Raw genomic sequence first — 72,089 nt, forward strand, 5'->3', positions numbered from 1 at the left:
CTGTACAGAAGGTTCTGGATCCAATCCTATGTGAGCAAGGTGCTGTGGGAGGTGATTTGCACACACAAGAGTCTGTAGCATCCTGCACGGCTAAAGAAGGGAATTCCTTGGATTCTACCTGTGCACAAGAATCCATAGGACCTCCCCAAACTTCACAGGAGACTATGAGAACTTCCCTATCTCCTCAAGAGGATCAGCCATCTTCCCCATCTACACAAGATGCTATAGACTCTTATCCACCTGGACAAAGGGCCGTTGGTCCTTCTCCATGCCCACAAATGTCTCCAGAATATCTTCCAAATGCCCATAAGGCTCTAGGTTCTACTTCATCTTCAAAAGGGCCCTTGGAACCTGTTTTTCCTATCAAGCTGGCTACGACACCTGATACTTCTATACAGAAGGTGTTATCCCTTTCTCAGGCTGAAGAAAATTTTCTTGGAACTTCCACTAGTACACAAGGAGGTCTAGAAATTTCCCTACCTGCTCAAGAGGCTCTTATACCTCTCACATATGTCCATGATGCTCTAGGAGAGGCCACATCTACACAGGTATCTCTAGGACATTCCCCTCACTCTGAAGCCACGGGCAAGAATTGCACGGGTACACAAGACACATTAATACCTTCCCCATCTGTGCAGATGGTCATAGGATCTACCATATCTGAACAGGGTGCTTTACAATTATCTCCATCTACCCAAGAGTGTTCCTTTCACATGCCTTCTCTGATGGGAAGTAGTAGACCTTCTCCCTCTACCCATGTTTTCCCCAAGCATCCGGTTTCTACTAAAAACAGGTTGAGTGTTGATCCTTCTGATAAAGGAGACTCCAGAACTTCTGATGAAAGGGGACTTGCATCATCTCCTGCTGCCAAAGAAACATCAATCGCTACAACGACTCCTCAGGTGAGTCCCACCCATTCTGTATCTGTCCAAAATGCCTTGAAACATCCCACAGATGACCAAGGGACTGTGGAAAGTTGCCAGTTGGACAAAGGGTATGGTGGACATTCCATATTTCCCCAAAAGGCTCAAGGGCTTTCTCTGTCTAACCAAAAGGCTCTGGTCTGTTCACGATCTGGCCCAGAGCTCCAGGGAATTTCTTTATCTCTCTCAAATGATCCAGAACATTTTGCCCATGCTCAAGGTGATTGGTCCGTTGGCCAATCAGACTTCAGAACGACACAACCTCTTTTATATTACCAAGGGTCTAAGGGAAAGTCCACATGTAAAAAAAATCATCTAGAAGTTGTGCCTTTAGCCCAAACATATCAAAAATCTTCCATGTCTTCTAAAGCATCTAAAAAACCTTCTGCCTCCAACATTCTTGTTGTGGGACAGTTACCATCTGCCCTAGGATCTGCTAGATCGTTAACATCTAAGCATGAGCATCTAGAAACTTTACCAGCTGTGCAAAGGTCTTTAGGATGTTTAGCATTTTCCCCAGGAACTCTGGGTGTCCAGAGAACAACAGAACATTTGCCACCTGGCCAAGGTGTTCAGAAAACTTTTCCATCTTCAACAAGGTGTTCAGGATATTCACTCCACCTTCCGGGAGATCTGGATCATTCTTCATCAGCACAAGGAGTTTCCAGACATGCACCCCCAACTCAGGGGCCTCTGGAATCTTCTTCATGCTCACCTGAGTTTGCAGGACCTTTGATGTCCTTGCAAAGGCCTCTGGATCTTTCCACAACTACCCAGAGTACTGATGCTACTTCACCAAGTACTCAAGGGACTTTAGCACCTTTGTTATCTCTCCCAAGTAAAACAAGAGCCTGCCAACGTACTCAAAGATTGCTAGGAGCTTTTCCACCTAGACCAGGAGCTCTGGCAATTTCCCCGTCAGCCATTGTGGCTCCTGGACCCTTACCAGTGGCTCCAGAGCCTGTGAGCCTTTCTCTGTCATCTCAGGAGACTCCATCCAATTTGCCCCACATTCATGGAGTTCTAGATTTATCTCAGTCTGGCTCAGTGTCCCCCCTAAATGTCATGCCACTCACTCAATGGCAACATGGAACTCCTTCCTCCTCAGAAGGAAGTGTAGCACCTTTGTATTCTGTTCAAGGGGCTGTGGGACAATCTCTCTCTGCACAACAGACTCCAGAACTCTCCACATCCACACAGGGAACTCTCAGACATTCTTTTTCTGTTCTGGGTGATAGGCCACCTTCCTCACCTTCTAAGGTGTCTAAAGGACCATTGCGATCTGTGGATGTGGATATGGGGACATATTCAGATTCTCAGAGATCTCCAGGACATTTGAAAAATGTCTCAGGTTTTCCAAGCCATATGCTGCCTGGCCCAGATCCTGTGGGAATTTCCTTACCTACTCTTGCTACTGAGTCTTTGTTATCTTCCTCATTTTGCCAAGGGCTTCAAGGGTCTTTGCAATCCACCAAGGATGGTGGAAAAAACTCACTTACTGCAGCAAATGCTCAGAAACATGATCAATTTACTTCACAGACCTTAGAACTTTTGATAACTACCCAAGGACCACTGCCCACTTACACACCTTCTAAACAGACTCTGCATTCTTCACCATCTAAACTAGGGGATTTCCAATTGCAAAGGTCTCTTGAAATGTCATCACTGGCACAAGGGACCCTAGGTTCTTTGGTATCCTCCCAAAAGGAAGGTACAAAATACAAATCAGAAAAAGACATTGTGAGACAGTCTATATCACTACAGGGGACTGTAGAACCATCATGTCATAAGACAGGAGCTTTAGGATCTACTCAATATGCTGATAGGGTGCCTCAAATATTTCCATCAAATCAAGGAGCTGAGATACATTCTCTGTGTCCTACAGGGGCTATGGGGCTGCCCACATCTGAAACTGGGGCTCTAGAAAATTCGCCATCTAAACCAGGACCTGTGAAATTTTTCAGTTCTTTTCAAAAGGCTTCTACAATTTCTCTATCTATGCAAGATACCCGGCAACATCCACCATCTGTAACAGAGGCTGTGATATCTTCTCCATCTACCCAGGGAACTAAGAAAACATTGTTATCTACCCAAGGGACTGTGAAACTTTCAATATCTGCACCTCCTCACACTACAACAGGAACACTAACAATTGTGACATGTAAGCAAGGGCCTTTAGAAAATTCTGAACCTGTCCAGGGGACTGAAGGTTCTTCTACAACTACCTCAGGGAAACTAGAGCATTCAGCATCTTTCCAAAAGAAGCTAGAGCACTCTTCAAACATGGTAGAATCTCTGGATAACTTGCCATCTGTCCAAGAGACTACAACAGATCCTTTGCCTCTTATAGGGTCTATGGGACCTCCCAAATCTGAAACTAAGACAACAGAAAATTTTCCATCTGAAAAAAGATCTTCTGAATCCACCAGGAAAAGTAAAAAAACATTGCTATTTTCCCAAGGGACTGTGGGATGTTCCTCATCTGCACCACATGCTCAGAAACCTCCTCACACTACAACAGGAACACTAACAATTGTGACATGTAAGCAAGGGCCTTTAGAACATTCTGGACCTGTCCAGGGGACTGAAGGTTCTTCTACAACTACCTCAGGGAAACTAGAGCATTCAGCATCTTTCCAAAAGAAGCTAGAGCACTCATCACACATGGTAGAATCTCTGGATAACTTGCCATCTGTCCAAGGGACTACAACAGATCCTTTGTCTCTTATAGGGTCTATGGGACCTCCCAAATCTGAATCTAAGACAACAGAAAAATTTCCATCTGAACAAAGATCTTCTAAATCCACCAGGAAAACTAAAAAAGCATTGTTATATTCCCAAGGGACTGTGGAACCTTCATCATCTGTACTATGTGCTCAGAAACTTCCCCAAACTACATCAGGCACTCTAACAACTGTGAGATGTAAGCAAGCACTTCTTGAACATTCTATACCTGTCCAGGAAACTGTTGGTACTTTGCCATCTTTCCCAGGGTTTCTAGAACATTTACCATCTTACCAACAGAAGCCAGGGGACTGGTCATATACAGTAGAATCTCAGTATACCTCACCATCTCTCCAAGTCACTAAAGGCCCTTTGCAACATACCTCAAGTCATACAGGACATTCACAACCTGACCAACGATCTCAGGTGTCTTCTTTAGAAGTTTCAAGTGATCTAGCACATTTGCTATCTACCAAACTTAGCATATCTGTTGAGGCATCTCTAGACCTTTCACCATATACTCAACAGTCTATGCAGCAGTCAACATCTTCCCAGGAGATTCTGGGATCATCGGAGTCTGCCCAGTGTGCTCATCAACATTTTTCTTCGGTGTCAGGTTCCTTGGGAATGTCTTCATGGGTACCAAGGACACCAGAAACATTGCCACATGTACCAAAGGCTCATGGCCATTGCACACTAACACAAGCAAGTCAAGCTCCTCCACCGTTTTTACAAAAAGCTGTTGCAACATTCCTGTATCCACAATCAAATCTTGAACTGAATGGATCAGCACAAATTGCTCCATTACTCTCACCATCGACTCAGTTGCATGGACAAGTTTCCCTTAATGCAGAAGACAGTTTGGGAGAGCTCATAGCTGGCCAGGGAGTTGAAGAACTTTTGCTGTTAACTTCTCAACGGCAAAAGAAAAACTGTACAGTGACAAAGGGAACTTTGCCTGTTCAAAGTTCATTATCATCCACCCAAAGAAATCTAGAACCTTTGGCAGATTCCACAGGGATTCTAGCATTGGGACAATGTAAACACACAGAGACTACCTCGGGCCCTTTGCCTCTAGTGAGGGAGAATACAGAATCTTCTACATCTGCTTTGCCTACTCTAGGACCTTTGCCACCATCACCTCGAGAACCTGGTAGACATTCATCTTTTACTCAAGAAGGTGCAGAAACTTTCCCTTCTGGTCCCGGGAACCTAGCACATTTACCATCAGCCCAGGGGCCTCTGACACTTTCCATCTCAGCCCAGGCAATGATCCATATCTTGGGATCTGCTGAAGGGGCTCTACTGCATTCATCTCCTTCCCCAGCAGTTTCAGAAACAAATACATACTCTACATCTACCCGAGGGACATCAGACATTCCCAGAAGTGCTGGACAGCATCTGGATCTTACTACATCACTACAGGTGTCACCATCATCTTTGAGATCTGAGCAAGGAACTCTGGGACCTTGCTTATCTGAAGGGACCAAATCTAAGAAAAAAACTGTAGGGTTTTCTGCATCTGCTCAGGGTACTAGGGGGCATTCCTTATCTGCACAAGCCACAGTAGGAAAGCCCATGTCTGCAAAGCAGACTGTGGGAACTTTGCCTCCCACTGCAGGAACGTTGGGGTCTACCCAAATCCCTCCGGTGGTCTCAGAGTCTTTGTCATCTGATCAGAAGCCTCTGGGAATTTCTTTAATTTCACCAGGAACTCTAGGCTCTTCATCTTCCATAGAGGCTTCTGGACATTCCCTTTCTGACCAAGGGTCTCTAAAGCTGTCCACAACTAAACAATGGACTGTACAAACTGTACCATCTTCTCCAAAGTCTGTGCAACATCCAACTTATTGCCAGAAAGGTATGAGATTTTCTCCCCTTTCTGAACCTTCTGGACATAGATCTTCAGCGTCCTCAAGGTACATTGGGCCGTTACTACCTTCCCAGAAATCTCAAAAATCCATTTCATATTCACCAGCAGATGTAACACACTCACCATCTGTACTAGGTTCTCAGGAGCATCCTCTATCTAGTAAAGACTCTCAAGGATATGAGCTAACCTCTCAAAATTTTAAGGACCTTTGCACAGCTGCAGAGGGGACTTTGCCTGTGCAAAGTTCTTTGTCATCCACCCAAAGGAATCTAGAACCTTTGGCAGATTCCACAGGGATTCTAGCATTGGGACAATGTAAACACACAGAGACTACCTCGGGCCCTTTGCCTCTAGTGAGGGAGAATACAGAATCTTCTACATCTGCTTTGCCTACTCTAGGACCTTTGCCACCATCACCTCGAGAACCTGGTAGACATTCATCTTTTACTCAAGAAGGTGCAGAAACTTTCCCTTCTGGTCCCGGGAACCTAGCACATTTACCATCAGCCCAGGGGCCTCTGACACTTTCCATCTCAGCCCAGGCAATGATCCATATCTTGGGATCTGCTGAAGGGGCTCTACTGCATTCACCTCCTTCCCCAGCAGTTTCAGAAACAAATACATACTCTACATCTACCCGAGGGACATCAGACATTCCCAGAAGTGCTGGACAGCATCTGGATCTTACTACATCACTACAGGTGTCACCATCATCTTTGAGATCTGAGCAAGGAACTCTGGGACCTTGCTTATCTGAAGGGACCAAATCTAAGAAAAAAACTGTAGGGTTTTCTGCATCTGCTCAGGGTACTAGGGGGCATTCCTCATCTGCACAAGCCACAGTAGGAAAGCCCATGTCTGCAAAGCAGACTGTGGGAACTTTGCCTCCCACTGCAGGAACGTTGGGGTCTACCCAAATCCCTCCGGTGGTCTCAGAGTCTTTGTCATCTGATCAGAAGCCTCTGGGAATTTCTTTATCTTCACCAGGAACTCTAGGCTCTTCATCTTCCATAGAGGCTTCTGGACATTCCCTTTCTGACCAAGGGTCTCTAAAGCTGTCCACAACTAAACAATGGACTGTACAAACTGTACCATCTTCTCCAAAGTCTGTGCAACATCCAAGTTATTGCCAGAAATGTATGAGATTTTCTCCCCTTTCTGAACCTTCTGGACAAAGATCTTCAGCGTCCTCAAGGTACATTGGGCCGTTACTACCTTGCCAGAAATCTCAAAAATCCATTTCATATTCACCAGCAGATGTAACACACTCACCATCTGTACTAGGTTCTCAGGAGCATCCTCTATCTAGTAAAGACTCTCAAGGATATGTGCTAACCTCTCAAAATTGTAAGGACCTTTGCACAGCTGAAGACGGGACTTTGCCTGTGCAACGTTCTTTGTCATCCACCCAAAGGAATCTAGAACCTTTGGCAGATTCCACAGGGATATTGGGCTTGGGACAATGTAAACACACAGAGACTACCTCAGGCCCTTTGCCTCTAGTGAGGGAGAATACAGAATCTTCTACATCTGCTTTGCCTACTCTAGGACCTTTGCCACCATCACCTCGAGAACCTGGTAGACATTCATCTTTTACTCAAGGAGGTGCAGAAACATTCCCTTCTGGTCCCGGGAAACTAGCACATTTGCAATCAGCCCAGGGGCCTCTGCCACTTTCCATCTCAGCCCAGGCAGTGACCCATATCTCGGGATCCTCTGTAGGGGCTCTACTGCATTCATCTCCTTCCCCAGCATGTTCAGAAACAAATAAATACTCTCCATCTACCGGAGGGATCTCAGACTCTTCCAGATGTGCTGGACTGCATCTGGATCTTACTACATCACTACAGGTGTCACCATCATCTTTGAGATCTGAGCAAGGAACTCTGGGACCTTGTTCATCTGAAGAATGTCGTCTAGAAGTGACGAAATCTAAAGAAACTACTCTAGAGTCTTCCACATCTGCTCAGGGCACTGAGGGGAATTTTTTATCTGCAGAAGCCACAGTAGGAACGTCCCTGTCTGCAAAGGAGACTGTGGGAATTTTGCTTCCCACTCCAGGACATCTGGCGTCTCCCCAAAATACTCAGTTGCTATCAGAATCTGTGTCATCTGATCAGATGCCTCTGGGAATTTGTTTATCTTCACAAGGAACCCTAGGTTCACAGGGAACCCTAGGCTCTTCATCTTCCCAAGAGGCTTTTGGACATTTCTGTTCTGCCCAAGGGTCTCTAAAACTTCCCATTTCTAAACAGGGGAATACACAAAGTGTTTCATTTGCTCAAGATACTTTGCATCATCCAACTGCTTGTCATACGGATGTAGGATTTTCTAAAACTGCCCATCATTTTGCAGAAAGATCCCCAGGTTTCCCAAGGGACACTGGAACTTCCCTACTTAGCCAGAAATCTCAAGAAACCTTTTATCCTTCACCATCAGATATAGGGCATTGCCCACCTGTACTGGGTGTTCAGGAGCAACTTGTACCTACTCCAGTGGTTCTAGAAACTTTGTCATCTTTTCAAAAGCCAAAGGTACTTTTCAGGGCAGAAGAGGGAACTTTGCCCATGCAAAGTTCTTTTATCCCCAACCACAGAAATCTGGAAAATTCAACAGATGCCACAGGGATATTGGCACAATATGAAGAGTCACAGAGTGCTTTAGGCCTTTTTCCACAAGTGAGGCAGGCTGTAGCATCTTCTCAGTCTACTTCGGCGACTCTAGGTACTTTGCCACCATCACCTCCTACACTTGGTAGACATTCCGTTTCTACCCAAGGAGGTGCAGAGACTTTCCCATTTGCCCAAGGGTATCTAGCACCTTTGCAATCTGCCCAGGGGCCTCTGAAACTTTCTATCTCAGCCCAGGCAATGATGAATACATCACAATGTTCTGAATGTTCTCATAATCCTCTGGGTCTTTCCTCCTCAGAACAAGGGACTCCAGCATCTTCTGATCCTGCTCATGGAGGTGTGAGTCCCGGTCTCTCTGCACAGGGTATTGTACATCTGTCCCCATGTCCACAAAGGTCTTCCCAACATTCTACATCTTCCAAAAGGTTTTCAAGTCCTTCTTTACATACACAAGTTATAGGAACTCAGTCCACATCTACACACTACACAGTAGCAGACTCACCATCTTTCCCAGTGTGTCAGGGATATATGCACCCTGCTCAAAATACAGCAAGGACTTTGAGATCTGACCAGGGATCTCTGAGGATTTCAGCAACTACACAAGGATCTGTAGAACCTTTGCCATCTCCACAGGGGACTCTAGGATATTCATCATTTGCATCAGGTGCACAAAAATTTTCAACAGTTACCCCAGGATATGTAATATCCAATGACTCACCTCTGGAACTTGCAATTTCTGCCCAACTTAGTTCCTCATTTTCTTCCCTAAGCCTTTTGGATCCTTCCCTTTCCACAGAAGAGCCTTTAGATCTCTCTAAACCTACAGAGGGACCTTTAACTTCATTCCAGGGACCAAATGAGTCTTTGAATTCTCCACAAAGGGTTCAACAAACAGATCCATCTGCTTCAGATCCTTCAGAATCTATGCATTCTTCCAAAGGACCCATGGTAATTTCTTTATCTGGACGAGGAACACTAGGATCTGTATCATCTGCCCTAGAGCCTTTGACAATGTCCCTATCTGCTCAAGTGAATCCGGGACCTTTGTTATCTGCTGGAGGCCCTTGCCTGTCTTTACAGGGGAATCTGGAAGGTTGTACCTGTACACATGGCAAGCCAGGAATGTCCCATGCTTCACCAGGACCTTTGGAAATTTCAGCCTCTACCATAGTGAGTCTAGGACCTTCTCCATCTGTCCAATTGGATTTGAAAGTGTCACATTCTGTCTTAATGTCTCAGAGACCTTCCCTGTCTGCCCAAGGTGTACTAGAAACATCAATATCTTCCCAAGGGCTTACAGAAAATTCCTTGTTACTTCAAGAGCCTCCAGGACCCTGTTTGGAAAAAAAGGCTTTAGGATATTCACCATCCAATCCAGAAGATCTTGGACTTTCTGATTCTTCCCAGGACACACTAGAAACACAGGCAGGTATGCAAAATAGTGCAGAAATACCACCTGTCACCCAAGAAGTCATAGAATTTTTGTCAGCCACACAAGATTCTCCCAAATTACCAGCTCCTTCACCACTTAGTCCAGAGGCAGAAGAACCTCGGACATATACACAATCCATTTCTAAGAGTTCAGAATCTGTGCCAGGGACTCCAGAAGCTTTGGCATGTGTGTTAGGGTCTCTGTGTCTTTTGAAACCCAATGAAGATGCTATGGGCCCTTTAGTATCTGAACAAGGGATCCTGAGAACAACAGCATTTCCCCAGGAAAGTCTAGAACTTTCTCAACCAGCCAAGGGGCCTCTAAAACCTGTGCCATCTCCCCAAGAAACCGTGGGTAATTCCTTTTCAACGGAGTTTAAGGGACTGTCCCTTTGTGCCAAAGGGGACATTATTCCTACCCCTCCTCATGAAGATGGCCAGAGAAATTCCTCTTATCTCAAGAAGAGCCCTAGACGTTTCAAATCTAACCAAAGGATATTGAAACATGTCCCATTTCCTGAAGGGGATACCAGATACTGCCTTTCAGAACTTGATGCCTTAAAATGTATCTCTTCTGCTGAAAGTAGCCTCACATCTTCCAAGTATGCAGAAAAGAAATCCAGTCCTACCTCTACTCCTCAAAGGAGCATCTCCCCCTTAAAATCATCACAATTGAGTTTCAGATCTAGTATCCTTTGTAAAAAGGGTCTCAGTCATTCTCCTCCTCCAGGAGATTGCCCCACACCTTCTAAATTGCGGAAAACAAGACCAAGCCCTTCCTCTGTAGATCAAGAGGGCCTGAAATCTGTGCGCTCAAAACATGAGGGCTGGAAACACTGCCATTCTTCCAAAATGTGGGTCAGAGCTTGCAAATCTAAGAAAAGAGGTGTAAATCTTAAAACTGTGACTAACATAAACTTTGCCACTTCTGATTCTGCTAAAGGAGCCTGCAGATGCTCACCATCTCATGAGGTGGGCCTCCGAAGTCCCCTATCAACCCAAGGCATTCACAGACCATCCAAGTCTACTGAAAACCCATCAGAAAAAGCCCCTTCTGACCAATGGGACACCCAAACTTCCAATTCAGAGCATGAGGTTGACAAGCCATCCTCCATCCTTACAGAAGAGTGCATGCGAACCACTCTTTCTCATGAAGACAGCCTCAGGCATCCCACCTCTCCTCATGAGATTCCCAGACATGCTATTTCTACCAGAAGGAAACAGAGGAAATCCTCTGTTACCCATGGAGCCCTGCAAACTTCCCCTACAGATCAAGAATGCATTGAGTCATCTCCAGATGGAGACAGTCCCCGAAGAGGTGTGAAACTCTCATCATCACCCCAAGAGGATATCAGGCACCCTGTTTCTACTAAGGAGGGCTCAAAACATATTCCTAATGTCCAAGAGGGAGAGAAACCTTCCAGAAGTGCCAAACAGGAGCCCATAGCTTTGGTGCCTACCCTATGGGGATTTGTACCTCCAAAAGGGAGTACCACATTCCCTTTTGGAACATTCCCTGTTATTCGAAGATATTACAGACGTACAATACTTCAAGCAGAGGATGTGGTACCTGCTCTCTCCTGTCCTTGGAGAGACCCGTCATTACAATATGAATTTGGGTTCCCCCTTTGTGACCTAGGAGGCCACAAATATACACGCCATATGCAAATCAATCTCAATAGGATTGCACGGCAAAAGGGGAGTTGTTGTTCTTTCCTCTCTCCTAAAGGAGGTGTCAGACCTTCTCAATCAGACCAATGTGGACTCACACTTTCCAGTTCTCACCAGAGGGACTCTGGCTATGTGATCCCTGTTTCAGAAAGGCTCAGAATGCTTCAGGCTGAAAGGGGTGGCCTCTCAAATGCCCCATCTAAGAAACTGTGCCTCACAGATACTTTTTATGACAAAAGAGATATCGAAAATGCTCTAGGAGGCTTACGACTTACTCCTTGCTTCCGACTTACCCCTTCTGCCCAGGGACGCACAAGAGCTTCCCAGCCTGCCAAATGGAACCTGTAACGCAGTCTATCTCAAGAAGGTGGCCTGGGCCCTACTCTCTCTTACCCTGGCATTTTCAGTTCTTTTTTGATCCAGAAGCTGCCCTCATATTTTCCCTTTCTATGCCCCTTATGAGCAACATGAACTTAGAACTTTTTCTTTTCATCAACACTCTATCAAAATTACAATTTCCACTCCTAGCTGCCTCAGATGCACATTGAAGCATCATCTATGCCCCTGTGACTAAAAGCAGGACAAGAATCCCCTTTCTGATTAAGAGTAGCTCACAATTGTGGCCAGAAGTATGTGCTATATAATTTTCACCTAATGGAGAGTACTATGTGATTCTTCTGATCATTGAGGACCTAGACCTACCTACTAGATCTGGTCTAGTCCATGACAAATCGACTCCCTTGATCTAAGGTGCACCAAGTGCTTCTTATTCTGATCCTCTGACCTAATTACTCTGTCCAAGGATCAGGACCCGGGTGCCTGAAGTCTCAGAGCTTAAGAGTAGCCAGCAAGTTCATAAACCCAGGACATAGACATTAAGTTGGCCAGCAGAAACAAGAAAGCCTTGCCATTTTCAGAAGTAGTCAGCAGATTTATCAGGAGAACTAGCTGGGAAGTGCTTCCTAGCATACTGGAGATTGATTAAGCTGTTGCATGGCCTGCATGATATGTGTGTTCTAGGTTCCCAGGAAGCCTCGATAATGAAATATTCAGGCCTTCTCTCCTCTCCAAATCGACCCTTGATCTTGTACAGATACAAGAGTCTTTGGCATTTCTACTTTCCCCAACATGGTGTGAACCTTTCTGCCTCTAAAAGATGGCATCCTTTATAGATTGTTTGTGGATACATAAACATTATCACTCTGTCAATGGGTCCTCCAAGTCCTGTTTCTGACACAGAAACCTCAGAATTATTCCTTCAGCACCAAGAAGACTCACACATTCCCCCCATGCTTGAAGTGGAGCTTAAATCACTCTCAGTGGCTCAAGGAGTCATCAGGTACACTTTGTCTAAATTAGGAATTCAAAAACACTCCAGGCATTCTTCTCTGGTAAGGTTCAGACCTACAGCTTAAGAACCACAGATCTTCTAAACTACTGTGTGGACCAAGGGAACTTCTGATCTGCCCATTCTGAACCAGGGATCCTCAGATCATCCCCAATAGCCTAAGTGAACTTCAACTTACCTGTCTAGAATCAATATGCTGGGGCTGGAGAGATGGTTCAGCAGTTAAAAGCACTGACTTCTCTTCCACAGGTCCTGAGTTCAATTCTCAGTAACCACTTGTTGTCTCACAACCATCTGTCATGGGACCCGATGCCACCTTATGGTGTGTCTGAAGACAATGTCAGTATAGCCACATACATCAAAAAGAACCAATGTGACTCACATCTTCCATCAATAACTCAAGGGGGTTTCAGATGTAACCCCCAAAATCAAATATGTTAGAAACTCCCCAGTATTGAAGGCAGCATTAACATATGAGAACAAGAAACCTCAGAAATTCTTTAATTTCCCTCAGAATTACCACTTCAGAACAAAGGTGTCACATAGGTCCTCAATAACTGAAGATGCCCTGATCCATATGACATGATAAACAAAGGACTTCAGACCTCAACAACATTTTAAGAAGGCCACGAAGATGGCTCTTTTACTATCAGCATGCAATAGCATTGATGAAGTTACAATGGGGACTCAGATGTACCCTGCTAGACCCAGGATAATTTATACCTCCAGCATAAATATCAACTCCATCATGTCAGGCCCCCTCAGATGTAAAGTATCCCATAACTTCAAGGGGGCTGACACCCAGTTGGTTTATCTTTTGAAGAGGGCCTAAACCTTGCTTCCTCTAACCATAGTATCCCTTGACATTATGCGTATGCCAAAGGGGTCAGCCGACCTTGAGTAAAATGCTTTATTCTTCCTCCTTCTGCACTGCAAGGGTCTGAGACATGCCTCTCTGATGAAGCAAGGTATAGAACTGACCTTGTGAGTGAGAAGTTTATCTCAAATATTCAGGCTCAGCTCTAGTGTGCTTCAGGCTGAATCCTTGGTACCAAGAATACACAACAGCTTTGGTCTTTGTTCACGGTGGACTCAGGTCTACCACTCAACTAAGAGCTTCTCCCTCAGACCTTATTGGTTAGGGAATATACTTTTGACCACCAAAAACAAACAAACAAAACAAATCTCAGAGAACTCCAGAGTCAAGTCCCATGGCCAATTTATGAAAACCTCTGCCTGGATCCAAGGCTCTCTTTAAGCTGGTCATCAGAAAGGTAACTGTACTCTACAACCACACCTGTGTGCTTCCTTGTAAGTTTAATAGGGAACAAATCCAGGGACTTTGAGCCGACTTGTCAGAAGAAACCTCTGAATGCTGTCAAATCCGCATAGAGTCCTCAGAGATAAGAATTTTTTTAGAGTTCTCTGAAGATGTGGAGGCCTGGAGTGCCTGGAACAAACTCCTCTACAGAAGGTGAACAGGACAACTCCCCTACTGTCCAACAGGTTTGAGAGACTTTCTCTTTTCCAAACCTATAGTATTTTCCTTCCTGTGATGATCAAGGTCATAAAATGTACACCTTTGATGCAATGGGCTCTCATAAAAATCCCTTCTATTCAGGAACCCATGGGATATTTTACCTCTGATCAAGGAGAATTGCTCCCTCTGCTCAAAGTTCACAGAAATCAAGAGGAGGAGGCCAATCCTGGAACCTTATGCCACTTCCTTGAGTATAGTCACATGACATCGTGTGAATTCATCATTCTAACTCAGTTCTGGTTGGTTGAACATAATTTTTAGGAGGCAATCATGCTGAGGATACAATCCAAAGCTTTTCATGAATCATGGTATCTATATTTGGTGCCTTGCTAATTCAGCTAAGGATATGGATACCCCAGGATGTGAAGAACGGTTAGAAGGTGTGGCAATGCTAGGACCTCATGAGCTAAGGTAAGCAAATTAATTTTTGCTCAAAATATTATGGGGATTTTTATACTCTGTTCATCTCTCCTGTTACAAGGATATCAGCACCTCCTTTCCCCGAGGGCTAATCACTCCTTCTACCATTGCTTAAGGAGGCATCACATATTCCCACTGAAGCAAAGGGAGCCTCTGATCATACCAGTTTGTCCAAAGCAGGCTTGGACATTCATTTAGGTCGAGGAATCCCACAAAACTTGCTGATATTATGGACTGAACCTTACATATTTTTCCTAATGTTTCCCAGATTTTTCCTCAGTTCAAGGTAAACTCTAGGTTCAAAAAGGTTTCAATGAAGAATCTTTGACATAGATACTCTTTCAAGGAAGAAACTTTCATTTTATCTTTGAATTAGGGAAATATAGATTCACCCTTAAATTTGACCAGGGATTAATACAAATTCTGCTGCTTATGGAGCCTACAGAAAAGCCACTGACATGAAAAACTCTAGCCGATGTTCTTTTTTTTTCTTTTTTTTTTCCTTCAAGGAAACTTTAAATCAATTTCCCTTAACTATGCTTACCTCAGAAAATCCACTTTTATCCATAGAACCATGAGGTCTATTCCTCTAGGAGGTCCTAAATTTTCCCTTCAGACATGGATGGCCAGACATGCTCAAATAAAAGAAGGGATGCCAAACACTCTGAAATGATGTCCTGGGACATGACAGTAATTATATGAACCCTAATTTAATTTTTAATTTTAAGCCTGTCACTTGAAATGGAGCAATTCCATTTTGGTGCCTATGCCTGGGATGCTGCTGTGCAGCTTATGGAGAACATAGAACTAGAGTTTACCAAACAATTTGTAAGAAAAATACTCTGATTGTTGGCAAGCAAAACTCAAAGTCTCAGAACACATGAGTATTCTGGACTATGAGGACATTTGCACTTGATAAGTTATTTTTGACATCTTCCAATTCCCAAGGTAAACTTTTGCCTGAGGGATTCTGTGACCTTCCTGCTCTTCCTTATCCACCCAACATGTTCTCTTTCTCAAAAATGACATTCACATATATGAAGTATATTTGTGAATGTATACATCAAAGTAGGATTATACCTAGCTGATCAGCCATATTTCCAAAAGTGACTCCTTCTTTAAACAAGGTACCCTAGTCCACTCTGGTTTGAGGTCCCATAGTCCAAGTTACAAATCAGAGCAAAGTACCTGTGCCATCTGCCTTTAGGCAAGTCAATAGAAATGTAATAACTTCATTAATTCTGCCTAGACCTGGATAGATGAACAAAGTCATCAAAAGTCATTCAAAGCCTTTGGAAGAAAAAAATATGTTGCTGCCTTGTCTCTCCTGAATGAACACAAACTATGAAAATACAAAACTCTGAATAAGAATTGGAAACTTATGATCATGGCTGGAAACATTCTCCACTCTATAAGGTACCAGGGACCTTTAACTTTGACAGAAGTGTATATGGCAATTTCACATTCTGCCTCAAGAGGATTCTGCCCTCCTCTTTCAGTAGGGCCTTCGAGATTTCCTCTCTTACATGGGGCACACATTTCCCCATGGTAACTCATTTTTTTTCTCACTACACTGAATAGAATGTCAGACCTCTCCTAGGGCTAACATTGCCTTAGCCCTATTGGTCAAATGTCGCCTAAAACATGTATTATGCCTTATAAGGAATATTCCTAATCCTACCAAGTAGCTTTGAATCATTTTTCCTTAAAGGGATGTCAGACCATAGGAGACTTACACCACTCATTCTACATAAAAGAGAATCTAACATTCCCTTTCTTCCCAGTAGGAATCTGGGCCTATTGTCTACTTCAATTCACCAAGTGGATTTTAGAACTTCAGTTTCTGCAAAGGGTGTCCTGGGATCTGGATTGCTGGATCTTCTGGTAGTACTATGTCAATTTTCTGAAGAACTACAAGACTGGTCCAGGTCCCTGCCAAGTGTATTCTGCAAAGGCCCCAGACATCTAGCCACTTTCCCGGCCAGAGGAAAGGGGGTATGCCCGGTGCAGAAGTGCTTTGCCTGAGCATCGGTAACAGACATCTTGGTTCTGGGACCACGCCAGGTGTATTCTGCACAGGTGAGAGTATGGACTACAGAATCCAAAAGCTTCTTGGAGAGGCGAGAGCCACAGAGCTTCTAAGACAGCCCCCTTTTCGGGCCCCAGACACCTGGCCACTGTCCCAGCCAGAAAAAAGGGGTCCACCCGGTACGGGAGCGCTTTGACTGAGCATCAGTAGCAGATATCTTGGTTCCGGGACCCAGCCGAGATTATTCTGCACAGATCCCAGATATCTGGCCACTTTCCCAGCCAGAGGAGAGGGGTGTGCCCAGTGCAGGAGTGCTTTGCCTGAGCATCAGCTGCAGACATCTTGGTTCCAGGACTCCTCCGAGAGTTTTCTGGACATGTGAGAGTGTAGAATACAGAAGCTAACACCTTCTGGGAAAGGCCAAAGCAACTCAGCTTCAGGACAGGTCCTGTTTTGGGCCTTCGTCTTCGGCCAGGAGGGAGGTCTTAAGAACATATATCTGTGCACCTTTCCCGTGAGAGGAGAGCTTGACTGCAGAGAGTGCTCTGACCACTGAAACTCAGAGGAGAGATCTAGTCTCCCATGTCTGCTGATAGAGGCTAACAGAATCACCTGAAGAACAAGCTCTAACCAGAGACAACTATCACAACTAGCTCCAGAGATTTCTAGATGGTGAAAGGCAAATGTAAGAATTGTACTAACAGAAATCAAGACCACTCACCATCATCAGAACACAGCACTCCCACCCCACCTAGTCCTGGGTACCCCAACACCACCGAAAAGCTAGAACCGGATTTAAAAGCATATCTCATGAAGATGGTAGAGGACATCAAGAAGGACTTTAGTAATTCACTTAAAGAAATACAGGAGAACACTGCTAAAGAGTTACAAGTCCTTAAATAAAAACAGGAAAACACAACCAAACAGGTAGAAGTCCTTAAAGAAAAACAGGAAAACACATCCGAACAGGTGATGGAAATGAACAAAACCATACTAGATCTAAAAAGGGAAATAGACACAATAAAGAAACCCAAAGTGAGGCAACGCTGGAGATAGAAACCCTAGGAAAGATATCTGGAACCATAGACGCAAGCATCAGCAACAGAATAAAAGAGATGGAAGAGAGAATGTCAGGTGTAGAAGATTCCATAGAGAACATCAGCAAAACAATCAAAGAAAATGCAAAATGCAAAAGGATCCTAACTCAAAACATCCAGGATATCCAGGACACAATGAGAAGACCAAACCTACGGATAATAGGAGTGGATGAGAATGAAGATTTTCAAATTAAAGGGGCAGCAAATATCTTCAACATAATTATAGAAGAAAACGTCCCAAACCTAAAGAAAGAGATGCCCATGAACATAAAAGAAGCCTACAGAACTCCAAATAGACTTGACCAGAAAAGAAACGTTCAGCATCTCGACTTTACCTTTTCATATGGCTTGCTAGAAATTAAAAATGAAATCCCAACTGAAAGGCCTGATGATCTGAGTAATATTCTGCCAAAGAATTTCACCTTTGCATTGTTTTTATTGTTTGGTTGTTGGATTTTTATTTATTTGTTTGGTGTGTGTTTTGTTTTGTTTCATTTTTGTTTTTATTTTCGTTCTGAGAAAGTCTTCGGTTTCTGACTTGACATCATCCATGGTGGTTATTTTTCATGTTCCAACCTTTCCCTTGGTTATCTTTAAGCTGTGCTTCTTATCATAATTATTGCCAGACTCTTTGAGGAAGCACACTGGATAGCACACCAATTTTCACTTTATGAAAACCCACAGTTAGAGGAGGACTATATTTATGCAAACAAAGCTGGAATTTGACAGGGTTAAATGACATGTGTTGAAACCAATGGCAATCATGAATTATAGATTCTTTGGAAAGTAAGAGGACAACATAGATCTTGGGCATGCTTACAAAGTTGTGATAAAACAAACCTGATATCTCCCAGTCATATTTTAAAGGTTTTTAAAATTTACCAGCACTTCTGATTATAAGGAATTTCATAGATTAAATGCAGTAAAACAGGATGAAATAGATGAGGTAATTTTACTTTTGAAATATGTGTAGACAGAATATTGGACACAGGTACGTATAAAATTTTCTTACAAATTAGAGGACACTTTAATTGTTCATGGCACATAGATCTTCAGTTCTTCAAAAACATCCTTTTCAGTACCTTCCATGGTCCCACCACACCCTGTACATCATCTTCATAGGATATGACACTATCCATAGAAAGCTAGATCCTTCAAAAACAGTCATCAAAAAAAAACAAAACAAAACAAAACAAAACAAAAACAAAAATCAAACAAAAAAACATTCCTTAAGGTGTGGCCACAGGCCAATGTGATGGATGAAGTTCTTTATCTGAGATTCTATCTTCCCATGTTGATTTAAGTTCAAAAAAAAAATCTAAGAAGGACCACTATATATCCATATCATCAATATTGATTGCCTCACTGTATGAAACATACATGCTATGGAGTGATTTTAGATGTCAACTACTGGATGAATGGCTTAGAAATGAGAGAGAGAGAGAGAGAGAGAGAGAGAGAGAGAGAGAGAGAGAGAGAGAGAGGGATATTAATATATTTCTCATCTATGTGTATTAGTGCAGGGCTTTGTTTTAAAAAAATGGATGGAACGGTAAAATACAATATATTAGGTTAGACAAGTAAAATTCAAAATGACAATTGTGAACATATAAATTTAATAAGGGACATTAAAAAATAGGAGGTATTTTGGAAGAGTAAGTGCAGCAGCAGGGGGGAGATTTGATAGCAATGGAGGATAGTGGGGAGGATGAAGATGGTAAAAGGACACTATAAAGCTATAAACCTGTGCAAAGGGTCACAGAAAAGGCCTGCGACTTGTACACTTAAAAAACAATGGTATAAAGTAACAGAGTCCAAATAATATTTTGATTAATTTGCGGATTTTAGCTTCAAGACACTATAAAATGTATTTGTATTTTGCTACTCACGTGTGGTTCTTGCTATTTTAAACTTGATATGGGTGACAGGATATGGTAATGTGCTTCAATGTTTGTGTATCATTTATCATCAAATGCACATGTCACTCAGTGAGCTGCAAGGCTATCACAGGGAAGGAGGTATCTAAAGTTCTTAAGTGTACATGACGTAGGGAGAATAATGCCCCCACACTACTATAGATGTTGAAATAATCACATGTGTTTCCCCAAAATAACTTTCTGAAAATTAATCCCCAGGTGTGAATATATTTGGAAGAAATTGAATGGGTCAGGAGGGATATGACCTACATATAAAAATAATTTAATAATGCTGTTATAGAAAAGGTTTAATTATGAAAGGGAGTTTGGTTCCCTCTTTTCTCTTTCTAGCACATTGGATCCCGCTGTGATGAAATCATCTCACAAGAATTCACTCAATTGCTGATGGTGTGTTCATCATTGAATATACAGACTCCTGAAATAAGTCATACAAAATATGCTTCATTATATACTAGACAATTAGTGTCATTCTGTTTGGCAATACAACATGCATGATTATGCCTCAGAATCATGAGCAACTTGGCCATATGGGAAATATAATTAGTGTATTTCTGCTGACTGAAGATCAGATGGGTTGAGTGTTATCATGTGTGCTGTTGATGAGAGGAAGCAGCATAGATGGTGAGTATAGATCAGAGAGGAACATCCAAGGAGGACACTATGTAAGGAACCCTAGGAAGAGCACCATCACTGCTTTTAGCTAGTAGACATATTTTTAGAATCCCCACTTTCTAGGGTGGAAAAGAAAACTGTATTACTCTAATTTACTAAGTATGGTCATTTGATACATCAGTGATCATCACCAAGGTGAACAGGTGTTGACAGAAGTTTGGGGACTCAGAAGAAGCCTGTTCTGGGAAAACCCATTGCCTTCAAAGTACGGAGATTTCTGACCAGCAACACAGGATGAACAGTCTACATTGGCTGCAGTAGCCCCATTGTGTCCAAATTAGTGCTTTTCACACCATGGAATTTGACTCCTTTGAGTGTTCAAACAACCCTTTCACAACTGTCACATATCATATATCTTGTTTATAAGATATATACTTTACAATTCATGACTACAGCAAAATTATATTTATGAAGTTGCAATGAAATAAAATTATTGTTGTAGAGCTGTATATTAAAGATTCACAACATTTTGAAGATTGAGGACCACTAGTCCTGACTTCTCTAAAGCATGCCTGTCACTATGGGCTGGAGGAATAATCCTCTTTATTCAATTAGGCAAACGCAGAAAAATCAAAGCATTACCCAATAGTTATGAAAGTTAAACATCTATTGTACCACAGTCTATAAGGAGGGCATGCTGGCATCTTAGACAAATGAGATCAAATGAAAATCTCTGTGACCAAATGAGAAGCAGAGGAGAATAACCAGTACCCTAGTGGTGACATAAGTGGGTATTAGCCCAGACACTTAGAATACCCAAGATACAAGATACAATCTTCCAAACATATGAAACTTAAGGGTATTGAAGACCAAAATGCTGACACTGTGCCCCTTCTTAGAATTGGGAACAAAACACCCATGGAAGGAGTTACAGAGACAACCTTTGGAGCTGAGACAAAAGGATGGACCATGTAGAGACTGCCATTCCTAGGGATCCATCCCATAATCAGCCTCCAAACACTGACACCATTGCATACACTGGCAAGATTTTGCTGGAAGGACCCAGATTTAGCTGTCTCTTGTGAGGCTATGCCATGGCCTAGCAAACACAGAAGTGGATGCTCACAGTCAGCTATTGGATGAATCACAGGGACCGAAATGGAGGAGGTAGAGAAGGTTCCCAAGGAGCTAAAGGGGTCTGCAATCCCATAAGTGGAACAACAATATGAACTAAAGAATCCCCGCAGAGCTCATTTTTCTAGCAACTTATCAGTGCTCGTATTTCTGGCTGCATTTGTATCAGAAGACGGACTAGTTGAACATCATTGGAAAGAGAGGCCCATCAGTTTTGCAAACTTTATATGTCTTAATTCAGGGGTATGCCAGGGTCAAGATATGGTGGTGGTGATGGGGGTGTGGTTGAGGTCGGTATGGGGACTTTTGGGATAGTATTGGAAATGTAAATGAAAAAATACCTAATTAAAAAAAAAGAGGAAACCATTGTCAGAACCACCAGCAAGAATTTTAAATAACTGCTCTAAAGTCTGGATTTAGGATTCCTCGAGAATCTTCCAAAACAAAAGGAAATGCAGAATCTTGCTGAAATAATTGGAGAAACAAGAGAAAAGCAAAGGAGAATTCATCACATAAAAACAGACAGAAGAAGTAGGAGTTAAAGACATATTTGTGCAAGATGAATAGTGAAGTAGAGATTAGAGCAAGCAGAAAGGACTGAGGAGATAGCTCACTGCTTAGGCCTACTGATTGCTTTTGCACAGGACAAGGGTTCAATTTCTAACACCCACATGGTTGTTCACAACCACCTGCAATTCTAGTTCTAGACGATCTGATGACCTCTTTGGACAACACACACACACACACACACACACACACACACACACAAACACACACATCACACACATACACTCACCCACAGAGAAAAAAAAAACTTTTAGAAAACAATTATACAAACAAAAAGGAGTCAAGTATAGTTTTATTCCTTTTTTACAACAGCACTCAGAAGCAGGCTAAACTCTGTAAGTTGAATGCCTGCCTAACTGATAGGTGTGTTTTCAGAATTTTATTATTCTTTTCTTTTTTTCGGGGGGGGAGATTTTAGGACTATTTCAGTATTTGTTTAAAGATTCTAGATTATTTTTTCTGATTTACTTTTTCTAATGTTTTAGGCTTTTTTTCAGGCTTTTTAGTATTTTACAGTTTTCAGGTTTGTTTTTTTTGGGGGGGGAGGCGAGCAGGCAGGAGGGTAAAGCCCTTTGGGTTATTTAGAGTTTTAGGGTTTTAATGGTTTTAAATTATGGAGGTTATTTTGTCCTTAAAGTTTTTTTTTTTTTTTTTTTTTTTTGGGTAGGGTTGAGGTTATTTATTTATTTATTTATTTATTTGTTTGTTTGTTTGATTGTTTGTTTGTTTGTTTTGGATCTTGATTTCTTTTAGAAATTTAAGGTATTTTAGGGTTTTAGGGCTTTTTAGGTTTTATAAATAATTTTAGGATAATTGTAGTTTTTTGTGTGTTTTTGTTCTTCTTGTTTTGTTTTGTTTTGTTTTTGTTTCTTTTTACACTTTTAGTGTTTTATAGGGTTTTAGGATTTTGTAATAGGTTTTTGTGTTCTTGTGTGTGTGTGTGTTTTTTTTTTTTTTTGAGTTTAGGATTATTTTTATGTCTTAGGATTTTAGTTAATGTTTTTGAGTTTTGTAGGTATTTTTTTGGCGGGGTGGGGTTAGGATTGTTTTTAATGTATCAGGATTTTAGTTAGGATTTCAGGGCATTGTAGTTTTTTTGTTGTAGTTTGTTTGTTTGTTTATTTTTGTTTTGCTTTTTTTAAGCGGGTTTTCAAGTTTTTTTTTTTGAGTTTCAGAGATTTGATGTGTGAGATTTGATGTGTTTTTATAACTTTTTAAAGGAACTTTTTTTAAGTGTTTTAGAGATCTTTTGGTTCTTTTTAAAGTTATTGAGATTGTTTTAGAATTTTAGGGTTTTTCTTTATTTTTTAGTTTTTTTTTTAATTGAATTAAGGAATTTTTAAAGATTGTTTTAAGTCTTTTTGTTTGTTTGTTTTATTTTGTTTTTAATAATGTTCGTAAAATGAGTTTCTTTTCCAGTGTCTTTGGCAATTTTTTAAGGCAGTAGAATTTGTAGTTGTTGGGGTGGTGGTTTTGTACCTTTTCATTTTCATTTCCTTTTTTTTAATTGTTTTTTTATTGTCTCATTAGGGATCTAGACTTGTAGTTTTTGGATTTTTTTTAGGGTTTTATAATTATTTTAGTGTCTATTTAGAGTTCTTGTGTTTTCTTATTTATAGAATTTTAGGGTTTTAAAAATGTTTATTAAGAATTTAAAAAATAGCTTTTTTGGGTCATTTAGAGTTTGTTTAATAATTTTAGGGTTTTTTAGGGTTTTAGGTTTTGCTTTTATTATTTTAGGATTTTTTTGTTTTAGTTTTGTTTTGGTGTTTTTTTTACAGTTTTTCAATGATTTTAAGGTTGTTCTCAGTGTATTTGGCGAGATTATTTTTTTAAGACTTAGTGTGGTGTTGTTGTTCTTCGCTTGTTTGTTTGTTTGTTTATGGTAATGATTTTATGTTTTTCTGGGTCTTTGTAGAGATCTAGAATTTTTTTGTTGATTTTTTTTGTTTGTTTGTTTTTCTTTAGGGTTTTAGGTTCTTTTAGTTTTCTTTTTTCAAAAATTTTATGTTTTTTTGTTTGCTTTTTTGTTTGTTTGTTTGTTTTCTTTTGTTTTGTTTGTAGGGTTTTTGTTGTTTATTTAAAGCTTCAAGTTTATTTTCTTTTCTCTTCTTTTTTCATTTTTCTTTTTTAGAGTTGTTAGGGTCTTTAAGGTTTTGTCTCTAAGGACATAGAAACTGAACCTATTGCTTTAGATTATTAATAAAATGTATTCCATTCTGAAAACAAGAAACACTATAAAGTCAAGTTTGTTCATTTGTGTGTATGTCCCCAGGAGCTATAGATTGTGTTTGCCTAATGCAGAGCTCTAGAATATGACCTGGTCATACAGATTTAATTGTCACATCATGAAAGTTCAAGAACTATACTATAAAGCTATATCTATGTATCCTAGTTTATTCATCTTTCAAACAAATATAGTAGAAATGTCACAGAGGGCAGAATTTATTGATCATGATTTCGAAAAAGGACCTCAAAAGTCATTAAATCAAGTATCTTATACTACCCAAACTCTGCCCATCTAATCAGTTCAATCCTGTAAGAATAATTGCACATGTGTTTTGGTTAATTCTTATTAAATTCTCCAGTAAAAAAGGCCTTTATTAGCCCCCCTTCCAGCTTAGTGAAAAACTCCATTCCCTCTCCTTCTGAAAGCAAAAGCATTTTTCTTTCACAGACTATGTTAATTTTCCAAAATTTGCCTCTGGATGGTTTCCATTTCCATAGTTGTGTTTGCCATGACTCAATATTTCATTTCTATTCAGAAAACTCCTCTCATATACTACATGTTAATACACAAATTCTCATTTGTGAGTCATGCCAATAAAGTGGGATGAGCTTGGGGGATACAGAAGAGGGAAAGACACAAGATCAACAGAAGTATCATTAAGCTGGATACTACTCTAGAATACTGCATGCTATTCATGTATCCTGGGGATCCAGAAATTCATCTAGACTGGACCCTAGTTATCCATTGGAAGGATGTGGTCTGAAGCTTAGCCTATTAACTGGCAGCTCCCATAGCTTTGAACTGATCCAATGATTGTTATTTTCCACACACCAACCAGTAGTATCCAAGCTTCATTCCCTGACACAGGCAAAAGACCTGAAAAAGGAAAGAAAGCACTGTACTGTGTGCTAGGGTAGTGCTCCTAGAAGGTATTGGCAAACTGCACTGAATCTATTACCACAACTGCAAAGGTATGTGGCACAGGCAATCCAAGGATCACCATGCTTCCCATTTTATCTCTCCAGTCTATATATCCACTCCCAACTCTACCATCTATGCTCCTAATCCTAGGGATCATTTAGAGGTCTCATAAATATCACCATGTATAACCGCAGACGATGAGAGAAGTTTGAAGCACATTGATAGATTTTAAGTCTGACAGTTGTTGATGTCATCAAAACAATTTTCTGAGGTGTGTTGTGCTTTTGTCAAACGATGGGGCTAGAATGGCCCTGCCAAGATCTGAAGCATTAAAAATAGTTGTTTTTTTTTTGTTTGTTTGTTTTTTGTTTGTTTGTTTTTCTATTATTATATTGGAACATGCCATCATCAATTGCACTGCCTCAGTCTAAAATAAGAGGTGATTCTTACAGTTATTTGCTGCCATCTCTAAAGTCTGGGCAAGGCAACTCCTGTGATTCTCCAAGCCTTGCTTATTACCAGTTCTAGGCTATATGCTGTCAGGATAATGTTCTAAACAGGGAATTCTATGGATATCAAGATTTCAATAGTTTTCACTTCAAAAATATAGTAAAAAATTTCCAATTGTACATTTATTTTAGTATTTGTGGTCAACATTTTCCTACTGAAGTGACAGAAATATTTACTATTTTTATATCTTTATACTAACATTATATTTCTGTTTAATTTGTAGAGGACATGTTTATTTGAGACAGTCCTACATTACTCATGCTGAACTCATACTCACTATGTAGCTATGGACAGTCAAAGGCCTTGATCCTTCTGCATTCAACTGCTAAGTGTTGGGATTACAGATTACAGTACCATAGCTATTAAAAGATTTTCTATGACTGATAAAAGAGGTGAGGATTTGACTTAAGGATTTCGGTATTTTTCTAATTGTAGTCATAGTTTATATTGAATAGTCATTATGTGAAAGGTAACAGAGATTCTGGTCTTTCAGATTTCTACTCATTAGTAGATCAGTTAATACATTTAAATATCTGCTAAAAATGTCATTCCATACAGGAGAACAGTAGTTTAAGATCTTGCCTAGGGTGGTTTCTGATTTTTAAAAGATTCAGTAAATAGGAGTAGATTTATGAGTTTAACATGAATGAGCATGTCTTATCTAATTTGCCAATGTTATACATAATACTACAAAACATAAATTTTAAGTTTTTAGAATTATTTTCCTCAAAACATATATATTTTTGACCAAATGAGCTAGAATTACTCATAACAAATATTTAATATTATAAAAAGCCTAAATTTTTGTTGAAATAAAATGAAACTTATTCTGTTGAATTTATTGTAGTCTGTTATTTTGATAAGTATTTCTGAGGTTTTTAGAGATCTAAAGACAAAATATTCAGTGTACTTTTTAATGATAATTTCCAAGTAAGGTAGTATACTGAGACTAGGCTGGTAAGCGCAATGCCCACACTACAAAGAGGTTCTAGCTTTTGGTCTGTAAATGACTATAGTGTTTTTTGCCATGCTATGAAAGGTTTAAAAATGGCCTTCATTTGCAGTATTTATTTAATTTTTATCTGTAGTCCCTATCTCTTTCCTGAACTGACTCATAATGGCAGCACCCTCCACGTTGTTCACAGGCAGGAAATGATCTCGTGTTCATTTCAAATTGAATACCCCCCCAAACAATTAACCAACCAAATTAAAAAAGAAATGGTTAATATGGGAATTGCCTCAGATCTTACTTGGAAACCATTTGATGACTACAGTGATTGTTATATTAATGGGGAGATGATCTAAAATAGTTTGGTGATATTCTTCCACAGGAGTGTTTTGCCAGGGTTGTTAGGAAAGTTGTTTCCATACACTTTTTTTTTTTTTTTTTACTAAATAGGGACTAAGTTTAGGATTGTAAAAACTAATTTGCTAGTTTGAGTTGGTTTTCTAAAATAAACGACAGAGTCCAGATGACAACAGTAAGTAATCTTTGTCTATCTTTCAACTATACCTGAGGCTGACATATTGTAAAAACTGGTAATCCTCTCTTCATCTCTCAGCAAATGTCTGCCTCTTGGAAATTTATGATCTCGTCTCCATTAAAATTCTTAGTGGTATTCATTGGTATAGTATGTAACCATACCTCTCTGATTTACAATTCAATAGGACTAAAACAGAACCAAGGATAGTTAGATAATGAGACTTAATATAGTTTCATGTGTCAAACACAAGGCCGGTTTCTCCATTCTTAATTAATACATAGGTATATGAGGTTATTTATAAAGTTATTTATTATACCAACCACTGTTTTTTCTTGTTCTTTATTGAATTTCTGTACACCCACATCCAACTTCTGAAACATATTTTTATACTGCTCATATAATTTGTTGTTGATCATGTCCCTGTAAAGTAATGAAAGCAGTCAAATTTATACAAATAGGAAAAGAACTCTCAAAAAAATTAAATTGTTCTTTTCATACTATAAAAAGAAAAATAGCAGTAAAAAATCATCAAATGGGAAGTTATTACAGATTTTTTTCCTAAGAGATTATCAGAGAAGTTTTATTTCATGTTTTAGATTTTCAAAATTAAAGTTTACAGACAGATAAATAGATAGATAGATAGATAGATAGATAGATAGATAGATAGATAGATAGATAATCTTTTTTAGAAAATTAATTGTATTTCAAAGTAGGGTTTTATTCTGTTCTACCAAATAGAAGGTCTAATTTTTTTTCCTATATTGACTCAGTTAAGACTTAATGTAAAACATAATTTAATTAAAATATACAAATTGCCTGCCTGTATATGTAACTGATTCTTTTCCATACTGTTAAACATAATAAACCATAAAGTACATTTTTAAATCTTTGTGGAAAACTTCTGAATTTCCACAACAAATGTAAAACAAAATTTAAAATCTTATTAACATTTACTTAAAGTAGAAAATACCTTTCTGTTACTCGCACCAAGCAAGTTAAAGATCTGTGTGACAAGAACTTCAAGTCTCTGAAGAAAGAAATTGAAAATCTCAGAAGATGGAAAGACCTCCCATGCTCATAGATTGGCACGATTAATTCAGTAAAAAATGGTCATCTTGCTAAAAGCAATCTATACATTCAGTGAAATCTCAATCAAAATTCAAACTCCATTATTCATAAAGATAGAAAGAACAATTTACAAAATCATCTGGAATAAAAAAAAATCCAGGATACGAAAAAACTATTCTCAACAATAAAAGAACTTCAGGGGGAATCATCCTCGACCTCAAGCTGTAGAATAGAGCAATAGAGATAAAAATATATGCTAATGACAAAAAGACAATGACTTCATTAAATACACAGGCAAATGGAAGGATATAAAATATATCATCCTGTGTGAGGTAACCCATTCCCAAAATTACAAACATGGCACACACTCACTATTGAAGGGATATTATTCTAAAAATTCAGAATATCCAAAATGTAATTCACAGACCACATGAAGGTCAAGCAGAAAGAAGATGAGAGTGTGGGTGTTTCAATCCCTCTTAGAATGGGGAACACAATACTCCTTGGAAAAAATATGGAGACAAAGTGCAGAGCAGAGACTGAAGAAATAACTATCCATTGTCTGCCCAACCTGTGGATCCATCCCATATACAGACACCAAACCCAGTCACTGTTGTGGATACCAACACGTGTTTGCTGACAGGAGCCAAATATGTCTATCTCCTGAGAAGCTCAGCCATTTCTTGGCAAGAAAAGAGGCTGATGCTCACAGACAACTATCAGACTGATCATGGCATCCCCAGTAGACGAGTTACAGGAAGAACTGAAGGAGCTGAATGGGTTTGCAACCTTATAGGAAGAACAACAATATGAACCAACCAGACAGTCCAGAGCACCCAGGGACTAAGCACCAACCCATGGTTCCAGCTGCATATATAGCAGAGTATGACCTTGTCAGACATCAGTGGGAGGAGAGGTTCTTGATCCTGTGAAGGGTTGATTCCCCAGTGTAAGCATGTACCAGGGTGGGGAGGGTAAAATGGGTGGATGGAGGAAGGCCCTCGTAGAAACACAGAGAGGGTAAATGGAATAGGGATTATCTGGGGTGAAACAAAGAAAGGACTAATATTTGAAATGTAAAGAAAGATAATATCTAGTAAAAATAAATAAATAAATAAATAAAATAAAAATAGTTACAAAACACCACATATAAAAAGTATAATTCACTATGATGTCATACAGTATATTAACTAATATTTCCTAATATAGAAACTATGCTAATACTATATAGTTTTAAAAAATTATATATCCAAAAATGTACCTTCAAATTTTCCCAGAAGATTTTGTACTGGAAATCTATAAAGAAATTAAAGTTTTAAAAAGTAAGAATGCAGATGTTAGAGTTTGATGGCTCATCTTTTGACCTACAGGCATGACAATGAGAGTTTGACCCACCACTATACCCTCCAAGAAAACCATTAAAATTAAAGATTAATCATATAGAATTATTGTTTGGAATATACATCATATGCAAAATATTAATATAGATTACTTGCTATAAAATCAATTATACTTTCATTGAAATACTTACACTAAGAAGTAAATAATAATAAGTTTGAACATATTACAGTGTATATCCAATCACTTCTTCAGAATTTGCATTCTAATTATCATTAGTTACTGGAGATTCTGTTCTTGGTTGGTAATACAACACGATATATAAATTTTTTTTTTGCAAATGTTAATGAAATACTTTTCGCCTGACTGGATCCTTCTGCACACGTTTATTGGGAGAGCATTGATCGCACAGGTGAAAGAAGAACAACGAACAAGGAAAATGATGCTGCTTATATACCCCTCTATGTGATGTGTCAGCTCCTGATTAGCTGCTCACTCATCACCCCACTACTACGCCCCAGGATGGGCAGTGACTTGGCACAAATTTACTCTTGCATCTGCGCACATTACTTGTTTACCAGTTAGGTACAGAGGAGCTCATGATGGCAATTGCTCACGGCTCCCCACACCTAGGGACTAATTGTGTTACTGCACAACAATCTCTTGACTGGACAAAGACAGCTGTAGCAACACATGGGGTCAATCTGGTGCTACAACCCCCCAATAATAATTACCAGGTCATAGAAACTGGAATAGTCCAGGTATGATTGCAGAGGTGTCTATGAGAAGTAGGCATATCTCCTATATATTTCCCTAACCCTGAAATTTCGGCTAAGGTGAGCCTATTTTTATACTACCCCCAGGGTCTAGGGCTTGCAACTGAAGTCACAGCAATTGATCCATCTAGTGCTTCTCCTTCATAGTATGTGGGCCCAGCTGTTTGTGATATTGGTTGCTGAGAAAGAGTCAGAAAATCTCCCCAGCAACCATATCCCGGCTAATCCAGAGTTGCTACACCTGCACCAGACTCTTTCCTTATACCCCTCACATACCCATATCCTTAGAATAGACATTTTTTTAGATCTGGAAATCCCCGACTCCCCACCTTCTCCTTTCCCCGTGATGGCCTATAAAATCTGGAACCTCTTTCCCCTCGTGGTCGACTCCTCTACCCCTATATGGGATCTGAGTTGTCCCCAGAGCTCTGACTTTCCCCCGTATAAAGCCTCATGTGGTTTACATCAATCTTGGTCTGTCGTGAGTTCTTGGGTGTCTGATAAAATCCAGAGGCCTGAGCAAGGGGCTCTTCTCGGAGTCTTTTATTTTGGGGCTTGCCTTGGATCAGCATGACCACCCACATCTCCAAAAACCCACTTGGCGGTGAAATTTTTTGTCTAAAAATATTTCTGTGAGCCGGCGAGTTTTAGTCCTGAAACTTGCAGTAACTACGTTTTGTGAGAAACAGTGACTTTGCCTTGGGGTTAGGCACTGAGTGTGAACAGCAGACATGCTGGAATCAATGGCTGCTGCTTGCTCTGAGGGACACTGTGAGTGAGGGCGATGACTCCAAGATTCCGTCTGGAGCAGGTATTGCACTTTCCTGACCTTCTGCATTTCTGAGTTGATTTTGTTTGTACGTTAGAAGATGGGCATTTGTCAGTGTGTATTTGTTTTTTGTGTCTGTTTTCAGGTATTTGTCAGTGGTTGTGTGTGTTTTGTGTCTGTTTTCCATGATATTGGACAGACTGTAATGCCCCCCCCCCGAAGTTTGACTTTAGGCCACTGGACTGAAATTGGATCAAGACCCATAATTTTTTAGTAGAAATTAAGAAGGGACCTAGGCAGACTTTCTTGAGCCTCCGAATGCCCTACTTTTAATGTAAAATGGTCACTAAAGGGGACTTTTGTTTTGAAGCTTATCGTTGAAGTTAAAGCCATTGTTTTTCAGAGCGGACCTGGATCCTACTCGGATCAACAGCCTTTCAGAATCAACCACCATAAATCAAACCATGGATTCCCGCATGCCTCTCAGAGCTCTCCCCCAGCTGTTCCCATGCACGAGGGTGGGTCAGCACAGTGCCCTCGCTTTCTGCCCTAAGAAGCAGTAAGCACAGTGGTTATGGTGGCAGCAGTGGTGATAGTGCAGACCCTGCCTGAACCAGTGCGATTTCTGAGCTGGCGGTGAAAAGGCATGCAGGCCTACTGCTCAAGCCGCTCCCACTCCCCAGGTCCCTGCACCCGGCTCTAAGTTTGCTAAAGGCACAGTCTGAGGACCGAGTACCTGCAGCTGGGTCCCAGAGCCGACAAGCCCAGAGTCCCCAGCAGATGAAGCACCTGACACCACTTTTGCCTTTTCCTTTACTAGCTGTGGGCAACCCACACACAGACAGGCAGTCTCTGCAGACCCTTCAATATTGGCCTTTCTCATCGGCTGATCTGTACAATTGGAATGCTGCATTCCCTCTTGACCGGCCAGATTAGAACTACAACATGGCTCAAGATAGGCTGAGGTTGACAGTTTACCGGCCAGGATCTAGTCTTAAAGGGAGCAATGAGAAAACCCACCAATTTGTCTAAGGTAAGAGAAGTGATGCAGGGCACTACAGAGCCCCCATCTGTTTTTCTAGAAAGATTGATAGAAGCATATAGATACTATACTCCTTTTAACCTTACCTCTGATGGTCAACAAGTCGCGGTTGCTATGGCTTTTGAAGATTACATGTCATGGCTTTACAAGATTTAGTTAAGGAGGCAGAAAAGGTATATCACAAGAGAAAAACAGAGGAAGAGAAGAGAGAGAGGGAAAAGTGAGAAGAAGAAGAGAGGGAGAATAAGAGGGAAAGAAGACAGGAGAGGAATTTAAGCAGAATTATGGCCCCAGTAGTAGGGGAACGTAAAGGGAGAAACAAGCCAGATAATAGACAGACAGGTTACCTGGGCAACAATGAACCCAGACCTGAAGGAAGAAGGTATGCCCAGAAGATTTTAGAGAAGGACCAATGTGCCTATTGCAATGAAAAAGGACATTGGGTACAGGAATGCCCAAAGAATGGAAGCGTCCCTAAGGACCTACCTCTGAAAAATGATGAATAGGGGCGGGGGCACCCCGAGCCTAGGGTAAACCTGATGGTGGAGGGGACCCTCATGGACTTTTTAATTGACACAGGGGCAGAGCATTGTTTGTTGAAATATCCACTGGGAAAATTAAAAAATAAAAGAACCATAGTGATTGGAGCCACCGGTCAGAAACAATACCCCTGGACCACTGCACGCACAGTAGATCTGGGTAAAGGCCAAGTGAGTCATTCCTTCTTGGTCATTCCTGAGTGTCCCACACCGCTTCTAGGAAGAGATCTTCTGACTAAATAGTTGCTTACATTAGATTTATCCAAGAAGGGCAGAGAGTAAGTTGGGAATCTCACACCTCCGTAGTCTTAGCCCTGCAGCTTGAGGAAGAATACTGATTCCACAAAGGCATAAAGCAAACGGAGGTGCTAGACCTAAAAATTGGTTGAGTGCTTTCCCTAGAGCATGGGCAGAGACTGGAGGAATGGGAATGGCTGTCAGAGTCCTGTGGTTGTGGGACTGAAAAGCGGTGCAACCCCTATAGGAGTGCAACAATACCCGATGAGCTGTGGAGTAAGAGATTGAATCAGGCCACATATTCAGAGACTATTACAATTAGGTATTTTGGTACCTTTCCAGTCACCCTGGAATACTCCTCTACTGCTGGCAAAGAAACCTGGCACCAGTGACTATCGATCAGCCCAAGACCTGAGAGAGGTCAATAAGAGGGTTCAAGACTTTTACCCAGCTGTTTCTAATCTCTATAACCTCCTCAGCTCACCCCCTCCAAAGCAAAAATGATACACAGTACTTGATTTAAAAATGCTTTCTTTTGCCTGAAGTTACATCCCTCCAGCCAGCCCATATTCGCCTTTGAGTGGAGAGATCTTGACATGGGACAAATGGGACAATTGACCTTGAAGCGGTTACCCCAGGGGTTCAAAAACTCCCCCACCCTTTTTTCATAAGTCTCTACATCGAGATTTAGCCTCCTTCTGAGCTGAAAACTGCCAGATAACTCTGCTTTAGTGTGCTGATGACTTGCTCCTTGCTGCAGCCAGGGAGAGAGAATTCTGGCAGGGGACCAAGAGATTGCTAGCCGAATTGGGTGAGTTGGGTTAATGGGCTTCTGCTAAAAAAAGCCCAGCTATGTCACATAGAAGTAGTCTACTTGGGATATACTCTCCAGGATTTAAAACAGTGGCTGACAGAGGCTAGAAAAAGGACTGTGACTCAAATACCAACACTGGCTACTCCAAGACAGGTGAGAGAATTCTTAGGCACTGCTGGGTTCTGCAGACTTTGGAAACCTGGGTTTGCAACACTGGCCACCCTCCTGTACCCCTTGACCAAGAAAAGTGGAGAATTCAGATGGACATCAGAACATCAGAAAGCCTTTGAAAATATAATGGAGGCCCTGCTGACTGTTCCAGCCTTGGCACTGCCAGATCTAACCAAACCCTGCATCCTCTATGTTGATGAGAGGGCTTGGGGGCCAGAGGAGTTCTTACTCAGGCTCTTGGGCCCTGGAAGAGGCTGGTAGCATATTTGTCTAAGGAGCTGGACCCAGTTGCCAGGAGATGGCCCACATTTTTAAAGTCTGTTGCTGCAGTAGCACTACTCATTTAGGATGCTGACAAATTAACTCTGGGACAGCAAATAACTGTGGAAGCCCCTCACTCTCTTGAAAGCACTATTTGTCAGCCCCCAGACCTCTGGATTGCAAATGCCTGGATGACTCACTACCAGAGTCTGCTCCTGACTGAAGGGGTCATGTTTGCTCCTCTTGCTATTCTCAATCCTGCCACCTTTCTGCCTGAAACGGACATCTCCTCACCCGGACACTGCTGTGCAAACATTCTTGCAGAGGAAATTGGGATTCAAAGTGATCTACGTGACCAGCCATGGCCAGGTGTTCCAAGACAGAAGCAGTTTCCTAGTGTAAAGTAAGAGGATGGCAGGGGCTGCACTGGTAGATGGTAAGCGAGATGTGTGGGCTGGCGGCCTGCAGGAAGGTAAGTGAGCTCAAAAAGCTGAATTAATTGCCCTGACTCAGGCCCTTTAGATTGCTGAAGGGCAGTCCATCAATATTTACACGGATAGCAGGTATGTTTTTGCTACAGCCCATGTCCACGTTGCCATGTATAGGCAAAGAGGGTTGCTGACGTCAGCAGGCAAGGACATAAAAAATAAAGAGGAGATTCTGAGCCTCCTTGAGGCTATTCATCTGCCTGCCAAAGTGGCCATTATACATTTTCCTGGACATCAAAAAGGACACAATGCTGTGACAAGGGGTAAAAACATTGCTGATGTTAAAGCTAAACAGGCTGCACTTGTCCCTAAGATACTGCCCTTCAGACTCAATACTGCCCTTCAGGACGCAACAGATGGAACCTCTCCAGGCCCTAAGATACTGCCCTTCAGGACTCAATACTGCCCTTCAGGACTCAACAGATAAAACCTCTCCAGAAAGTTGCTCTCCCAGAACCACAAAAAGAAGGAGAAAGATTTTTGGAAAATATACAATACTGTCCCACCTGGGAGTCAAACACTTCAAACACTGGTAAAAGCTTCTACTTTTTATGTTTTAAGACTCACTGATGTTGCAGAAGCAATAGTTAAGAACTGTGTACCATGCGCCATGACTAATGCAGGACATTCAAGATATGCTCCAGGGAGAAGACTAGGAGGAGATCGCCCTGGAGCCTATTGGGAAGTCGATTTTATTGAAGTAAAGCCAGCTAAGTATGGTAATAAAAATATTTTAGTTTGTATAGACACGTTTTCAGGATGGGTGGAGGCCTACCCAACAACAACAACAACAACAAAAAAGAAAATTCCAATGCTGTGGTTAAGAAAATCCTAGAAGAAATTTTCCACGGTTTGGAATATCTAAGGTAATTGGGTCTGGCAAAGGACCCACCTTTGTTGCCCAGGTAAGTCAAGGACTGGCCATCCAACTAGGGGTTGATTGGAAATTACATTGTGTTTATAGACCCCAGAGTTCAGTCTAGGTAGAAAGGAAAAAAAAAAAAAAGAAACTTGACTAAATTGACCTTAGATACCCACGGTGGGAATAACTGGACAGCTCTCCTTTCCTTTGCCTTGTTCCAAGTCAGGAACACACTGGGAACATTTAAGCTCACTCCATTTGTAATCCTGTATGGGGGAGGGGGTCTCCCCCGCTTACTGAAGTGAGACAGTGTTATATCCTTTAAAATTTAACCCTGGTTCTTCCTTGTTTACACTCATGAAAGCCCTAGAACTAGTAAGAAACACCACCTGAGAGCAGCTCAAGGAGGCCTACGAACAAAGAGATTTGGTGGTACCACACCAGCTCCAGGTGGGAGATGCAGTTCTAGTCTGACAACATCCAGCTGAGAATCAATAACCTTGTTAGAAAGGCCCTTGAATCATGCTGCTGACCACTCCCACTGCTATCAAAGTAGAAGGCATCTCTCCTTAGATTCATGCCTCTCATGTAAAGCGAGCTCCTGAAGAATAAATCCTCTTAGTTGACCACACTCATTTTTATTCTGATATAGCTTCAGGTCAGGGATGGTGATTTCTCCTGAAGTTCTTTTATTGTTAATTATTTCCACTATTCTAATTTTTTTGTTTTTGTTTTTCCAGATGAATTTAAGAACTGCTCTTTCCAAATCTTTGAAGATTTATGTTACAGTTTTGTTGAGGATTGTGGGTTTTTTTTTTTATAGATTACTTTTGGTTGGATTGTCATTTTTACTATGTTAATTCTACAAATCCAAAACATGGGAGATCTCTGTGTTTTCTCAATTCTTCTTCCATATCTTTCTTGAGAGACATAAAAATTTTTTCATACATATTTCACAGTACACTAATCAGAATGCCCAAGATCAAAAATTCATCAGTTGGAAAGGAGTAGAGAAAGAAAAACACTTCTCCATAATGTTGTTTGGATTTCAAAGTGGTAGATCCACTCTGGAAATCCATCTGGAGGTTCCAAGATAATTGGAAATATATCTACCTGAAAACCCAGAAAACCACTCTTGGTCATATACCCAAAAGATACCCTACTATGCCACAAGGGTATGTGCTCTATTATGTTTATAGAAGTCTTATTTATAATAACAAGACAGTGCAAACAACCCAGATGTCCCACAATGAAAGAGTATATACAGAAAATGTGTTCCATTTACACAATGGACTACTACTCTGCTATTAAAAATGAACATATCATGAATGTTGCTGGAAAATCCATGGAAGTAGAAAATATCATCGAGAGTGAGGTCAGCCAGATTCAAAAGGACATTCATGGTTTGTACTCACTAAAAGTTCATATTATTCAAAAAAGTACTGAATACTCTGGATGCAACCCACAGGACTCAAGAAGTTTAACAGTCCGAAGGGCCCAAGTGAGGATATTTCAAACCCACTTGGGAGCAAAAGAAAGCACTCACAGAGCAGGGGACAAAAGGGAGGGAGGAGATAGAGAGGCAAAATTGGGAAAATGATGAGGTATTGGGCAGGGAACATCACTGAATCTCTGATAGTCAGCAGACCTAATTGAAACAGGCATTCTCAGGAGGTAGAAGGTGGGGGAACCCCCAGAATGCACAGTAGATCTGGGATGTAAGAGACTCTCAAAACTCAAAGGGAGGGACCTTCCTATGCTCTACAGTATGGAGAGGGATCTTGTAGTTCCCACTTCCGGTGGATGGACAGGACATGAAATGGTGAGATGCAGTTGACAACTCACAGTCAAAAATCTGACCAAGGATTGTTCCTCTTTGAAGGGTAAAAATGGAGAAGATAATGAGAGAAAGGAGGTCCATTGACAGGCCCATATTGGGATCCAGTGCACAGTGAGGCTGGGAATCATGACACTCTCTATTGATGCTGTGGTGTGTATGCCAAAAGGAGCCTAGCAAGGCTGTCTGCTGAGAGACTTACCAATTACCTGAAAGAGTCAGATGTAGATACTAGCTGACCAATAGACAGAAGTTGGGGACCCCTGCAGTTGAATTAGGGAAAGGCTGGAAGAAACTGAAGAGAAGGACGACCTGTAAAAAGATCATAAGTCTCAATTACCCACGATAACAGAGACCTGTCAGACACTGAACAACCAACCAGGCAACGTATATCACCTGATGTGATAGGAGGCCCCGACACATATACATCAGATTACATACAGACATTCTGGTCTGTCCTGAATGAGAGAAGATGCAACTAATTCTTGAGAGACTTGAGGCCACAGAGAATAGGGAGGTGTAGTGGATTGAGAGTAGTTGTGAGGACATCCTCCTAGATATGGGAGGGAGGGGGGAGCAGGGGAAAGAGGTAAGTGATGGAGAACAGTTTGGTGTCAGACTAGGATAGGAATGAAATGTGAAGTTTTAAAATGATTTAAATAATAAAAAAAGAAAAGAAAAATTACTTCAGACCAAGTTCTCTTCTGAACATTGATGAAAAATCCCCAATAAAAGACTCATAAACTGAATCTAGGAACTAATCAAAAATATCATCCAAAATAATTGTGGTAGATTAGAAAGGAGATGGCTACAAGCAAAATTGGATGGATGAGCAGTTAGGCATTCCAAAGAGCAAATGGTGCTAGACTAACCTCCCTAAGCTATCTCCCTCTATTCTCTGGGACTGGTTGTTGCTAGTCTATTTCTGTTTGTCCTTATATATCAGATTGATATTCCCCAAGTGTTGTTCCTCCATGCCCAGAACCCTTATTTTTATTCTTACACCTGAGCAAGCTTCCTTTCATTTTCAGCTGATCTGCTCAGTTTTCAATATTAGAGAGCATCTCAGCAGAGCTTGCAGCTCTATAACCCTGCCACTCCCACTGCTGCTTTCCAACTAGCTGTTCTGGACCCATCACATGTTCACCTGCAACTTTACTCCAAGATGATTTGGCGGGAATCAGGTCCCTACCCCTGCTTCCTAAATGAGTTTTAGAAATAGTAAAATTGAGCTTTGTTCAGAATATTGTTTTAGCTACATCTTTCTCTTCTTGGCCTAGCTCCCTGTTCTCTTCCAGGTTTCCAAGATTCCTTTCCAGATTAGAACCCAGACATGTGAGTGGCTGGCCAGACACAACACATTTGAATTGGTACTTGTGTGTGAATTACACATCTACATGCTCAGAGGCTGTCAGGAGTATAATCTGTTTCACACTCAGCAAAACTGAGTCTAGGAGGCTAAAGGCAAGCTAATGGCTAACAGAAAGAAGGTATTGAAACAAAGTTGCAGAGTGTTGAGTCCTGAAACAATGAAAGGCAGAGATGACCATGCCTTAAGTGCTTCTCTCTCTGACAGGCAAATACCAAACAGAAGTCAATCTCTTTCTTGATCTCTTGAGGTTCTATGCCCCTTCAGGGTTCTCATTCTCTAAGCTCTGCATGCATGCCCGACATGACTAGGTCATGTTTTGTCTTCTGCTGATCAGAGGAAAGATTTGTCCTGCTTTAGAGCCAGGCCCCAGGAAGTTAGAACCCAATAAAAGCAGACCTAATGATTTATATGAACTCAGGCTGTGTCCTTTATTATCATAGCACAAGGAATGCTAAAATATGGATAGTTATGGTGAATTTGATTTTGGCTCATTTCCACAAGACTCTAGGTGGTTGTGTAAAGGTTTCTCTTGGCTGCATGAGCTTTGCTAATTTAGATATCTGAAGCCTTATGTCATGGACCTTGGCCCACAAAAATCCTGATTCCTTTTCTCCAGTTTTTTCCAGCATGAATCCTAGATACTGCTGAAATATTACTTCTGAGTCAGACATTGAGCAAAATTTTGTGTATGAGACCTTACAAGAGAGCTTTATACAATGCCCAAGTCTACCTTCAAGATAAACAGTTCAGATCAGATCTACCTTTACTGGGATCTTCCATATTCTCTGCCCAGAAATCACTCTATTTTCCCCAGGACCACTTTTTCTTTTCTCAGCTGGAAGTCTAGATTACTTCTGCCTCTCTCTGATCTCTATGCTCCCCATTCTCTCTCCCAAGTAGATGCTTCAGAGATGAATCATCTCTATAGAAAGGGTCTGAATGATTTAAGAGAAGTTCAAGTTGCTACAACAGTAGTGGTATCAGAGTGGATGACCAGAACTCTCCAGGTTACAACAGACTATTCAGAGAAGGGACTGCAGATATCGTGGTGAATTGTGGAGAGCCGGTACATGCTGCGAGCAATCGCCTCCATGCCGCCAGTAATCTCTGAGAAGAGCCATGTGTGCCGGGAGCAATCACCATTATAAGATGGTGCGGGCCTCCGCTGTGCCTAAGTAGTAAACAAGCCTTGTACGCAGGTGCGAGAGTGAACTCACTCCTAGTCACTCCCATTCTCGGGGTGTAATAGTGGGGTGATGGGCAAGCAATGAATCAGGAGCAGTCACGCCATATCAGGTGCTGAAATGTCACGCTGTGGGTTATAAAAGCAGCGACATTTTTCTGGTTCGGGATCTTCCTGAGAAGCAAGCAATAAAGCTCTTGCCGCAGAAAATTCTGGTTTGTTGCATCTTTCTCACCGGTCAAGCGGGACGCAATAAGTGGTGACGAAACCCGGAAACTGTCATCACACCAGCGCAAGGAAGATACTTCGTTTGCGGGGCAGAATCAGAACCGTGGGACAAAAGGCTCTACAAGTTACGTACAATCTTGAAATTTCTCCAGAGTTAGAAGCCCTTTTGATTGTTTGCACGGCGATTACACTTTTCCTTTCAGTTTCGTTTTGTTTCCACCACTGGAACTGCTGACTGGTTCTTAGTCGTGGTCAGGCCTGGACAGCGGCAGTATGGGTATCTCCCATTCTATAGTAGTGGCCTTATGCTTGGTCCTGAAGCAGTGTGGCCTAAAAATCGCCATGAAGACCTTAGAGGGATTTGTCAGAGAGATAGACGGTGTTGCACCATGGTATGCTTGCTCATTGTCATTAACTGTCGCCTCTTGGGACAAATTGAAAGGAGATCTAGTTAGTGAACAGCAGAAAGGCAAACTTAAAGCAGGGATTAGGCCGCTATGGAAATTGGTGAAATCGTGTTTAACAGATGAGAATTGTCAGAAAATGGTAGAAGCAGGTCAGAAAGTTCTGGACGAAATTCAAGAAAGTCTATCAGAGGTAGAGCGGGGAGAGAGAGTAAAAGTAGAGAGGAAACAAAGTGCACTGAAGAATTTAGGCCTTTCCACAGGCCTTGAGACTGAGAAAAAAGGAATGTCAGGGAAAATATCTGGGGAGAGATTAGAAAAAGGGATGGAAAGGGAGAGAAGAAGGGAGATCGAGCTGGAGAGTCACATAAGGAAAGGAGCCTCTACCTGCCACTAGATGAGTTTAAGCAGCTAGCTGTCAGTAGCTCAGAATCAGATAAGGAACTTAGCTCCTATGAGGAAACAGACTTAGAGAAGAAAGTGACAGGCTGTGAGGGAGAAAGATACCAGTCAGATGAAAGACGAGTTAATCAGTTACAGAATAACACGAAAGCAAGTAGAGACAAATGTCAAATCGTTGCACGGTCTTCGGATATGCAACTTTAGGGTTCTAGTGCACCTCCGCCTTATGTGCAGAGGCACCATTCGGAGCCTTATGTGCAGAGGTATCATTCAGACTTATTTATTCCAAAAGAGGACAGAGGAAGATGCAACAGGCATTTCCAGTTTTTGAAAGAGCTGAGGGAGGGCGTGTTCATGCTCCAGTAGAATATATACAGATTAAGGAGCTTGCAGAAGCAGTCTGTAATTATGGAGTCAGTGCGATTTTCACTGTAGCACAAGTTGAAAGGCTCGCGACTCATGCTATGACTCCTGGTGATTGGCAGACTGTAGTAAAAGCTGCAGCCCCCAGTATGGGGATGTATCTTGAATGGAAAGCTTTGTGGCAGGACTCCTGTAAGACGCAGGCAAGGGCCAATGCCACCATGGAAGGAGACCAAAGGACATGGACGTTCGAATTGCTTACATGTCAGGGACAGCATGCTGCTAACCAAACAGATTATCATTGGGGAGCGTACGCCCAGATCTCAGCTGCCACTGTTAAAGCATGGAAGGCACTCTCTAAGAAGGGAGAGGCAAGTGGTCATTTGACCAAGATCACTCAGGGGTCCCAGGAGTGGTACTCAGATTTTGTGACTAGAATGACAGAGGCAGCAGATTTGGAGATACAGAAGCAGCTATGCCTTTAATTGAACAGTTGATATATGAACAGGCTGCCCGGGAATGCAGGGCGGCTATTACACCTAGAAAAAGCAAGGGACTGCAGGACTGGTTGAAGGTTTGCCGTGAACTTGGAGGGCCACTCACTAATGCCGGTTTAGCAGCTGCCATTCTACAATGGCAAAAATGCCCTGACATGGCTGAGCTCAAACTCTGCTATAATTGTGGCAAACCGGGACACTTAAAAAAGGACTGTAGAGCCCTTGTCAAAAGGAGAGTGCCAGGATTGTGCACTAAGTGTGGAAAAGGATATCATTGGACTAGTGCTTGTCGTTCAATCAGGGACATTCGAGGCAGGCCCCTGCAGCCAGGATTCCCTCAAACAGTAGATCATGACACCATTTCAAAAAACCAGTACAGGGCCCTCAGGTCTCAGGGCCCGAAAACATACGGGACCTCGACAGGCGAAAAGTGGACCCCACAGTCCGCAGGGCAACAGAAGGCTCAGCTGGATTGGACCTCCATACCACCACCCAATTCATGCTGATCCCTCAAATGGGAGTGCAGCCTATTCCTACTGACTATAAAGGACCTCTGCCCTCCGAGAGTGTCGGCCTAATATTGGGCAGTGCTTCCCTTACACTACAAGGTCTTATTGTTCACCCTGGAGTTGTAGATCAAGATTATGAAGGGGGACTTCAAGTTCTCTGTTCCTGTCCTCAGGGTGTCGTTTCTATTTCACAAGGAGATAGAATAGCTCAGTTAGTAATTCAGCCAAGCCTACATGGCTGTTTTCCCTCTTCTGGTGTCCCTCAAGCTGCCAGAGGGATTGGTTCTACTGGAAATGATTAGGCTTATTTAATAATGCCTTTAGATTCCAGGCCTTCTTTAGAGTTAGTTATAGAAGGGAAACAATTTAAGGGGATTTTAGACACAGCAGCAGACAAAAGTATTATTTCTTCTCACTGGTGGCCGAAAACTTGGCCAGTTATTCAGTCATCACATTCTTTGCAAGGTTTAGGTTATCAGTCCTGTCCCATTATTAGTTCCCGTTCTTTGAGCTGGACAGCGCCTGAAGGTCAAATGGGACGATTCACTCCTTATGTCTTACCACTCCCAGTAAATCTCTGGGGGAGAGACATCTTACAGGCACTAGGACTGACCTTAACTGATGAATGCTCGCCACAAGCTGTTCAAATGATTAAGAAAATGGGCTATAAAGAAGGAAGGGGATTAGGAAAAGGAGAGCAGGGTAAACTTGAACCTATCCCTCAAAAAGGTAATAATGGGAGACAAGGTTTGGGTTTTTTCTAGAGACAGCTGTTGAGGGTTCCATGCCCATACCATGGCTTACAGAGGAAGTTGTATGGGTTCCTCAATGGCCTCTCTCCTCTGAAAAATTACAAGCAGCCACAAAACTAATTTCTGAACACTTGGGTCATTTAGAGCCTTCTACCTCACCCTGGAATACACCTATTTTCGTAATTAAGAAAAAATCTGGCAAATGGCGCTTATTACATGATCTTAGAGCAATTAATGCACAAATGCGTCTGTTTGGACCAGTTCAGCAAGGGCTAGCATTACTTTCTGCCTTAACCAAAAATTGGGAAATTATAATCATAGACATTAAAGATTGCTTTTTCTCTATACCTTTATGCCCTCAAGATAGGCAAAGTTTTGCGTTTACCATCCCAGACATTAATCATTTAGAGCCGGATCAAAGATACCAATGGAAGGTCCTACCTCAGAGGATGGCGAATAGCCCCACCATGTGTCAACTGTATGTACAATTGGCACTTAAGTCAGTTAGAGAACATTTTCCATCATTAAAGGTGGTAATTTATATGGATGACATTTTGATTTGCCATAAATATTCACAGTTATTGCAAGATGCATACCCTATATTAATAAAAACGTTAGGGCAATGGGGATTGCAGGTGGCCACCGAAAAGGTGCAAGTTGCTCGAATGGGAGCCTTCCTAGGGTCACTCATTTATCCTGACAAAATTGTTCCTCAAAAATTAGAGATTCACAAAGACCAACTACATACCTTGAATGATTTTCAAAAATTGTTAGGAGATATTAATTGGCTGAGACCATTTTTGAAAATTCCATCAGCAGAATTAAATCCATTATTTGACATATTAGAGGGAGATACCCATATCTCCTCCCACAGAGCACTTAGCCCAGCTGCATGTCAAGCTTAACAAACTGTAGAAAAGGCCCTACAAGATGCTCAATTACAACGCATTGACGAGTCAAAGTCATTTGAATTGTGCATATTAAAAACGGCACAGTTACCAACAGTAGTCTTATGGCAAAATGGGCCCTTGCTGTGGGTCCATCCTAATGCTTTCCCTACAAAATTCATTGAGTGGTATCCTAATACAGTTGCTCAACTTGCACTTAGGGGGATAAAAGCAGCCATTACTTATTTCGGGAAAGAACCTTATATACTGTGAGAGTATACAACCGAGAGGAAATTTATGTCATAGGGGTTAGGATAATATCCTCTGATCTAAATTGTTATGATCATGTCTTAATAGCTATGTATCTTAGTACCTGAAAACTATTTCCCTACATTCATTTGCTTATTCATGATTGGAATATATATTGTACGCTTTCTCATTTCGTGGTATGTTAAATTTGGAACTTGGTATGAAACTGTTAATAATCCGAATGTGCAGTCTTCAATTGCATTATATATGCCTTAAACACCAAGACGGAAGGAAATGAATATAATAAATCTTTTTTTTTTGCCATGTAATACAAACTTATTCAGAAAACCTACTGAAAGACCCCCGCGGGGAGTCCCTTCTCAGGGAATCACGCACCCCATAGGACACTGAGGCCGAACTCGCTGTAACTATACAAGACTTTAATGGCACACAAACACACAAACAACAAAGGATCACTCAAGCCAGCGTGCTGGGGATGATACTCATGCACCGCACAGGGGGCAGGGGAGTTCAACCCCAGCCCAAACTTTTTACAGGCTTATAAAGGCAAAAACCACAAACCAAAAACAGGGGAGCCAAAAGAATTCGCACCATTACACATAATTGGCTTATTTAAATGGCGGCGGGATGATTACAAATTAACAAGGTAATATGTGCCTGCTAAGATGTAGAAAGACACAAGGGCTTGGGACTTCTCGAGGTCAGCAGGGCACCTGGTCAATGTAGGAAGTAGCTGCCCGGGAGGCGCCATCCTGCACGTGGCCATATGGTCCGTTCTGATAGCAGTGACTAGTTCCTGCATTCTCTTTTTCATCTTTTATGGCTGGACATTCTTAGCTACAGGGTGGGTTTGGCTGTGCCTGGACCCACCTGGGTCTATTCTTCAGCCCTGAATTTCTTGAACTTAGATACCACAATGCTATAAGACCCAAAATTATAAGTTTTTGCTGTTCATTTCCCACTTCTTTTAGTGGATAGCTCTAATTTTAGAACGACCTTTCTTCTTGTTGAAGAGTCTGATATTGCTGTCTGAGGACCATGACTTGTATGGTGTTTATTTTATCTTTAACAAAAGCAACCAGCTTATTTAAAATACATGGCCCAAAAGAAAGCAGGAGAAAAAAAAATAATCAGAGGGCCTGCCAGGGTAGATATCAGTGTCGTAAAACAGGGAGACCTGTTAAACCAATTTTCATACCATCCTTAATATGCTTCTCTTTCTTTGCTTCGTTTTTCTAACCTTTCTCTGAGCTTATCCATGGAGTCCCTGATAAGACCAGAATGGTCTACATAAAAACAACACTCTTCTTTTACTGCGGAACAGAGTCCACCTTTTTTGAGAAAAAGTAGATCTAGCCCCCTCCTGTTCTGTAGCACTACCTCTGATAGTGAGGTCAAAGATTCTTCAAGTTTGGTGATGGACTGCTCTAGTGCTCCTAGGTCTGCATCCATAGCGGTTGTGCAATTCATGAAAATAGTGGGGGGTCTGTATCAAGGCAGTTGTGCCTGTGCTGACCCCAGCTGCTGTTCCTAGACCCAAAAGGACTGCTAAGGTCATGGTAATGGGTTCCCTTTTATACTGGGTCCAGTGGTTGAATCCATTGACAAAAAACTGTCTTCATGATACAGAAGCCTCGGAACACTCTGAACTAAACGACAATAATCTTTAGAAGTATTAAAAACAGAAGTAAATACACAGGGAGTGAGTCCAGTGTTGCAAGCCCATACTGTGTCTAAGGGAGGAACTAAGTACTGACCTCTATTATTGGAAGACTGGAGATGATGAGTCTGATTACAGAGGTACTGTTTGTCATGTGGGACTTGTTCCAGGCAAAGTCCATTTCCCGAGACAGCTGCTAATGTTAGTTTTCTGTTTTCTCCCCAAGGACACTGAGAATTGTCCTCAGCCTTATTGTATGTCCTGACTTGAGCAACTCCCTCATAACATGGGGGATTGGAGGCATAACACAGCCAACAAGACTTAGTGATGTTGGGATTGGTACAATTGAGTACCAAAAAGCCCCCTGTACCAGACTAAACAGACAGTTTTCAGAATCTGGGGGAGTAGGGGCAATGTAAGTTTCATGTCTGAGGAAGAGGTATAGACTTCTGTTGGAATAGCTGGACCAACTAGGGTAGGTCCGGGAAAGGTAGGTCTGGGAAGGGGCATTGGAAGTTTTTTAACAAGAACGTGGTTAGGTCTTACTGCCTGGGTTGGGGGACACTTCATCTTTAGCCGAATCTTAAATGTGAATCCAGGGCCTGTCCCTGTCACATAAAATGTTAGGCCCCACTGTCTTCCCTTTATCCAATCTTTTTTGTCTCTTTTGCTTTTTGAGTAAAAGTGATGTTTAAGGAATCATGGCCCTTATTTCATCTGGATACTATAATAATATCGAGCTAGAGGATGGGTCCCAATGAGTGGTACCAGTGGTTTCACATCTCTACTGACTACAGAAGATGCCCTCTATTCCCCCACACCAGCAAGCCTCTTTTTTATTTACCCTGTCCCTGGGACAGACATAAAAGGGCTCCTGACCAAGTCTCCTCTGTTTAGACCTACTACTACAGCCTGGTATATCTGCAATGTACTTTCCTTGGGAACTTAACCCCTGGTGATATGGCAGCTTGTGATAGATTACCTCATCTTGGGGCACCGTTTCATGTGACTATTCAGGGATATCCCAGGCGTCTAATCCATCTATCAGGGCACAGATTTCAGGAAACAGAGGGGGCCACCATGTATAAGGGGGGGCCACCTTTGAAGTACTCCATACAGTATCTCCAGCTGGAGAGATGACCTCCCATGTCAGGGTCATAAGAGTGTGAGGATTATTACCCAAGGTTGGGGTACTGCGAAGGCACAGTTTAAGAGAATTATCAGTAGCGGCCACTGTCCAATTTTCTCCGAGGTCGTCTTCATCCTGGTTGGGTGCCTTTTTTTATGTGGGATGTGTGGATCCAGGTGGCGATCCTGTCTACCTTTGCGACCTTGGCGGTGGTCAGCAGCACTAGATAAGGTCCCTTCCACCGGGGCTCAAGCATGCCAGCTCAATGTTGTCAGACCAGAACTGAGTCCCCGACCTGGAACCCGTGGGGCACTGCAGTGGTCCCTGGTGTGTAGGCTTCTTTGATCTGGTCCCAGATCTGTGTTTTGACAACTTCTAAGGCCTATAATGGGTAAACAGAGAAGAGGGTGAGGAAGAGTCATCACTGGAATCCAATATCCCATCAGACTTGGTCAAGGCGGGTGGTCCCCCATGTAGAATTTCATAAGGAGTAAGGCCGAAACATCCAGGTGTGTTTCGGGCCCTAAGGAGCACAAAGGGAAGGAGGGTCACCCAGTCTTTACCACTGGTCTCAATAGCTAATTTAGTTAGGGTTTCTTTTAGAGTCCTGTTCATTCCTTCTACCTATACTGATCTCTGGGGTCTATAAGCACAATATAACTTCCAATTGTTCCCCAATTGTGTGGCTCATTCCTGACTTACCTGGGCAACAAATGCAGGCCCATTATCCAAGCAAATTACCCTGGGGATCCCAAACTGGGGTAGGATCTCTTCAATGATCTTCTTGGTCACCACCTGAGCAGTTGCAGACTTGATGGGGAAGGCTTCTACCCGTCCTGAGAAAGTGTCTATGAAAACTAGTAACTCTTTATTACCATATTTTCCATGTTTGATCTCAGTGAAGTCTATTTCCTAGTAAACACCAGGTCTATCCCCCCGTTGTCATTTTTCTTGTTCATTAAAGGGGCGTGCAGCATTAATTAGGGCACACACTTGCAGGATTTAGTTACTTGTTCGTCTAGTAGCCTGAGCACATAATAGTTTGAGGACTGGATTAAATCACACAATTTCTTTGCCCCCAGATGTGTCAGGGGATGGATGCCTTTTACATATGCCTTTCCTTCTCTATAGGGCAAAATAATTGTTCCTTCTTTTGTTCTTGCAATCCCATGGTAGCTAAATCCTTTGGACTTCCCTTGTTCTTCAAGATCTTCAATCATCTCATAATCTTTGGAGGTGTATTCAAAACTGATCTCTGGGGTTCCTTTTGGTTCTTCTATAGTCTCTAGAGGCAGCGCAGGGATGCATTGTACCACCTGTTTGGCCGCCCAATCTGCCATCTGATTTCCCTGGGCTACAGGACCTTGCCCCTTTGATGGCCAGGGCAGAGGATGATGGCCACTTTCTTGGGCATGTGTATAGCCTCTAGGAGAGCCAAGATTTCTTCTTTATATTTGATTTCCTTGCCTGCCGAAGTAAGTAGCCCCCTTTGTCTATAGATGGCCCCATGAATGTGGTCTGTTGCAAAAGCATAGTGGCTGTCAGTGTAAATATTGATTGCCTTACCTTCTGCCAGCCGCAGAGCTTTAGTTAGCATCAGGAGCTCAGCCTTCTGAGCCCAAGTTCCTTCTGGAAGGCTACTTGCCCAAATTACCTGTTTTCTGTCAACCACTGCCTCTCCTGCTCTTTATTTTCCCTCTACCACAAAGCTGCTACCATCTGTGTACCAGTCAGGCACACCTGGCCAAGTTCGATCAGTCAGATCCTTTCTCGATCAAGTTTCTTCAGCCAGGATATCAGCACATTGGTGTACCCAGGTGGAGTCATCCATCTCGGGGAGGAGGGTGGTAGGATTGAGGATGGCAGGTGGGGTAAAAGTCACTCGGTCATTTAGCAACAGGCTCTGGTAGTGGGTCATCTGGGCATTTGTCATCCAATGGTCAGGGGGCTGTCTTACAATACTCTTTAACACATGGGGAGCGAATACAGTCACATGCTGACCTAGAGTAAGCTTGTCAGTATCTTTAACAAGTAGGGCTACTGCAGCGATGGCTTTTAGGCAGGAGGGCCATCCACTGGCAACTGGGTCCAATTTTTTTTGACAGGTAGGCCACTGGCCGCTTCCAGGGTCCCAGAGTCTGAGTCAGGACTCTGCGGGCTACTCCAGCTGGCTCATCAACGTATACGGTGAAATGCTTAGTCAAATCTGGCAGGGCCAAAGCCTGGGCTGCAATCAGAGAAGCCTTTATGCTGTTAAAGTCTTTTTGGTGTTCCTCTGTCCAGGTGAACGGGACGTTTTCTTTAGTGAGTGGGTACAGAGGGGCCGCCAACATTGTGGACCCTAGTATTCAGAGTCTACAAAAGCCTGCCTTTCCCAGAAACTCAAGTACTTGTCACAGAGTGGTGGGGGTTGGGATCTGCATCACAGTCTTCTTTCGAGCTTCAATGAACCACTGCTTTCCTTCTCGGAGGGTGTATACTAGGTAGGTCAAGTCCATAGGACATAGCTGAGCTTTCTTAGTGGTATACCAATTCACTTTTTTCATTTAGAAGCTTTTTGGTCTCTTCAAGGCACAGTTCCTGGGTTGAAGCTGCAAGGATTAAATCATCTACATACTCCAGGAGAGACATTTGGGGGTTCTGTTCCCTAAAGGGCACAAGGTTGTGGTGGACCACTTCATCAAAAAAAGTGGGTGAGTTTTTGAACCCCTGTGGCAGCCTAGTCAAGGTTAGCTGACCCGTATATCCTCCTTCAGGGTCTCGACACTCAAAAACACACAGAAGTTGACTGCTCAGGTGTAATCTGAGACAGAAAAAGGCATCTTTTAAATCCAGGACTGTTTACCAGGACCGTTCAGGTGGTAAGGAACTTAGCAAGTTGTGAGGGTTGGGCACAGTTGGGTGAATGTCCTGTACCCGTTTATTGACTTCTCTTAAGTCCTGGACAGGCAGATAGTCATTTGTCCCAGGTTTACACACTGGCAAAAAGGGGGTATTCCAATGGGACTGGCACGGGACCAATATACCCTGTTATAGCAGTCTCTGGATATGTGGTCGAATGCTGTTTTTAGCCCATTGACTCATGGGGTATTGCCTGACTGAAACAGATTTGGCAGCCACTTTTAGCTCGACTATGTTGGGTGGCACTTGCCTAGCTAATTCCATCCCAGCCTGCTCTGCCCAAACCTCTGGAAAAGCTGTCAACCATTCTTTAAAGGGTAAAGTCTCAGACTTCTGTTCGTGGAGGTGATATTGTTCTTCTAAATTTAAAACTAAGCATGCCACTGGATTCTTCTTCCATGATACCTCAGGTCCGTCAGAAGTAAACTGGACTTGTGCTTTCAATTTTTTCAAAAGGTCCCTGCCTAGCAGGGTGCTGGGCACTCAGGTATCACAAGAAAAGAATGTGTCACTTTATTTTTTCCTATGTCTAAAATCCTTTTGGTTGTCCAGGGATAAAGCTTGCTACCAGTGGCTCCCATAACTAAAATCTTCTTTGATCCTAATTGTCCTAAAGCTTCAGTCAAGACTGATTATTCAGCTCCTTTGTCTATTATAAAATTAACGGGGGTCCCCTCCACAGAGTGAGTTACCCTAGGCTTGGGGAGGGGGACCGAGCCCCGACTTCCCTGGTCTTCTTCAAGGGCCAATACTTTGGGGCCCCTCTGCTTCTTCTTTGGGCAGTCTCTGGCCTAATATTCTTTTTTCTTGCAGGATGTGCATTGGTCTTTCTCAAGTGGCGGTCTCTGTTCTCCTGGGGGTCTTCTTGCCCTGTTGGGCAGGTACCCTGACTGACCCTTCTATGAACTTTCTCCACCTACCACTGCGGCCAAAATCTTAGTCAAGTTCCTATCCTGCTGGCGTTCATGCCGGTTTTCTCTTTCCTCTACCTCTTTCTCTTCTCTCTCTTGCTTTTCTTCCTCAGTCTCTCTCTTGTGGTACACTTTCTCAACTTATTTTACTAAATCCTGCAGAGTATAATATTGGAGCCCCTCTAACCTCTGTAAATTTCTCTTAATATCAGAGGCAGACTGACCAATGAAAGCTATGGCTACAGCTGCCTGCTGTCCCTCCAAAGAGGGATCAAACGAGGCATATCTCCTATAAGCCTCCATTAGTCGTGCTAAGAAAACGGAGGGCAGCTCCATTGAACCATGAAGGACTTCTCTTACCTTGGCCAAATTGGTGGGTCGCTGTGTGGCCCCCTCTATCCCTGCCACTAGAGTCCAGCAGTAGACTGTGAGACGCTCCCTATCTTTCACAGTATTGAACTCCCAGGCAGAACGGGCCAAGGGAAAAGCTGCATTTATAAGGTTGGGGAGATTAGTGGGGGTCCCATCTGGTCCTGGGATGATTTTTTCTGGCTTCTAGCAGGATCCTCTCTCTCTCTTCAGTTGTAAAGGAGACCTGAAAAAGTTGCTGGCAGTCATCCCAAGTGGGCTGGTAGGAGAACATTAGGAACTCAAGGAGTCCTTTTAAGCCTGAGGGATTCTATGAGAAAGAGGAGTGATTAGTTATACATATCTGTTATACATATCTGCCAACATATCTACCAATGAAAATGGCCAGTACTGCAATGGGACTAACTGCCCGGGGCAGGGGCAGGTCCTCCTACATAAGCTCTTAAAGGCAAAGCAACAGTGGAATCTGGTTTAGATTCACTTCCCTCTGAACTATGGCCTTCGCAGCTAGGAGTCCCTCCCACCGGTCCTGTCACAGAGGCCACCCTGGGGTCTGCTGGGGTGGGCAGCTGTGAGTGACCAGGATTAGAATTTCTTTGGGGGTAAGGGGGTGAGAAGGAGTCAAGGAAAAAGGCATCATCAATTTCAGGATAGATCCTCAGGGGGGCCGATTGAACGTGCTCTGGCAGACCTGCAGGCATCATTTTCGGTTTCATGGCTACTGCCACCATCGCTGCCTCAGCTCCGGAAGTCCAGGAACACAGTCAGGGTGGCAGATTTTGTACCAGGTCCTGCCACACAATTATATACGGCACCGGATCAGGATGCCCTCCTGCGGTCTGAAAAATAACTTTACACCTAGAATAAAAGGCAGGCTAAAATTTCCCTGCGAAGGCCAGCCCACACTGAAAGCTGGCCATTTAGAGGAGCAAAAAGTTTGCCAAGGTCCCTTCTTGACATTGAAGGAAAGATTGTTGGCCCTAGTCATAACGTCTGTCCAATGGTTCTGAGTAAGTGTTAGTGGGGTCGTCACAGTCTTTCCCACGTTAAGCTCTGTCACACACATGATAAAAACGATTACAAAGGCTACAAGACTCAAAAACAAAACCAGTCGCCTACTCTGTGTCAACCAGAGTTCCTGAAAAGAATCAGAAGGCCTAGTAACAGGTCTCAGAAAGAGATCGTCAAGGAGAAAATTTATCTCCTGACTTTTCCCAAGGGGGTTCACTAGGCATTCCTGGCCCTGCCCCTGACTTCCCTGAACGTCTCCCAGGGCGAACAAATGGTGGACCCCTAGACACATCTGTCTTTATCCACTTTGCTCTCCCTTCAAAGCGCTGTCTCATAAGAGCATTTGCAAAACTGAAACTGTGATCTCACAAGATTTTCAGACAGAATATAGAGACAAAACCAAGAAAAGATAGAGGGCCTTACCTCCAATTGGGTCTAGGACCCCTGGGTGGTCACGCACTTCCCGGCCAATGCACCACATGAAAGACCCCTTCAGTGAGTCCCTCTTCAGGGAGGTGCGCACCCAGTAGGACACTGAGGCGGAACTCGCTGTAACTATACAAGCTTTAATCTCACACAAACACACAAACAAAAAAGGAGCGCCCCAGACAGCATGCTGGGGTCGAAACTCATGCACCGCGCAGGGGGCAGGGAAGTTCAACCCCAGCCCAAACTTTTTACAGGCTTATAAAGGCAAAAACCACAAACCAAAAACAGGGGAGCCAAAAGAATTTGGGCCATTACACATGATTGGCTTATTTAAATGTTGGCGGGATGATTACAAATTAACAGGGTAATATGTGCATGCTAAGGTGTAGGGAGGCACAAGGGCTTGGGACTTATCGAGGTCAGCAGGACACCTGGTCAATGTATGATTTATGGGGAGCTATAGGGAGGTGCCATCCTGCCAGATGGCCATTTGGTCCGCCCTGATAGCAGTGGCTAGTTCCTGCATTCTCTTTTTTATCTTTTATGGCCGGACATTCTTAGCTACAGGGTGGGTTTGGCTGTGCCTGGACCTGCCTGGGTCTATTCTTCAGCCCTGAATTTCTTGAATTTACACACCACAATGCTATAAGACCCAAAATTATAAGTTTTTGCTCTTCACTACAACATCCAAGATTTTACCTCTTAATCAGATCTCTATCTTTTTAGCTCCAAGTTACTTTGGGTTTTGCAATTTTCACAGGGTGTCTGACAATCTCAATCACTACAGCCTGCTGCTGTTCTTCAACAATTGTCTAACAGGCAACCAAGCTCCTGCTGTTTCTATCAAAGAAAGTCCCACCCATTCCTCTTGTTCAAAAGTGGGGCTGGACAGGCACTCTCAGGCCAAGGAGGCCTCAGTAAACTTTATCTGAACATTCAGGTGCTCTCAGGCACTCCTTTGTTGAGCCATGCCCAGGCTTCGGAAAAAAAAACAGCCCAGTGGATAAAAGTCATTTCATTTGTACCTGGCTGTCCACTTTGAACAAATGAGCAATAATTCTGTTTTTGTGAAATATAACAGGTAATGAATATTTTAGTTTCAGTCAGTGGAAACTAACGGCTGTTCCCATTAACTCTTTCACACCAATTAACATTTTTGCTTCATAGTCCCTTTAACATTTTCAATTTCCACAGTATTCACACCAGGATGAATACTGAGACATTAAGACCAGGGACATCATTAGAGCAAAGGTAAACAACTCTGTCTCAACATATGTCCTTTCACAATGGAAACAGACCAGAGACCATGGGGATGCACAACTCTGAATAGTTTATAAAGGGCCCTGTAGATATCTGTTCCTGTATATTGAGGGGTGTGTTTAAGTGGAAAAAACTTACAGCTGTCATTTGGGAATAACACATATAAACCTCAAGTGTTTTTTTTTTTTTAATGAAAAATGTTGACAATTACGTTTCTTATACATAGGGAATATCTGGATTAAGAACTAGTCCATACCCAGACTTCACACTTCCTCTGACCCTGACTCTGTACCTTCCAGGCTAAGAATAATCTTGATGGCCTGATTTCCCCAGTAACAGGCTATCCAGTAGAAAAGAACAACAAACTTCTCAAGATGCAACCAGTATACTAAGACATGGTTCATGTCTAATTGTTTACACAGACAGGCAGAATACAGTACCACTACCAAGATTTGGGAATAAGAAGCCAGTGTCTATGAAAATCAAAGAAACCTTCTGCAGCATCATGATCAGGAGTAGTGGAAACTGCAAGCTTTGTGGCTGCAGTGGTGAATAATTCCTCACCTGACAGCTCATCCCAGATTTATCACACTAACCTCACAGGCCACTGTGAAGAATACAAACACTTTGGATGTGCACAGCTTAAGACAGAATGCTACCCAACAGGATGCCTTACATAGGCTCTATGTGGTAAGGTTGTTACAGAAAGTTAGAAGTGTCTGAAGGCATTACTTGGGAACCGTGATGAGGACATCTTCTAAAGAAGTATTGTGAGACAGAAAATTAAAAAAAAATGTTGATGTCTGCTTAGAAAGGGGTTTAATCTCAGGATTTGGTGATAAAATCCAGTAGATTTGAATTCAGGACTGAACTGCACAAGAAGGCCCAGAATTGCTAGGACTATACAGAAAAATCTATTTCCAGATAAGTTAAACAGAAAAAAAGGAGAGGAATGAAATGAAAAAAGAAGAATGTCAGTGTCTTGATGGTAAATTCTGTCTTTGTGAGCAATAATCAACAAACTTTGAAAGGAATAATGCAACAATGTGAAAAAAATGGACACACCATTTGAAATATCTTACATAAATCAGTAAAAAAAACATTAAAAATATCTCACTAAAAATGGCAATATTTGCAGGGTGTTGGTGGTGCACAGCTTTAATCCCAGCACTTGGGACGCAGACGTAGGCAGATTTCTGAGTACAAGGCCAGCATGGTCTACAGAGTGAGTTCCAGGACAGCCAGGGGCATATAGAGAATTCCTGTCTCGAAAAAATCCAAAAATCAGACCATACACACAAATAAGAAAACAAACAAACAAACAAACAAAAACAAAAAACAAAACACACACACAACACACAAAAAACAGAAATACAACAACATAAGGCAATATTCCCTTTCTGTCTTGTGGTTTTCTTTTTTAAATGTGTTATTGCATCTCAGAGATGCCTCCTCCTTTATAAACACTGGCATCACAAACACATCATAGATATGAACTTGCAACATCGCCACAGGTGGTTTACAACTCCTTCTACTTCAGTGACACAAGGGACTCCACACACATACTCCTTCCATAGAGTAAATGTATCCAATATCATACAGATTATTCAAAACAATGGAAATATCTTCAAATTATCTCAACACTTATGCCCAGTGATCGGGTGTCTCAGCTTGACGCTCCCAATGATCAATTGTTTATAAGTACTAGCTTGTAAAACTGTAAATGAGTTGTCTATCTGTAACCCTTTATAAGATCCTGTCCTCAGAAAGGATCCTGTTCAAAGCCATTAGCCACTTTTTTTTTAATGTGCACATTTAATGGGATAAAGTAATGAGACTTTTCCTAATTGTAGAAACGACCTCGTGTCTTTATTTTCCCCCACATTTTTTATTACATATGTTCTTCTTTTACCTTTCAAATGCTATCCCAAAAGTCCCCTATACCTCCTGCCCCCTGCTCACATACCCACTCACTCCCACTTCTTGGCCTTGGCATTCCCATGAACTGTGGCATATAAACTTTGCTAGACCAAGGGCCTCTCTTCCCAATGATAGCCGACTAGGCAATCTTCTGCTACATATGCAGCTAGAGGAACAAGTTCTGTGGGTACTGGTTAGTTCATATTGTTGTTCCACCTATAGGGTTGCAGACCCCTTCAGTTTTTGGGTACTTTCTTTAGCTCCTATATTGGGGGCCCTGTTTGCCATCCTATAGATGACTGTGAGCATCCACTTCAGTATTTGCAAGGCACACTATTTCATACACCAGCAAGATTTTACTTAAGAGACCCTGATATAGTTGTCTCCTGTGGTATTTTGCCCTCAGTCACTTCTATGCTTCAGAAGAAACAAAGCTCTAGTTGTGTGCCATGCAGATCTGACCCATCCAGCAGGTCCAGTTATTCGAGGATCTCGAGGGGACCTCCACCTAATAACCAAATGGGGGGTAGAGAGAGAAGAGGGTCTTGTACGAGTAACGACACGGAAACCGTTCTGAAGTTGTATCAAGACCCTCAAATGTATTAGCCAGGCCCAAGGTTTAAATACTCAAGCAAAAGGGGAAGTGCCTTTCAGCAGGAAGAATGGGGCAGTAGAATTGTACAAGGAAACGGGGAAGTACAGATACTTAGCGGGAGGGATGGGGCAATACAAGCAAAAGGAGAAGTATTTATCAGTGGGAGGGGGGGCAATAGAATTGCACATTCTTAGGCAGTTAAACGGGGAAGCAGGAACTTGGTGGTGTCAGGGTGTGGTCCGGAGAGCGGTGATGACCCAGGGCCGGAACATCCTGTGGTTCTCGGAATCCATGTGTCGGTGGCCCGCCTTTGACCCTCTTTTCTTCTCGGGGGGAGAGGCCCAATTCAGAGATCAGGACAATAGCGTTGCCTTAATGGCTCCCAACACAGATCATGTAGAGGGCTGTCAATATCCCCTCTCTTCCAGCAAAGCCTCACAAACAGTCACAACGATTGTCTTCAAGGACAACTTTGAGTGCCTAAGATAAGGATCAAAGCACCTCTGCTTGCTCCAATGTCTAAATGCCACTGCAGATTAAGAAATTCCCTAGCAAGACCCTAAGATTCACAGTCCAGGACCATTTCAGCAACCCATTACTTTTCTAGGGTCCAAACTTGTTGCAATTCTACAGACCTATACATTGTACCCTTAGAGTCCTTCTCAAGAGCAGGCAGCAACTGCTCCAACTGCTTTCTCCAAAAGCAGCTAAACAGAAACAACCTGCAGAGTCAGGTGATCTGCTCCTGGTTCCACCAAGGTGACTTTGCCTTGTGTGTGGGGTGGTAATGGGAGTTCCCTGCTGTGAGACCCTTTTCCTGTAGTTGTGCTCATCCTCCAAAGCACTTGGAAAGACAAGGAAAGAGTTCCTCATTCAAAATCCCTCCTCCTGCCTGTGGTGTTTGTGTTTCTAAGGAGTGGTAAATCGGCTCTATTTGGGGGGTTCTTTGTGTCTTTGTGAGTCCACACACAGTGATTGCTCTCTCCTATCCTACCTTTCCCAGAAAAATTAGAATCATAGTCTAGACATCATTTCTTTTATTATATAAACTTTGATGGTGGGTATGGTTGTTTGTGTACATGTCATTTTGCTTGGACACTTCATGTGTAAAATACCTGCAGAGGAAAGAAGACACTACAGCAGCATATGCTGCTGGAAATGGAGGAAGTGAGAAAGAGAAAGGAAGAAGGGGACTATTAATAAATTTTAAAGCTTTCTAGTTAAATCCGCTCTTCAAGATAAACAACTGAAAGTGTAATTAGTCGCTGGCCTTGTTATATTAATACTGACTATAACAGTAAAGCATTTGAAATGTTTTGTAAACAATTTATTAATTTTCAAATACAGGGTAATGTGGAACTTTAAAAAAACTCCTCTTCTTAAAAAAAAAAACAAAGGACAAGATAAATTATATCCCCATGCACATTATTTAAATCACACTTTAAGAACTTTGAAATTTGGATGTCAAAGAACTTAAAAATGCCTGATAGTATCTTAAATAGGAGACATAATCATATCTAGGTCAAATGAAAATAATCTACTTATTGGTATATGGCTTGATCCTAAGTAGCTACTTTATTGGGAAATGGACAAGCATAGGTTCTCTTCACAGAATGCTGCATATATGAAGGCTAATTTTTGTGACAAACTAAAAGGTGTATTTGCTTAGTGCCCTGACTGTAGTGACAAGAAAGCTGTATTGTGTATATGTTTTTGACCCACCTTTGTTTATCATTTTCCCAGTTTGGACAAGCTAAGATGCATTACTTCAAGGTTTTTAAGACTTATGGGACATAGCACAGTAGAGACTGTGTAATCCGATTTAGAAAGATTAGTCTCAGAATAGAATTATAGTGATTCATCTTCTAACCTCACTGTGAGCAGTTATTCTAATTCAATATTGGACTGGTCTATTAATAATTTCAGTATTAGAAGAATTAGGGAAGATAGCTAAAATCTTAATTAGCTAGCAAATTTAATTTGGATCACAGCCTCCACTCCCAGAGAGGCTGCAGCCTTTCTGCAATTCTCAAAGCCACCTCCCCCACACCTGGATCTCTAAGACTAAGCTTGATCATTGCTAATTTGCAACTGAATGGGGTACCTGGACTTCACCAAAGAAACTTTCACACTGTTGCTTATCACAGTCCCACCTTTGTTTCTCAAGCAGGTCATCCAAGTCCTTCAGCCTGACTGTATCAGATATACAGCCTTGCCTCCAACAGCCCAGGTGGCAGTTATTGATCTTCATTCTAGTACATATTATGACTTTGGTCTGAATTGGGAATAAGGTGTGCTAATGAGGGCTGGATATTCAATGACAGACATCCAGATCTCAGAACCATGCCAAACTAAGACAGAGGTACATGCCAAAGGCCATGACTGTTGATAACACAACACAGAGCCATGTTTTGTGTGAAATATAACACAAACTAGTTGCACATAGCATCCATAATGGAATTTGATGCTTCAGGAAGATCTAAGATTTCCTAAGGTAGGTGTGGCCTCCAGCCACCATAACTCCCAGGCAAGACTATAGAGCATAAATACATTTTATGCCTCAGTACAGCACTTTTTAAAATATTATTAACGGGGGGGGGGGGAGTATAACCTCCTCCAACCTATGCAGGTTCAGACCTTATGCCATTGAGGCAGGGCCACCTGCAGTGCAGCTCCTCAGCTAGTTTCCTTTGATGTGACACTACCTGCCATCTGCCATGAGGCCAAATTGGTTCTCCAAGATTTTCTGTAGTTAACTGCAATCTGTGAATTTGGTGACTTAGTGCTAAAAGGCTGTGCTGGCAACTTGGTATCAGGAACGCAAGAAACTTGGCATGGCAGAGAATGGGTTTCCCCCTTTATAAGTGCAAACTTTTATTAAATATTTGAGCCTAGATCAGAAAATTGTCTTGGCTCCATTTTTCTCTCACCTATATAGTTCCCCTCTCTTTTCAGCCTCTGTTTACCTCCCAGGTGAAACACAGTTCAAGTTAGGTAAGGCCTGGTTTCCAACAGTTTTGGTCCTGATCTTTATCACATTGAACACAAGACAGAATTTTACACTAACACTAAAGTTATTTGCCTGTGCTTAAAATTCTGATTACAAAACACTTCCTTTAGAACAGTGGAGTGGTTGATGAACACCAGACTCTTACTTAGCAATAGTTGGCCTATGAATTTGGAATAAATTTCTTATTATGTGGAAGATTCAAATTGAATTAAATAGTTTTACAATAAGCTAGGAAGGAAGTAGACATGAAGGAAAAAAATTCTAGAGTAGATCAGTACTAAAACTGAACTAATCTGAGGGTTATCTGTGTGCTAGTGGGGAGGCTAGAGGGAGAGGGAGAGGGAGAGGGAGAGGGAGAGGGAGAGGGAGAGGGACAGGGACAGGGACAGGGGCAGGGGCAGGGGCAGGGGCAGGGGCAGGGGCAGGGGCAGGGGCAGGGGCAGGGGCAGGGGCAGGAAGGAGGAGGCAGAGGCAGAGGTAGAGCAGAGGCAGAAATGGAGGCAGTGGCAGACTGAGGACCTAGAATTCCAAGCCACAGAAAGGAGTGTAATTGAGACAATGTCTCCATAACAACTGAAAGCAACATAACCTAAGGGCATCTGTCAATTTCCTGGACAACTATTCACAAAGCTAATCTTTCAAATTCCAACCAAAATTTTCATAGAATGAGAGGATTGGGATTTCAAAATCAGGTGAACATATTTCTTATTATTCATTAATATTTTTTACTTAAACTAGCAAAATATATGTATTCATTTTTTTAATTTCCAAAGTATTTCATTATTATTATTATTATTATTATTATTATTATTATTATTATTATTATTATTATCATTATTTTTGTTACTAAAAATCAGTTTTTCAGTACAGTTCTTGTTTTCCTCCTGGTTCAATTTGGTTAGAATAGCCTCTAATTTTCTCTCATTGATTAAATAGGTTGTAACTTCTTTTGCTTTTATGTTGTGAATATAAGTTATGGTTGATAAAAGCCTGTTAAATATACATGACATTTTCTAAAGCAAAAATTCATATATGTTAAAACTGTATTTAAAATCTATTTGTAATATTGTAATTTTGTAAAACTGTATTTAAAATCTATTTGTAATTTTGTAGTAGAAACAAAAAATACTCTCAAACAAAGTCCTGTATGAAAGGAAGAAGTGACCAGTTCCTCATTAGGCAGTGACCATTCCATCTCCACAGGAGAATATGCAGTGTAACTGTGGCTTCATAGAATGAATTGGGTAGTGTTCCTTCTGTTTCTAATTTGTGGAACACTTTCATGAGAATTGGTATTAGTTCTTCTTTGATGGTCTGATAGAATTCTGCACTACAGCCATCTAGTCCAAGGGTTCTTTTGTGACCCGTCCAGCAGGTCCAGTTATTCGAGGATCTCGAGGGGACCTCCTCCTAATAACCAAATGGGGGGTAGAGAGAGACGAGGGTCTTGTACGAATAACGACACGGAAACCGTTCTGAAGTTGTATCAAGACCCCAATGTATTGAGAAAGGTCCAAGGTTTAAATGCACAAGCAAAGGGGGAAGTACAGATACTTATCAGTGGGAGGGGTAGGGCAATACAAGCAAAAGGAGAAGTACTTATGGGAAGGGGGGCAATAGAAATTCTTTCTTTTGGCAGCTACACCAGGAAGCAGGAACTTGGTGGTATCAGGGTGTGGTCAGGACACCGGTGATGACCCAGGGCTGGAACATCCCGTAGTTCTTGGAATCCATGTGTCGGTGGCCCGCTTTTGACCCTCTTTTCTTCTCGGGGGGGGGGAGAGGCCCAATTCAGAGATCAGGACAATAGCGTTGCCTAAATGGCTCCCAACATCTCCCCCGTTTTAATATTTTTATAAAGGCATATTGTATAATAAATTTGTAGCCACGTTTTTAACGATCATCTAAACGTCTGTTTGCTCACCGGATGATTCTCTAAAACCACGAAGGACACAAGGACAAGTCATCTATGAGGCTTGAATTAATGGTTCCAATCTTTTGGATATAACTTGGGCTAGCCAAGGGATTTAGGAACGAAGCAAGCTCCATGGGTAGAGGTAGAGGTCTGATCCCCAGTGTGTAATGTTAGGGGCCATGTACAGGATTGACTCTCAGGCCCACAGATCTTTACCCAGAGTAACCCTGACCTGCTCCTGTGCCGTTTTTTTCTGGGGAAAGGTCTCTGGGGCACTCAACTTTTATGTAATCAGACATGTCTTTCAGAGACTGTCTAACAGCTTTTAGACTAATCTCTGTGTAGTACTTAGTCTTACAACTCTCACGGGCGACGGCTTCAAGTTTTAATTTTTTGATGTGTCTAGTCTGGGATGACTGTTTAGTTTCCAATGTGGCGAGAACGTATATTACCATGTCGGAAAAGCACAGACTACGGCAATCTATAAATGATTTGTGGCATGAGACTGATGGCCGAATTTAGGGGGAGGGGAATGATCTTACTTAAGCATTTTATGGAAATTGAGTCTCTCTCTCCGAGAAGAGGGTGATGAAGCGACATCCGCGTCTGCCTCTTCTCCAGTAACCTGCTTGTTATCACCAACGTCCAGCCAATGGTAATGAACTGAAACAAATGCACTTGAAAGAGATGAATCAACTTGAGATTTAACAAATCGGGTCAATTTCTGAAATGCCCAAGGACCGAAGGAGATTAATAATAGGAATTTTAATAGGGGCCCTAAAAGGGAGGGCAACAAGGTCAAAAGCCAGGGGGAGGTTGAAAACCAGTTTTGGTAGTTCACCTTTCCCCTAGGCCATTGTAAATACTTGTGTATGGGTGTAACTCAGTTATCTACAGTTCTAAGTATCTACTCTGGTTCCTCTTTAGGTCTTAAACTTCCTTTTTCCTAGTTGATGGTAAATTCCTGTGTAAGGCAGTGACCTAGCTTTTATTTAAAGTGATAGTGTAATGCCAGAGGCAATTCTGAATGTCACTGAACAGGCAACACTCTTCCTGAAATCTAAGCCCATGGTCTGCTCAAGGACTTTCTAGGACAGTGGAACACCGGTCAAGGCTTGGCTATGTCTAAAATTTCTACCTTTCTAGCCTTAATGTATGTTATATCTTGTCTTTTTACTAAGACTACTACTTCTAAGACATCTTTTGTCTCTAAATTTTTATCTATATAATATGTTGCTCTGACAAAGCTATGGAAATATTCCTATGCTTATCATTAACAAAATGGGCAGTATGTAGCTGCTGATCTAAAGCTGTGGTAGATACCTTTTTAAAGTTTGCATTTTCAGATTTTAAAACCAAGGATCATTTTTTAACTCTAATAGGCAGCAAAACATAAGCAGGTCTCTAACAAAAACATAACAGTAGATTCCTTATCTAAATTAGGATCTACACAATTAGTTAATTGACAAGAATTACAATGAATATGAAAAGACTTGCCAAGATTGGCGATCTTAACTCTTAAAATTATCTAACAATAAGCATATAGGTAAGGTACATAAACTTTCATAGCTATAAGGAGCTGGCCTGAATGGCAAAAAACAGTGTCTCTGACGAAAGCATCTTGTACATTCTCTGTACCAGTCTTTTTGCCTCACGAGTCAGTTTTTTTTAGTTGTTTGTATTTTAAGTTGGCACCAGGTTGGTACTCCTTGCTGCAGCCCATGGTGGAGATACGAAGTTTCTTTATCTGTTTGTAAGTGGATGCTCTCCGATTTTTCTTCTTTTGTGTACTCAGCACAGCTTTTTGGTCACCACTGTCAGGGCACTCACAAGTCACAGGTCAGTCTGTCACATTGGAAGCTAGCATGCTCTTGTAGCATTCTGTGGAAAAAACAGAAACATTCCCCCTTTTCCCCATATTAAGTATCTGAACAGGATCATGGCAAGTGCCAATAAGTGGATCCTTTTTATCTGCCCTAGACACTATTCTATCCAGTTTTTCCAAAACAAATATGTGATCCAAATAATGTGCACGGGGATATAATTTCTCTCCCCCCTTTTTTGTTTTTAAAGAAGGTATAGTTTTTAAAGTTTTACAATACCTTTGAGAATTATAAAATATCTCAGTAACATGTGTAACATTAAATTGTTGACAAAACATCTTTTGGAGGTTTTGAAAATAAAAATTTTGAAGCAAATAAATTTTTCTTTTTTAGATTTTCTGTAACTAAAATCTTAAATATTAAAAATATGTTGCCTCTAAATTTTATGGAGCAACAATTACTTTTTAGAACTTTAAACTTCTCTTTGGAGGCATTAGCTAATAGAATACTTTTTTTTACTTAGGAAACAATATACACTGAAAGATTTAAACTTTGTTTCTTGTATTGAAGCAGACAATAAAAATTTCATACATATTGTAAAGCTATGTTAGCCATACCTACAGGCAAAATTATCTAGTGATCACCAGTTCACTAAAAGTAAAACTCTTTGAATTTAAGCATTATTTTAAACATTTGAATAGATCTGTAACAAAGCTAAAAAGAACTTTTCTTGAACACAGGGAAAAACTTTCTTAGGCACTGTTTGTAAAATAAAAGAAGGCCACAAGCTTCTCTGGGCTACATTAACTTAAACGTAGGATATTTTTTAATCTGAGCATCTTGGCCCTCCTGTAATAAGGACCAGTTTTAGAGGAACAATTTAACTGTCTATGTCTCTAATTTTTGATACTCTTTCTTAAGGATGATTACTCTTATAATTATCTTAATTACAATATACAGGTGAATTAAAGATCTTAAATTTGTAATCAAACTGCAAGCTGCAGTCAATGGAACACTGGCAATTTTAACCATAATTTTTAAGTTTTCGTTGTAATATTAGAATGTATCTATAACTTTTGAAAAGTAAGACCCAATTTTAAACAATATTTTTTCTTTAAAATCAATACTAGAAACATCACTATCACGTTACAAAGTTTGGCTGTCAATTCATGAATGTATGACAGTGTAAATTTTAATGTTTTATTAAAGAGACATTGTTTTAAAATCTTATTTCTATAAGTCTACTTTCTGGGATAAGAATTACACAAAATTTTATCTCAATTTAGAAGTATCTTTAGAGGACTAGTTTTCTGGGCTGTTTTATGCCAGGTGCTTTTGTTTGAAAATGACTCTAGCCTTGAGTTATTACTAAGCTAACTTTGTAACCAGTGTTATACCTTTTTAATCATACCCAAATAACTTATAAGCCAATTCTCTATGACCAAGATATGTAGATCATATTTATACCTTTAAGACCAATCAAAAACCAAATGAAGTGGCTTCACGAAACTTATAAATTTAGATCAATTAAAGACTTTTACTTTTTTATAGCTATACTTATAAGATAAAAACACACTTTGTCATTTGTTAAACACAATAATCACAAAATTGCAGAGAATTTTTTAGGAAAAAATAACTATCAGCTTATTTGCCTTAGAACTAAGAGGTTGTAGATTCTAAGTTTTTTAGCAGGACCTCTCTTGCTGTGCTTGATTTTGGCTAAAGGGAAGGGCCTCTCAGCCTCAGTTGTGCAAACTGAGAGTGATTCAGCAGGTAAAGTTTTAACCATTTTTTTTTCTTTTTAACATGAAACATAAAACAGCCAGTCATTCAGACAATGAAACAATCATTTAGACAACGAAACAGAAAACATACATGAATTGACACGTGATTGGTGCACCAACCAGACAATAGAAAGAGGGTAGAGAGCTTCTCCTGTAGGGGCCAGAGAGAATAAAACAGGGCGTCCCCCGATTTCTCTCTGTCCCTGGGAGTTTTAAAATCTATTTTCTTTTATTTTTTTCTTTCCTTTTCTGCTTGTAAGAAGAGGTAGCTTGTCAAACCAAGATTAAAATCCAAAATTTTCTAACAGTTTCTGGCAAGCATCTAAAACTTTTAATTTATTTAATCTGAGGGCAAATTTTTGAGAAAACACACAATCTCTATACACTAAATGTCTCAAATAGCCTAAAAGTTTACCATGCTAAATCTTTTTTGAAGTCATTATTAGTCCACACTTAGTTAAATATTTTATAGCCATCTGTAAAAACGCTCTCTATTTTCTGCAACCAACAAAAACACCATTGACAAAATGAATTATATATGTTTTAGGAAATGATTTCTTAACTTTCAATAAAACCTAATCTATGAATTTTTTGACCTTTACGAAGTCTCTTTAAAACCCATTTTTATTTACTCTAAACGTGTTATTGCAAATCTCTAGCAAGGGCCTCGAAGCATGTCTGGGCCCAACACACAACTTCTTACCCCAGAGAGTTCTGTCAAGGTAAGCTGAACTGACTCAAGGGGAAGCTGCCTAGCGTCTGAAAGCAGGGTAAAATTTTCAAATAAGGCTATGCCCTCATAAAAGGGCGGGGAAGCAGAAAAGCACATCTAACAATCTTTAGATTCTGACGCATTATCTCTTTGTGTCTTATACAACAAGGCTAAAGCAGAAGCATTCAATATTGACCACAGTAAATCAGTGGAAGAGGGGGGCCTCCCCGCAGGGAGAGTGGGCTGAAACAGGATCGTAGCACACCCTGGGGCAGGAACAGGGGGGCGGGTGCCTGGAAGTTCTTTGGATCTTTTATGATTGTTAGGGATGATTTTAAAGGTCAGGCCATTGTCATAGTTATCTTGATACAATCTTAGGCCCCAGGTGAGAGGGCGAGAACTTTCTCAAGCCTCTAAGTTCCTCCTCTTAGCAGTAAATTTTATGATCAGTGGATTACACCATCTCTTAGTGGGCTGTAAGGGCCAGGCTGCAGGCAAATGTGTTGAGGAAATTACTGTCGCATCTGCCCCGGTGTCCAGGAGCCCTTGAAACTGTTTGTCCTCTAGAAACAAAGTCAGCATGGGCTGTGAATCAGTTATTTTCTGTGCCCAGGAGACTTCTGAGGATCCTGGGGAGGATGGTCCTCGCTCTTCTTTCATATAAGGGAAACGGCCGAATAGTGGGAGTGGTAGGGCTCGGGCTATGTGCTCTCCAGCCCTAAGGGTAAGTGGTTCCTGCATGGCGGTGACTAAGATTTTCATCTCCCCATGGTAGTCGGTGTCAACCACTGTAGGAGTCACTGTTAGGCCTCGTAAAAGTCTGGACACTCGGCCGATGATGAGAAAAAACGTCTTTTGGGGAGGGGGCTCAAATTTACCTGTGTTAACTGCTGTTAATTGAGGCATATAATAACCAGGGGTGCCCCAGGCGGCATCTGCACCCAATGTGAGGACACAGATGTCTACTTTTAACTTGGGCCAATGGGGCTCGGCACCAATCTTGGAGCTGGAGTTAGAGCAGCCCCAATGGCTAGGTTAATAGACTTAGAAACTTGTTGAGAAAACACATCTACCTCATTGCAAAGCTTGATCATACCATTTATATCTAAACTCTTGGTTTTACCTCTCAGGGCAGCCCTACATGTTGAATTGGCGTTTTCAAGAGCAAGTTGTTGGACTAACAGACCCTCACTTTCCTAAGGTCCCAAAATTTTCTCAGCTGCTTCCTGCAATCTGGCAACGAACTGCACATAGGATTCTTGGGGCCCTTGTATAATCTTGGTTAGGGGCATAGTTAGTGCCCCTGTAGCAGGGACAGCACATCAAGCTCTCAGTGCCTCTGCTTGTGCTGTCTGGGCGAGGACAACAGGGGAGAGCCTTAATTGTTTTATTTCTGCAGCAAAATTGTCTTAACCACAGATTTTGTTAGCAGTCCAGGAGGCTGTCTTCTACAAACTCTGACTTTCAAGTTAAATATTGGCCTCTAGTGAGGACAGACTGAATAACTTTATTTCATTTATTGGGTACCAAGTAGCCTTCTGCTAAACCTTCTAATAGAGATACTGTGCGCCGGCAGCTTAGTTTTGCTTTTGTGAGATGGCGATTGGGAGCTTTCTAAAAAACCTTCAGTAAGGGCTAGGAGGCGAGCACCTTTTCCGCCCTTTTCTGCCTGCTCAAGGAGATCTCTGATGATTCCCCAATAACTAAAAAAGGACTCATGGACATCTTCTCCTTGTTTTATTAAACTATTGATTTCTTTGCCTACTTTATTCTAAGTTTCAGAACCATTTAATACCAGCCATGGACATCTCTTGTCCACAAAACAAAAATATTTTATTAAATTCCCCCTTTTTTTTTTAAACTCTTATCCCTCTCTCCTTAAGAGAACCCTTTATCTCTTCACTAAATGCCCCATGGTTAATGTGACAACAACTGAATGCCTAGGCTTACCTCCCGACGTCCGTACTCGACACTCGAGTGAAGTGTCGGTGGACTGTCCCACTGTTTCTCTGTCTGTGCGGTACCTCTTTAATCCTTAATCCGTTGTCCGGAGGGCAGTCGTACCTCGTGCTCCACGTCGGGCGCCACTTGACCCGTCCAGCAGGTCCAGTTATTCGAGGATCTCGAGGGGACCTCCTCCTAATAACCAAATGGGGGGTAGAGAGAGACGAGGGTCTTGTACGAATAACGACACGGAAACCGTTCTGAAGTTGTATCAAGACCCCAATGTATTGAGAAAGGTCCAAGGTTTAAATGCACAAGCAAAGGGGGAAGTACAGATACTTATCAGTGGGAGGGGTAGGGCAATACAAGCAAAAGGAGAAGTACTTATGGGAAGGGGGGCAATAGAAATTCTTTCTTTTGGCAGCTACACCAGGAAGCAGGAACTTGGTGGTATCAGGGTGTGGTCAGGACACCGGTGATGACCCAGGGCTGGAACATCCCGTAGTTCTTGGAATCCATGTGTCGGTGGCCCGCTTTTGACCCTCTTTTCTTCTCGGGGGGAGAGGCCCAATTCAGAGATCAGGACAATAGCGTTGCCTAAATGGCTCCCAACACTTTTGGTGGGAGATTTTCATGATTGTTTCTATTTCTTAAGGTGTTAAGGGGCTGTATAGATGGTTTATCTTATGGATTTGGTATATGTCTAGATAGTTGCATATTTCACTCATCTTTCGCAGTGTTTTTTTTTTAATTATTCATTACTTAACTATGTAGTTTATTCATTTCAAGTTTCTTTTTTTTTTCAGGTTGCATTCCATGGAATATCTTTGGCTGAACTGGAATTTGCTCTATAGACGAGACTGACAAGGAATTTAGAGATTTTCCCACCTCAGCATAATAAGTCCTGGGATTAAATGTGTGTTTGCCCCCATTCCCTGGCACCTAGTAATTAATTTTGAAGACTACTTACATACCTTCATATAGTTCAAACCTTATAATATTACAAAATGGAAGCCTTTCACAGTGACTCCTGCTTTTAACCAGAGGACTATGGGTCTTATGAAATCGTATCTCTTTTGACTTCTAAGACAGCCACACATACATAGCCAATTTGAGGCCAGCCAGTGCTAATCAATACAATTTGGCCAAAATGGAAAGAAAAAAACAAAACAAAGTGAAAGCACCTTTCTTATTTTAAGAATGGGCTACATTATAATAACACACACTCACTCACACTCAGACTCACAGAAACAGACACACACAGAAACACACACAGACACGATCAGACAGAAACAGAGAGTGAGGCAGACAGACGGAGAGAGAGAGAGAGAGAGAGAGAGAGAGAGAGAGAGAGAGAGAGAGAGAGAGAGAGAGAGAGAGAGAGAGAGAGGGAGAGAGAGAGAGAGAGATCCACAGTGTTGGTGTTGGGAATCATAGCTACCTCCTATGTGGTAGCAGCAACTCTGTGTAACAGATAAGTCATCTTTTTAGATGCTGGCTCTACTTTTGAATTGGCAAAGAAAAAACTGATGCGATGCAGTCTGGAGCTGACCTTTTGGATTTCATAGGATCCCTGAAAATGGTTTCTGAGCTAGAGAACATAAAGTTTAATCATTCCTGGTGCATCTCACATATCTTCTGCCCAGTCTCCAAATGAGACACACGGAATTTACTGTTGGGGAATTGATAAAGGGGGTTTATTTCTGACAAGAAGCCCCTGAAGGATTACACCAATACAGTTGAAACAACCTTAGCACTTGTCAGAATGTGGTACCTGTCTTCTTTATGCTTCTCAGTGCAGCTTCATTTAGTGTGTTCATTTAGTCCTGGTCAGAACACACCACAGAGCAGAAACAAACATTCTTTTCAATTTTTACCACCTTCTATTTTTTCTTGTTTTTGTTGTGTATCTTGACAGACCCTTGCAAGCATTAATTTATTCTTAAATGAATTTGGACCTTTTGAGTAATATTCTCTTCCTACACCTTCCTTCTCTCTCCAGAAATGTGGAGATCTTTACATGACTCAGAGTATAAAATCATTGGCTACTCTTGCAGAGGGTCTGGAATTCAATTCCCAGTGATCATCCTGTGTGTCACAGCCACATGTAAGTTTTGTTCCAGGGGATCTGATACAAGCTAACTTAGGACCTCCATGTAGTCCAGGAATGTTCACATCCAAAAAATACACTCCTTCAGGTAAAAATGTTCATCCAATAAAAATAATGAAAAGTATGCTGTTTACCAATCGCCATGTAGAACTTGATTTCCAAATGAACACACATATTATGAAGAGCAGACTTTAAAGTATGCATGTAGGTCAACAATTGTGATATGTTTGGTACTTATTTTTTCTTTCTTTTCTGTTTTGCATCCCCTAGGACCTCGCATCCCTATGACTTGGAGGAAAGTAATCCAGAGTTCTTCCATAGTCTCTGCTTCAGTTTCTGCCTCTACTTACCAGCTCTGAATCAAGTTCTGTCCTGACTTTCCTAGGTCATGCAATTTACAAGCTGAGACTTGTAAACAGAAGGAAACCATTACCTCCTTTTGTAGTTTTGGGCCCCGATCTTTATCACATTGAAATCAAGACAGGCTTGCATACTTACACTTATGCTATCTGACTGTGCTTAAACTACTGGTTACAAACAGTTTGTTCAGAACAGTGGAGTGACGGTTGAATGCCAGACAGTTACCTAGCAATTGTTGCCCTATGAATTTGGGTTACATCTCTCATTATACTGAAGATTCAAATTCAATCAAATGGTTTTAGTACAAGGTAGAGAGGCAACTTAATGTTCATAGAAAACCAATTCCACAGTAGATCAATTCTAAAACTAAACTAACCTGAATGTTATCTCAGCACTAATAAGTAGCAGTGGGACAATCAAAGGTATAGGAAGGTGCAGAGGCAGAGGTTCAGATACAGGCTGAGGAAGAGAATGTAGAGGCAGAAATAGAAGGAGAGGCAGAGTCACAGGGACAGTCATAGGAAGATTCAGAATTAGAGAATGAGTCAGAATTTGTGGTGTGCATGTACCTGGTGTGTGTCTTTGTAATTCTTGGACATTTTAGGAAGTTACATTAATTCAAATCCTGAGAGGTGGGGTGATTGGTTACGACAAAGCTATCAGATTGCAACAAGTATACCAAGACATGGTTTCTGTCTAATTGGCCACGCAGACACAAGGAATACTTATAAAAGGAGAGATTCCAAGATAATGGCTTTCTTCCTACTGATAAGCCTGACTCCCCGAGTCTCAGCATAAACGTTAATTATGATTCATTAGAAAAGAGCACACACAAGACTGCAGAATCTCAGCCAACGCTATTGAGAACACTTTTTTTTTTTAATCACAAAGCACTCACACAACATTTTAAAAATCCTTTACTGGATTCATCTTCTAAGTATACACTATATGTTATATTTAGTGTATCATAAAATACTAAAGAGGAGTATCTACTTATGCACACTGAAAGTGTACTTCAAACAGAAAGCATTAATACTGTTACTCCATATATGAAACATGTTTATGAAGTAACACTAAGGGAGATTTACACACAATATTTGCATTTCATATGAGGTCCCCAGATGAAACTTAATTGCATCAAAACACATGGCACAGCATGGAACAGGTATGACTAATATTAAAATAGTAAACAGCTGAATGCAGGAAGTATGGAATACAGAGTTACGAAGATTGGTGGAATACTATATTTACATACAACATACATTAGTGAAAAACTCCTGCTGCATTAACTTTGCACAAGATTGAGTGTCAAAGCTAGTACTTTTTGTCTGGTGTTTGGTGGTTGGTTACGCAAGTTGGTTGTGGTTTTTTCATAGCCATAGTTAAAGAAGAAGCACTAGGAAAAAAATTAGAATCAGAGATTTTCTAATTCCTCTCTCTACCCTTATTTCTGTCCTATCTAGTGTTTTGGGGTATAAAAAGAAGAACCTAGAAAATATCAAACACAAGCTATAAAAGTGAATCTTCCTTGCCCTCCACCAGAAATCATCAATTGTGAAGAAATACACTTCATCTTCTTTATCATAAATTTTAAAGGACTCTCTTCAATAGCTTCTTGACTGGACTGTTTGTTTTTACTTGTGTGTATGTGTGTGTGTGTATGTGTGTGCCTTGCTGTGTATAATTCCTTCCTGTGTTGCTATCCATTCATGTTTGTGGATTTACTCACAACAAAGCAGATACAGTGCATTGGATTATCTTTTGCCTTTTTTGCTTGTTTGTTTGTTTGTTTTTGTTTGGTTTTGTTTTGTTTTTTCTTTTCTTGTGGTAGGGAGTGCATCTATGCTTTTTGTTGGGAGCTATTACTGCAACGCGATTGTCTTGATCTCTGAATTGGGTCTCACGCCCCCCTCCGTTAAGAAAAGAGGGTCAAAAGCAGGCCACAGACATGCTGCTCCAAGAACAACTACAGATTGTTCCAACCCTAAGTCAGTGCTGGATGTCCTGACCTCAAGATGTACCCTGATAACACCAGTTTCCTGCTTCCACCAGTAGTCGCCAAAAGAAAAATTTCCGCTGCCCCTTCCTTCCTG

This window comes from Mus musculus, chromosome Y (assembly GCF_000001635.26).
Source record: "Mus musculus strain C57BL/6J chromosome Y, GRCm38.p6 C57BL/6J".
NCBI classification, from domain to species: domain Eukaryota; kingdom Metazoa; phylum Chordata; class Mammalia; order Rodentia; family Muridae; genus Mus; species Mus musculus.